Source organism: Oncorhynchus clarkii, chromosome 12 (assembly GCF_045791955.1).
Source record: "Oncorhynchus clarkii lewisi isolate Uvic-CL-2024 chromosome 12, UVic_Ocla_1.0, whole genome shotgun sequence".
NCBI lineage: Eukaryota > Metazoa > Chordata > Actinopteri > Salmoniformes > Salmonidae > Oncorhynchus > Oncorhynchus clarkii.
Window position 1 is genome coordinate 32,872,642 of NC_092158.1, and position 72,089 is coordinate 32,944,730.

Consider the following 72,089-nt stretch of genomic DNA (forward strand, 5'->3'; position numbering starts at 1 on the left):
AGGTGAAAGCTATGATCCCTTATTGATGTAATTTGTTAACCCCACTTCAATCAGTGTAGATGCAGGGGAGGAGACAGGTTAAAGAAGGATTGTTACGCCTTGAGACAATTGAGAAATGGATTGTGTACTGTATGTGTTCCATTCAAGAGAGTGAATGGGCAAGACAACATATATAAGTGCCTTTGAACAGGGTATGGTAGTAGGTGCCAGGTGCACCAGTTTGAGTGAAGAACTGCAACGCTGCTGGGTTTTTCACACTCAAAAGTTTCCCGTGTGTATCAAGAATGGTCCACCATCCAAAGGACATCCAGCCAACTTGACATAACTGTGGGAAGCAGTGGAGTCAACATGGGCCAGCATCCCTGTTGAACACTTTCAACACCATGCCCCAATGATTGAGGCTGTTCTGTTTTTTTATTTAACCTTTATTTAACTAGGCAAGTGAGTTAAGAACAAATTCTTATTTACAATGACGGCCTACCAGAGAACAGTGGGAGCTGCCTTGTTCAGGGGCAGCTCGGGGATTCCATCCGGGGGGGTGCAACTCAATATTAGGAAAGTGTTCCTAATGTTTGTTGTACTCAGTGTACTGTATGTCATCTTAGACAATGATATGAAACACTATTGATATATTTTATACTGTCTTATTAATCTAATTTCATGAAGATCACAAATTGGTACAGTATATATTTGGGTGAAAGTTGATCTACTGTCCACCATGAACTGCACCATAATACCCTTACATGATATTAGGTTGGGATTGAGTATTTTGCAATAGAGAGAAATGAATACATGTATGGGTGTTATGGTGCAGTACATGGTGGACAGTGGAGACACTTTCACCCAATGATATACAGGGACTTACATAGAACAGCATGTAAACAGGTAGCCAGGGTTGGCTTGGCTTTTTGCCACAGTAAGCGGGAAGACATGCCGTCACCGCATCTGTCACTCGAATGTGTCTATGATGAGATTGAACTGGTGAGTCAAAGTTTTACAGTGATTCACGTCTGTGAATGAAGGAGCACCTCTATCCACTCGACACCCTTTTAAAGACACACACACACACACACACACACACACACACACACACACACACACACACACACACACACACACACACACACTTACTTACAGGCTCTCCAATAAGTCTATTGTACAGTAGCTGTCCTCAGGCCAGTTCCTTTCAGTGGCAGACCAAGGCCCATCCTGGCAGACCTCCATGGTGTTCAAACAGTGTTCTAACACACCCCTTCACACACACACACACACACACACACACACACACACACACACACACACACACACACACACACACACACACACACACACACACACACACACTCACTATGACACACACACTCACTATCACACCCGCGGGCCAGAGCAGCCCCTCAGCCAGGGGATTTCACCGCTCTGATGACGGGACATGGGCTTCCTTCCTGAGCCTTCATAAATCTGTCTGTGGCCTCAGTCCTATAGTCTAATATTAAAGCTGTTTCCATGACATACTGTAGCAGGAGAGGGGAGTGGGAAGCTCTTGTGTGTGCAGGTGCAGGTTGGATGGTAGGATAGGGAGGGTTAGTAATAGTGGGCGGCAGGTAGCCTAGTGGTTAGAGCATTGGACCAGTAACTAAAATGTTGCTAGATCAAATCCCCGAGCTGACAAAGTAAAAATCTGTCATTCTTCCCCTGAACAAGGCAGTTAACCCACTGTTCCTAGGCCATCATTGTAAATAAGCATATGTTCTTAACTGATTTGCCTAGTTAAATAAAGTAAGTAATGTGGACCACTGTAATATTGCATAGTTGTTGTATTTGGTTAAGTTTATTTGGAAGTGTAGGCAGAACATAGGCATCACTCGTAGACATACGCACATGAACATATACAGTACATACGCACATGAACATATACAGTACATACGCACATGAACATATACAGTACATACGCACATGAACATATACAGTACATACGCACATGAACATATACAGTACATACGCACATGCACACCAAATAATTCAACAAACACATTCTTTAGTCCCAACATTCCTCAATGATTCCACACTGGGAACAGAAGAGGTGATGTTGCACCACTGGCTATTGGTCCATTATTGCCTTTTATTTTGCATGTAAAAAGAACCTTGGCTTCTCTTTTCTTAGAAATATGACAAGAATGGGCAAGCAAACCCATTCCTCAGCTAGGATAGGGACCCTTGTCAACTGAGACCCTGGAAGATAGAGGCTAAATAGTACAGACCTCAAGGCAAAAATGAACACATGCACACACTCACACACACACACACACACACACACACACACACACACACACACACACACACACACACACACACACACACGCAAGCTTTCATGTAAACTGCACAAACTCGTGAGTCATTTTTTTAAAGGTTTTATTATTACATTTTTAAAAATGAGACTACAAACTGTAGCATTCACATACATTAATACAATAATGCAATATAAAAACTACAAGAAGTTTGTTCGTTGGGTTTGTAAAGAGGATTGCTGCAATACATTCAGACTCTCAACACTTTGGACAAGTGAGGTGTGTGTTTTGAGCAATTGAACGTTTTACTCTATAAGAATAACATGAATTGGCTTGAATGGTCATGTTTAAAACATCCAGAAATGTACATTGCCATTCTATTCAGGATATGACAATCATATTTACATTGTTAGATAACACATCCAGTATCCCTGCACATTGTAAATATGGTACTGGAACTGACTGACCCTGTATATAGTGTGCTTACTTACTTTCTCATGTTCTTCTTATTTTTATTTATCTTGTGCTTTTGTTCTACCTTATGTTATTTTTAGTTTTACATTGTTATTGATTACTGCATTGTTGGTTTTAGAAAGGCATTTCACTTTGACATTAAAACTTGAAACTAATTCAGTGTCTTTAGAGAGTTGCACCGTAATACTGAATCCATTGCAACAGTGAGAGCACACGAAGCTCACTTTTTCATATTTTTCCCTGAGATCATTAGGACAGTTGGCTGGTCTATTCTCTAGACTCCAGGGGCCACTGTGGTGGATACCTAGGCTATAACTTCTCTGGTCCTAGTGTCAGAGTAGGGGCAGGCTGTGCTGGGGGCCTGCTGTCTCCTGGATGTGGCTCACCTGCCAGGGGAGGCCCAGGGCTGGAGACGACTCCATAAAGGCATCAATGTAGCCCTGGGCGCAGGAGGCCCACCCCCTAGTCTGGTACCCCAGCCCTTCGCCCACCTGGGTGTACCTAATAGGGCTTGGTGGCTGCTCCAAGGGGTTCCCTGTCCCACAGTGTCCGCGTGAGGGGTACAACTGGCCCTTGGCAGGATAGCAGGGGTAGTGTGGCGAGGGGGGGCATGAGGAGCCCAAGCTGTCAATGTAGAGGTGTGTCTCTGTTGGCAGCCTGTGAGGGTGGGTTCCCTGCTGAGGCTGGATCTGATGGGGGAGTGATGTGTGGTTACAGGAGACGTAGTTCTGGGACTCCAGGCGATGAGCAACTGTCACCCTGGGCGGGTCCAGCCGTGACGTCCCCACCGTTCCCACCGCCAATGACCTCCCAGCTGGCCTGTGGCACTCCCGGTGGGAGCAAGGCTTACTGGGGGGGTTGGAGCTGAGGAAGACAGAGAGGGCTGAGATGCGGTTGATGGCCCTCTGCAGGGTGGAAATCTTGGAGAGCCGCTTGCCGCTGAGGTCGTGGTTGAGTGCCACACGCAGAGCGTTGAAGGCCTGGTTGTAGTCCAGGATGCGTTTGCGTTCACGTACGTTGGCGGCCACACGGCGGGCCTTGGAGCGGACCGGGCGGCTACGCTTCTTGGACTGGCCCCCCTCAGTGTCATCGCTGGGAGGGCTGCTGGCCGAGCCCTCGCTGTCCTGCAAGGGGCCCACGGGGCTGTCGTCGCTCACCTCATCATTCTCTCCCTGACCTAGCATGCTCAGCTCCAGCTCCTCCTCTGAAAATTCCTCTAACCTTGCCAGACTGCTGCAGCTCATCACCACTGGCTGTTGTTGTAGTTGTTCTGTAGCCGCGGTCTACTTAGTTGTTTCTCTGTAGCCGCTGTCTGTAGCTTTGTGTAGTTCTTCTTGTGTAGAGAAGGCTATGAGGTAGATTAGATGCCTTGTACCTGGTGTGTTCCTATAGCTGCCGTCGTTATGCCAGGACCTCCTCTGCTGTAGATCCGTGGCTTGTTCCACGGGGCTACCGGTCGGGTTGGTTTTGGGTGTTGTGACCCGCGCCGTCTTTCACGGAGCTGCCGGCTGGGTTGGTGTTGGGTGCTGTGTCCCGCTGTGTCTTTCACGGGGCAGTCAGTTGGGACGTTGTTGGGTATTGTGTCCCGACAGCCCTGGTCTCCGACTCCTCTGGCGCCCTGTGATTACCTCTGCCTCTGCGGGATGGCCAATGCCTGAATTTTAAAGCCAGCCCTTCTCCTCCAGTCACATGGTACAGTCACCTATGAGGAATGGTGCGCTCTCTCTCTCTACCTGGTTTATGGGCGCCCTCAAGGCAAATGGGCTGTCACCTCCTCCTCCTCCACAGACACTCCCTCTCACCCCTTAGAGGATCTCTAAGTGTTTCAACACTTCCACAGCCTTTTTGGCAAGACAATTGACTTTTTCTTGACTTCTGCCTATTCATTATTTTTGGATCATACCGTATCTATGCCATTGATGGATTACTTCGGCTCTGAGCGGGTGCTCCAATGTATGAAGCTTGCTTCGATGTAAATCCACAATTAATTTATTTCCTCTCAAATACCTATTATTTTGCAGCCTACTAGTCACGTTGCTTCTACTGGTGCTATTTATTCTGGTGCAAATTTTTCTGATATTTATCTTAATTGGAGAGTCCCATGAATATCAGTCACTGGATGTCCGTGACAAACTGTGTTTATCAGATAGCAGCCTAATCTGCGTTGTGCTAGTTTCCCCTCGTCTTACCAATGTGGGAGAAGGAGGGAGGGAAGTAGGAAAGAGGAATTCTCTTATCTACTTTGGGTTAGAATTGTCCATACAATTAGCTCTCCAAAGTGGCAATCCCCCCTCTCTCTCCTTCTCTCTATCTGCTCTATGTTTAAGAGACATGTAATTTAGGGGGGCTCCTGTGGAACCCTATCCTCATAAATCAGGCTTGGGCAGCACCTGAGGACAGGAACACAGCACGGCCTGGACATCAAAGCAAAGGAAAATTAGGGCAGACTGGGCTGACTGGGCTGGGTTGGGGCCATCGACTCGACTTCTCTATGGTAATAATTTTGTTTGTTTGTTATTTTAGTATCTAGACAGGCCTAGTCCAAACTGGTTGGATGGAAGTTTCAGTTTGTGTTTTGTGTCAAGATGGAGTTGATCATGCGTCAAATCAGGTACAGATACAGATGACGATATTCTGAAGGATTTAGATTATATGCATCAGATGTCAATTGAACAGATTGAAAAGAGCAAATTGTAAAAGTGCTTAATTCACTTCATCAGAGAAAACAACAGGGGGCCATACTCACAAACTTTTGCTTATACCTGAGGTTTAGACCTGTGGTCTAAAATGGCTAGCTGCTAGCTTTTCTCATAGGTCAACCTGGCACAATAAGCTACTATTATCTGAATATGACCAGCTGAGCACATAATTATGGCCCCCAGTAGTTTAAACCGTGTGGGGTGAATGTTTTAGAGTTGGGGAAAGCCCTGCATATACAGGATTGACCTTTGTGTTGGTTGCTTTGGTGGACACAGTGAAAGGTGATTGGCCTGACCTTTTAAGGCTTCAAAGGCTCCTGGCCAAATGTGTGTGTTGGGTAACTTAAGGATAGGCCCTCACACGGAGAACTGGAGGTCGGTGATAAACATTGCTTTCTTCCTGCCCTCTTCGTTTTGAGGTATATGTCGCAGCTGAGAGAAGTCAACCATTAGCACAATTACAAAGTCCTTTCCAATCACAACTTTCCAATCACAACTGTGGATCAGAGGTGCATGGTAACATACTTGTTTGGTAAAAAGGACTTTATAAGGCTTGGTGCAGCGGTCTAAGGCACTGCATCGCAGTGGTAGAGGTGTCACTACAGACCTGGGTTCGATCCCAGGCTGTGTCACAGTTGGCCACAACCGGGAGACCCATGAGGCAGTGCACAATTGAACAGTTCCTCTGACACATTGGTGCAGCTGGCTTTCGGGTTAAGCGAGCAGTGTGTCAAAAAGCAGTGCAGCTTGGCGAGGTCATGTTTCGGAGGACAGGTGGCTCTTGACCTTCGCCTCTCCTGAGTCCTGTACTGGAGTTGCAGCGATGGGGCTAGACTGTAACTACCAATTTGATATCACAAAAATATATATGAAAAGGGCTTTTTTAAATGAATTTGATTGATTAAAAATACATTTGTTTGATTCTTGTGTATCTTTGTCATTAAAATGTGCGTAATTGTTCCACTGAAAAATACAACTATCCAAGAATGAGGTTTTCAGAAGACTGATGATGCAGGTTTTCTTTGCTCTAACTATTTACCTGGGCTTTACTCATTTCATATTTATTTTGATCCTGACGAACTCCACAATCCATGAGCAAAGCCCAGGTTAAAAGTTAAAGGAAAACCTGCCATTATCTTCTGAAAATCTAACCCTGAGACAGAGTTTTATTTTTCAGTGAGAAAATGACACAACATTTCATTTATTTCAATAAAGCCCTTCTTACATCAGCAGATGTCACAGAGTTCTATACAAATACCCAGCCTAAAACTCCAAAGAGCAGGGCCATGCAGATGCAGAAGCACAGTGTCTAGGAAAAAATCCCTAGAGAGGAGTCAGGCTCCAAGGGGTGACCAGTCATCTTCTAGCTGTGCCGGGTGGAGATTATAAGAGTACATGGCCAATAAGGTCAAATCGTTCTTCAAGACATTGTCACGCACTGACCGTAGATTGCTTTGTATGTTTCTATTTTTTTGTTTGGTCAGGGTGTGATGTGGGTGGGCATTCTATGTTTGTATGTCTAGGTTGTGTATTTCTATGTATTGGCCGGGTATGGTTCTTATTCAGGGACAGCTGTCTTTCGTTGTCTCTGATTGAGAACCATACTTAGGTAGCCTGTTTTCCCACTGTTAGTTGTGGGTAGTTATTTTCTGTTTAATGTTTGTTGCACCTGTCAGAACTGTTTCAGCTATTATTTTTGTTATTTGTATTCAGTCAGAATAAATAATATGAACATGTACCACGCTGCACCTTGGTCTTCATCTTCTTCTTAGGAAAGTCGTTACAGACATTCAAACGTTCATAGATATACAGTGGTTATAGAGGGTGTAACAGTTCAACACCTCAGGAGTAAATGCCAGTTGGCTTTTGATCATTCTCACTTCCCTTCCTCATAGAAGAGTTCTACTTCGCTTTCTTCAGCATGACTTGATCTGTTTTCCTGTTTACTGTTCATGCGCAGGGTTATCAGTTCTCGTCTTTTGTGTTGGGTGACTTTACCATAAGGTTCAGGTAAGAGTTAAGTTCACCACTTCACCTGCTTCAGGTATGAATTAGCATCACCGCTTTTCTTCCTTCATCTCTTAAGGGTCTTCAACATTATCTGACGAAGTTCACGTTCCATATGCTTATGTTCAATGTGCCGTCTCGCTCTATTCGTGGAGGCGACTGATTCACCTGTTCAGCAGGTGGGTTCGAGGTCTCCGCCTACATAGACACTTTGCTCCCCATCCCGAGAACAAGTGGTACCAGACACAACTTCCCTTGTAACCCACTTCTCTGAGCTAAGGTTCAAGATCAATCAGAAAAATAACTGTTTGGTGCCAATAGAATACCTAGGCATAAGGCTAGATTCTCTCTCTTATAAGGTAACACTCTCAGAAGACTGCATCGCGTCGTTCCGACAGTGCCTCTCCCTGTAAACAGGGGGCACTCTGTCACGTTCAAGACTATGCAACAAGCCTTGCTGCTAGGCAGTGATCTGCTGACCGAAGTGAACTTATAGATTTTCCCTCTGGGCCTGGCCCGTGAGAGGTTAAATCTGGATGCGACAGGCCTGCCTCTCTGAGTCATTGTTACTATATAGAGTGCTAGAGCCCCTTCTACAGGATCACTGTATGGAAATAAGTGGTGGGTTTTTGAGAAGCGATGTGACCAAAAACAAATAATTCCTTACCAATGCTCTGTATTCAAGGTTTTATGCTTCCTGTAGGACTTTTTGAACAGAGGGAAGGCTTTCTCCACTGTTAAGGTCTATCTAGCTGCTATCTTGGCCTGTAATATAGGCTCCAACACGAGCACGATGGGAAAACTCCACTTTTATGTATGTTTCATGAAGGGGGCACATCGCTTATGTCCAGTTCTTAAGCCTTAATTCCCATCATGGGATTTGTCTATTGTGCGTGAGGCTATTTCACAGCAGCCTTTTGAGATGCTGGAAAGTTTGGAGATATAATATCTCTCCTTTAAGGCCGCTTTACTGGTCACCCTTACATGCTTTACTGGTCACCCTTACATTCATAAATCGTGTGAGTGAGCTACATGCACTGTTCGTTCGGGTCTACAGTTTGCCTGGGGCTTTTCCAAGGATACCTTGTTGCCCTACCCCACCTTTATGCCTAAGGTTAGTGGCAATTAGAATTGACTTGGAGCTTGTGGCTTTCTACCCACCGCATTTCCCTTCTATTGAAGAGGAGGGGCCACACCGTTTGTGTCCAGTACGCTTTGCGCATATACTTGGATAGGAGGAGAGCTTTGCGCAAGAGCGACCTACATTTATGTGTCCTAGGCACCTCCATTCAATGGCAGGCCCCTTTCTGGAACCTATTATATTGGCCTATAATAGCAAGGGGTTACAGCCTCTGGAGGGCCTAAGGGCTCACTCCACCAGAGCTATGGCTACCTCTTGGGCACTGTTCAAGGACATCTCCTTACAGGAGATTTGCGATGCGGCTTGTGGGACATACTTTTATGAGGATCTAAAGTCTACAGTACACGGCACTGCGCCTTCATTGGTGTATACTGTCCTCAGTGTCGCATACTGTCCTCAGTGTAGCAGGGTTGATATGTGAGACTGCCTGGCTTCAGAGAGCATGTGCAATAAATGAGTTGGCCATATCCCACTGTGAGATAATTGAAAGAGAACTTAAAGCTGCAATTTGTAACTTTGTGGGCGACCGGACCAAATTCACATAGAAATGTGAGTTTTGTACACTAGCTTTAAACAGCTGAATATACAATATTTTTGGTTATGGAAAATATATTTCACAGCGGTTTAGATGGTACAATGATTCTCTGCACTATTCTTTCTTGTTTGGTCACATAAACTGAAATTAGGCAAACTATTACAATTTTAGCAACCAGGAAATGTCAGAGAGATTTCTGCATAGTGCATCTTTAAGGTTACTGTACTTCAAATGTTAAAAAATTGTAACCCCTGGTTCTCTGATATTGTGAGTGATACATCTCACCACATTCCCTTACTTACAAGAGGGTGAGGAAGTTTGGCATGCTCGAGAATGATCAGAGATGCCTCCCGAATGGTGCAGTGGTCTAAGGCACTGCATCGCAGTGCTAGCTGTGCCACTATAGATTCTGGGTTTGAGTCCAGGCTCTGTCGCAGCCGGCCGTGACTGGGAGACCCATGGGGCGGTGCACATTTGGCCTAGCGTCATCTGGGTTAGGGGAGGGTTTGGCCGGCAGGGATGTCCTTGTCTCATCACGCACTAGAGACTCCTGTGGTGGGCCAGGCGCAGTGCACACTGACACAGTTGCCAGGTGTATGGTGTTTCCTCCGGCACATAGGTGCGGCTGGGTTAAATGGGCATTGTGTTAAGAAGCAGTGCGGCTTGGTTGGGTTGTGTTTCGGAGGATGCACGGCTCTCGATCTTCTCTCCAGAGTCCATACGGGAGTTGCAGCGATGAGATAAAACTGTAACTACCAATTGGATACTACAAAATTGTGGAGAAAAAGCGGTAATATATGTTGCCCTAAGAGTTGTGCAAAGTTGGTAGAATCTTATTTAAAATTATTCACAGGTGTAAAGGCTGCCAACTGTGTATCCACCAAGTAATAACTCTGGGGTGTGAAGACATACGCAATCAATAAAACTTAATGTTAAAATGTTTATTCGTTTGGAAAATGTTTGATAATTTTTCTTTTACCTCGAAAATATTGAGTAGGTTGTGTAGATCGGAAGGAAACACATCCAATGTAATGTGAAGACAGTGCAAGGGGTGTGTAAAACTTTCACTAAAGATTGTAGAAAGCTGAATGCAGACTTTGGCAAGCAATATTCACTTCACCTTACTTTGATTTAAGCTGCCAATAGTTCCCAGCCTACTGTATGTGTCCTGCTCTCCCTGTGCTTGGCTGATTCTATAGACCACTGCTGATCCAATTGTCTGTTTAAGGCAACCATATTGTCCACACAGTAACACCACACACCTACAATTACCCTGGTGATACACCACAATACTCCTTTACATACATTTGTAATTGAAAGTGTTTGAAGTGTCCAACTGCCTACTTGCAACATGGAGTCATAACTCATGCAGCTCGAAGTAGTGAGCAGCAAGCTAGGCCTCTCTTCACAAGTTGTATGTGATTTATGTCTTTAAGAGCACATCAGATTTGCTGCTGCGGTTATAGAGAGAGCATGGAGAGACTTGAGCCTCTGACTCTCCCAGTCCATTCAATTTGACAGGTGACAAGACAGCAGTAATTATTGGCCGCTGGGAGTAAATCACAGGCCTTTACTGTGTAAGGGAGACCGGGTCTAAATGTAACATGTTTTGCTTATGTATGATGTACTGTAGTTATGTAGTTTGATGAATTTGTATTTATTTTTTACAAACAACATACATTTCTCAGTTGCCATTACACACAGCTTTTTCTAGGACATACATGATTTGAAACAGATTTTTTTATGAAAATACACAAAATGTACAAAATCTATTTTCATTTGATCTTTCAGTCATGCCATATTGACCAAAATGGAGTAACTAAAATGAATGTTTTATAATAGCATTCAAAAGTATGAACTTTACTTTTTTCTGTTTTTGTTTGACCTGGGATGGATACTTGATGTAAAGAAGTGACATCAAGTGTTTAAATACCATGTCAAATACAATTATAGGTACACTGCATTAAAACCAACCCCCTTACAACTAACCCCCATTACTAATCTGAGACTTGTAAGAAATACAACAATAACTGTTGTCATTAACTATACCAATCAAAATACCTATTTTTGCTTATAAAAATGATAAGATTAGATACAGTTGTGGACAAACTGTTTCTTTCTTCTTAAATACATTGAAATTGGAAAAATGTTGGTCTCCACACCTTGTTATTGGATTTTCAACAATGCAAAACCAATTTTATTTTCGTATGTAGTTTGAGTAGAATGAGTAGAAGTAGAATGACTTACAGTGGGGAGAACAAGTATTTGATACACTGCCGATTTTGCAGGTTTTCCTACTTACAAAGCATGTAGAGGTCTGTAATTTTTATCATAGGTACACTTCAACTGTAATTTTTATCATAGGTAGACGTCAACTGTGAGAGACGGAATCTAAAACAAAAATCCCAAAAATCACATTGTATGCTTTTTAAGTAATTAATTTGCATTTTATTGCATGACATAAGTATTTGATACATCAGAAAAGCAGAACTTAATATTTGGTACAGAAACCTTTGTTTGCAATTACAGAGATCATACGTTTCCTGTAGTTCTTGACCAGGTTTGCACACACTGCAGCAGGGATTTTGGCCCACTCCTCCATGCAGACCTTCTCCAGATCCTTCAGGTTTCGGGGCTGTCGCTGGGCAATACCGACTTTCAGCTGCCTCCAAAGATTTTCTATTGGGTTCAGGTCTGGAGACTGGCTAGGCCACTCCAGGACCTTGAGATGCTTCTTACGGAGCCACTCCTTAGTTGCCCTGGCTGTGTGTTTCGGGTCGTTGTAATGCTGGAAGACCCAGCCACGACCCATCTTCAATGCTCTTACTGAGGGAAGGAGGTTGTTGGCCAAGATCTCACGATACATGGCCCCATCCATCCTCCCCTCAATACGGTGCAGTCGTCCTGTCCCCTTTGCAGAAAAGCATCCCCAAAGAATAATGTTTCCACCTCCATGCTTCACGGTTGGGATGGTGTTCTTGGTTGTACTCATCCTTCTTCTTCCTCCAAACACAGCGAGTGGAGTTTAGACCAAAAATCTCTATTTTTTTCTCATCAGACCACATGACCTTCTCCCATTCCTCCTCTGGATAATCCAGATGGTCATTGGCAAACTTCAGATGGGCCTGGACATGCGCTGGCTTGAGTAGGGGGACATTGCTTGCGCTGCAGGATTTTAATCCATGACGGCGTAGTGTGTTACTAATGGTTTTCTTTGAGACTGTGGTCCCAGCTCTCTTCGGGTCATTGACCAGGTCCTGCCGTGTAGTTCTGGGCTGATCCCTCACCTTCCTCATGATCATTGATGCCCCACGAGGTGAGATCTTGCATGGAGCCCCAGACCGAGGGTGATTGACTGTCATCTTGAACTTCTTCCATTTTCTAATAATTGCGCCAACAGTTGTTGCCTTCTCACCAAGCTGCTTGCCTATTGTCATGTAGCCCATCCCAGCCTTGTGCAGGTCTACAATTTTAGCCCTGATGTCCTTACACAGCTCTCTGGTCTTGGTCATTGTGGAGAGGTTGGAGTCTGTTTGATTGAGTGTGTGGACAGGTGTCTTTTTTTACAGGTAACGAGTTCAAACAGGTGCAGTTAATGAGTGGAGAACATGAGGGCTTCTTAAAGAAAAACAAACATGTCTGTGAGAGCCGGAATTCTTACTGGTTGGTAGGTGATCAAATACTTATGTCATGCAATAAAATGCTAATTAATTACTTAAAAATCATACAATGTGATTTTCAGGATTTTTGTTTTAGATTCCGTCTCTCACAGTTGAAGTGTACCTATGATAAAAATTACAGACCTCTACATGCTTTGTAAGTAGGAAACCTGCAAAATCGGCAGTGTATCAAATACTTGTTCTCCCCACTGTAATTGTTCAAGAGTAAAAATATGCTTAACAAGTCATAAGTTGTAATAAGTTGCATGGACGCTGTGTACAACAATAGTGTTTACAATGATTTTTGAATGACTGTCTCATCTCTGTACCCCCCACATACAATTATCTGTAAGGTCCCTCAGTCGAGCAGTGAATTTCAAACACGGATTCAACCACAGAGACCAGGGAGGTTTTCCAACGCATACACCCAGTCACTACAAAGATACAGGTGTCCTTCCTAACTCAATTGCCAGAGAGGAAGGAAACCACTCAGGGTTTCACCATGAGGCCGATTAGAGCCTTACCCAGAAAGACTCACAGCTATAATCGCTGCCCTAAGTGATTCTAATGTATTGACTCAGGGGTGTGAATATCTACTGTATGTAAATAAGATGTTTCTGTATTTAATTTTCAATCAATTTCCTTAAAAAAAAGGAATAATAATATTTTCACTTCATCATTATGGGTTATTGTGTGTAGATGGGTGAGAAAAATAATAAATGAATACATTTTGAATTCAGGCTGTAACTGTCACGCCCTGACCTTAGATCCTTTTAATTCTCTATTTTGGTTAGGTCAGGGTGTGACTAGGGTGGGCAACTAGTTTTCCTATTTCTTTGTTTGGCCTGGTATGGTTCCCAATCAGAGGCAGCTGTCTATCGTTGTCTCTGATTGGGGATCATACTTAGGCAGCCTTTTTCCCACTTTAGTTTGTGGGATCTTGATTTTGTATAGTTGCTGTGTAGCCTGCAGAACTTTACGTTCGTGTTGTATTTTGATGTTTTTTCAGTGTTCATTTTAATAAAAGTAAGATGATCGCCTTGCACGCTGCACCTTGGTCTCCTTACGAACGTAACAGTATCACAACAAAATGTGGAATAGCTCAGTAAAGTTTATTGCACAATACTGGCAGCCCAGTTTTATTTCTCCAATAAAATAAAATACAAAATAGCACAATAGACACTGCAATAAATATAAAAAATAATAATAATAATAGCATCAACACACGTAGACGGCTTAATCTCAGTATATTTCTCTTGTTTATATTATGGCCATATACCCACCAATATTTCTTTATGTAATTAAGATTTTCATGTGTATTTTTCTGTCTATATAATAATATTTCATTTGTACAGCGCATTTCCCACGCTCAGTGCACATGTGAAGCTTGTTGGTACTTGCAAATCATTTGACACCTGCAGTTTGAGATTATTTCTTCCCTTATATTTAAGTCATTCAAATGAGATACTTCCAAGAGTCTTAACTATTTTAGATTATTTTGTTTTGGGCTTCAGGGCTTCCAAAACTTGCTTACACAGGTTTTGGTCAAGATAACTGCTGACAAACACTTATTGTAGCCATCAATGAGCTTTCTGCACCTTTCCACTGGTAATTTGGCCCAATCTTCAGCAAAAAACTGCTCTAATTCTTCTATGTTTAAGGGGTGCCCTGTAGCAACTGTTGTTTTTCATAGGTTTTGGATGTGATTTAGATCTGGTTCTCATTCCCCAAAGCCTTTGTAGCGTTAAAATCTTCTTACGATGTATCTTCAGACGTTGAGGTGTTTTCCAGAACCTTTGTTAGTAACATGACTCTTAAAAACCTTTGCACATCTAAGAGTGATCCAGACCACTCGTAGAGCAGCCAAATGCATCATTACATGCTTGTTTGGGAAGGGATACCTAGTCAGTTGTACAACTGAAATGTGTCTTCCACATTTAACCCAACCCTTCTGAGTCAGAGAGGTGCGGGGGGCTGCCAGAATCGACATCCATGTCTTCAGCGCCCGGGGATCAGTTGGTTAACTGCCTTGCTCAGCGGCAGAACAGCAGATTTCTAGCTTGTCAGCTCAGGGATTCGATTCAGCAACCTTTTGGTTACTGGCACCACACTCTAACCACTAGGCTAACTTACAACTGTGAAAACAAGTAGTGATGAAGTCAATCTCTCTTCCATTTTGAGCCATGAGAGATTTACATGCATATTATTAACGTTAGCTCTCCATGCACATTTAAGGGCCAGCCATGCTGCTCTGTTCTGAGCCAATTGTAATTTTCCGATGCCCCTACTAAACAGTAGTACAGGTGCGGCAAAACTAGGGCTGGTAGGACCTGCCTTGTTGATAGTGTTTTTAAAAAGGCAGAACAGTGCTTTATTATTAACAGACTTCTCCCCCATCTTAGCTATTCTTGTATCAACATACTCCAAGCAGTTTAGTCACCTCAACTGGCTCAATTTCCACATTATTTATTATAAGATTTTATTGAGGTTCAGGGTTAATAAATGATTTGTCCCAAATACAATGCTTTTAGTTTTTGAAATATTTAGGACAACTTATTCCTTGCCACCCATTCTGAAACTATCTGCAGCTATTTGTTAAGTGTTGCAGTAATTTCACTCACTGTAGTAGCTGACGAGTATAGTGTTGAGTCTTCCACATACATAGACACACTTTGGCTTTACTCAAAGCCAGTGGCATGTCATTAGTAAAGTTTGAAAAAAGTAAGGAGCCTTGACAGCATCCCTGGGGAATTCCTGATTCTACTGTACCTTGAGTGTGTTGGAGAGGCTTCTACTAAAGAACAGCCTCTATGTTCTGTTAGACAGGCAACTCTTTATCTACAATATAGCAGACTATGATCGATAATGTCAAAAGGAGCACTGAAGTCCAACAAAACAGCTCCCACAATCTTTTTATCGTCACTTTCTCTCAGCCAACCACCTAACGGGCCACCCCCAGGTGGTAAGGGTAGGTAACAACACATCTGCCATGCTGATACTCAACCCTGGATCCCCTGAGGCTTTTGTGCTCAGTCCCCCTTGTACTCCATGTTCACCCACTACTGCATGGCCAGGCACAACTCCAACACCATCATTAAGTTTGCAGACGACACAACAATGGCCTGATCACTGACAATGACGAGACAGTCTATAGGGAGGAGGTCAGAGACCTAGCCGGGTGATGCCAGAATAACAACCTATTCCTCAACGTAATCAAGACAAAGGAGATGATTGTGGACTACAGGAAAAGGAGAACCGAGCACACCCCCATTCTCATTGACGCGGCTTTTGTGGAGCAGGTTGAGAGCTTCAAGTTCCTTGGTGTCCACATCACCAACAAATGATCATGGTCCAAACACACCAAGACAGTCACGAAGAGGGCACGGAAAAGCCTATTCCCACCCCAGGAAACTAAAAAGATTTGGCATGGGTCCTGAGATCCTCAAAAGGTTCTACAGTTGCAACCCTCTCTCCCTCAGTAACATTGTTAGATTCTAAGATCTCCACCCGTCTCCCCTACACATTCCAAAGCCACCTGTCTCTTACAGATAACCATTAACTTTTGATGTTACAAGCATTCTCTATCACCCCTCAGATACTATAGTATTACTTCTGATCTATTATGTCTCTATTATAGCAATTTTCAAAGTTTCAACCAATCAAACAATTTGATTTGAAGTGCCGTGCTTGTTGAATGTCCTTCCCTATAAGCTTGCTGAAAGTCTGTTGTCAATTTGTTTACAGTAGAATAGCATTGTATCTGGTCAAACACCATTTTTTCAAAAAGTTTAGTAAGGGTTGATAAAAGGCTGATTTGTCAGCTATTTGAGCCTGTAAAAGGGGCTTTACTATTCTTGGGTAACATAATTACTTTTGCTTTCCTCCAGGCCTAAAGGCACACACTTTGCTTAGATTGAAGATATGGCAAATAGGAGTGACAATATTGTTCGCTATTATCCTCAGTCCTTTTGGACCTGGGGAGTGTGAAAAGACCCCTGGTGGCATGTCTGGTGGGGTAAGTGTGTGTCAGTGCTGTGTGTAAGTTGACAATGCAAACGATTTGGAATTTCCAACACATTTATGTTTCTTATAAAAACAAAAAGCGATGCAGTCAGTCTTTCTCCAACTCTTAGCCAAGAGAGACTGGCATATTTGATATTAGCCCTCTGATTACAATGAAGAGAAAAACGTGTCACTCTGTTCTGGGCCAGCTGCCGCTTAACTAGGTCCTTCTTTGCAACATTTGACCATATGATTGTGTCAATAATTACAATAATCAAGATAAGATAAAACTAGAGCCTGCAGGACTTGCTTTGTGGAGTAAGGTTGAATATTTTCCCGGTATTTTACAAATGTTCCATCCTGAGAATAAATCACTTTCTACCAGGTAACCCAGTATTTCCCGCCAAAACAGGAAGTGTCATTCAAAAGCATTTTAAAGTATATAAATATTTCTGGATTTGATTAGAGCTTTGATCAGAATGAAAATTCAAACCTGATGCTACCTGAGCCTGATGAGCCATATATTAAATACATTTTATGAGCCCTACATTAACAACATTTAATGATCCCAAGCCTAAAAAAGCCCAAATGATTGTGCCATTATCCAATACATATATGATATAGGTTAATGCACATTAATTACGACCGAAAAACATAAAATCCCATAGATGCAGTTAGCTATATGCTCTCTTGTGTAAATAAATGAAACTAGCTCCATTAGGCTAATATTTTTTAGTGTGAACTGTATTACTGTTCTGTATTGTATTATACAGTATTATATGGACTGGAATTACGCACATCATTCAATCGCTGATAAAGCAGAAGAGAACATGCAATTCTGGTGCAGCACATGCGGTTTACAAGGCTAGCATATTTACATATTTGAATTATAATAGGGCCTATTTGTATACCACTTTAAGTCACTCTGGATAAGAGGATCTGATAAATTGAGTTGATGGTGAGAGAGAAAGACTGCAAGAGAGTTCTCGCGAGTGTACTGATTTATGCTGCAGCAAATGTAGGCCTACCTGTCACAAGGAAACCGTCACCATGATGAGATAATAGGTATGCATTGTAAACTGCACTCCATACTGAGATGGGCTGTCTGTCCCCACCCTGAGCGTAGATTCATCATGCAGAGGCCGTAGAGAAGCTAGATTTAGACATAATTTAACAGTTCCATTTCACACCATGCTATTCATATAAATAATTTATTTATAATTTACCTGTTTCTCGCAGTTATTTATCCCGGGCAAAGGCAGTTGATTTGGGTGGTAAATCCCAGTAAATCTTGGTAACTGTGTTCCCTCCATTTAACCCTATTGTGGAGTGTGGTGTCAAAAAAGCAGAGCATATCTTAATCACGGACAGACCCCTCCCCATCTTTACAAACATTTAATCAATATTTTTCTTCACCATGACAGTTGACAATTTAAGGTAACACCAAGTAACTGCAACTCTCTGTTTAGGGTTGTAGTGACTTCACTAGCTGTGGTTGCAGATGCATATACGGTTGATTCATTGGCATATATGGACACACAGGCTTTGTTAAAAATGGAAAATAGTAGATGCCCAAGAGAGCTTCCCTGCAATACACCACACTTAACATGTTTAATATTAGAGAAGCTTCCATTAAAGACAATCCTTTGTGTTCTATTAGAGAGATACTTTTGGTCATGTAGTGTATGTGGACGGGGGACTCTGGCGGCTCCGGACTGACGGGGGACTCTGGCGGCTCCGGACTGACGGGGGACTCTGGCGGCTCCGGACTGACGGGGGACTCTGGCGCCTCCGGACAGACGGGCGGCTCTGGCAGCTCCGGACAGACGGGCGGCTCTGGCAGCTCCGGACAGACGGGCGGCTCTGGCAGCTCCGGACAGGAGAGGAGATATACAGGAGGCCTCCTCCTTGGCCTAGGCACCGGATGCACTGGGCCGTGGAGGCGCACTGGAGGTCTCGAGCAATGAGCCTGCACAACCTATCCTGGCTGGATACCCCCTGTAGCCCGGCAAGTGTGGAGAGTTGGAACAGGCCGCACTGGGCTGTGCTGGTGAACCGGGGACACCGTGCGTAGGGTTGGTGCCGTATAACCCGGGCCGAGGAGACGCACTGGAGACAAGATGCGCTGAGGAGGCATCATTATTCCTGGCTCGATGCCCACTCTACCCGGCCGTTTCGAGGAGCTGCGATGTAGCGCACCGGGCTATGCCTGCGCACTGGGGACACCTTGCGCTTCACCGCATAACACGGTGCCTGCCCGGTCACTCTCTTGCCATGGTAAGCGCAGGGAGTTGGCTCAGGTCTCCTACCTGACTCCACCAATCTCCCCGTGTGATCCCCCCAAAAAAATCTGGGGCTACCTCTCGTGCACGTTACCTCGAGCCAATTCCTCGTAGTGTGGCCGCTCCATTCTAGCTGCCTACAGCTCCTCTTTCGGACAGCGATACTCTTCCGGCTGTGCCCAGGGTCCCTTGCCGTCCAATATTTCCTCCCATGTCCAGGAGTCCATTTCACGCTGCTTGGTCCTTTGGTGGTGGGTAGTTCTGTAATGGCTGTCGTGGGTTGAAGAAGGTGAGGACCAAGGTGCAGTGTGGTACGTGTTCATCTTTATTTATGAATTGAACACTGAATGAAAAAACAACAAAAGAGAATGAACGAAACAGTTCTGTCTGTACAGAACACAAAAACAGAAAACAACTACCCACAAACACAGGTGGGAACAGGCTACCTAAGTATGGTTCTCAATCAGAGACAACGATTGACAGCTGCCTCTGATTGGGAACCATACCAGGCCAAACACATAGAAATACAACACACAGAACAAAACATAGAAATGAAAAACATAGAATGCCCACCCCAACTCACACCCTGACTAAACCAAAATAGAGACATAAAAAAGGAACTAAGGTCAGGACGTGACACCTATACCATTATTCCTCCACCACCAAACTTTACAGTTGACACTATGCATTGGGACAGGAAGCGTTCTCCTGGCATCCGCCAAACCCAGATTCATCACTCCAGAGAACACGTTTCCACTGCTCCAGAGTCCAATGGCGGTGAGCTTTACACCACTCCAGCTGACGTTTGGCATTGCGCATGGTGATCTTAGGTTTGTGTGCGGCTGCTCGGCCATGGAAACCTATTTCATGAAGCTCCTGACGAACAGTTATTGTGCTGACATTGCTTCCAGAGGCAGTTTTGAACTCGGTAGTGAGTGTTGCAACCGGGGTCATACGATTTTTACACACTACGCACTTCAGCACATGGCGGTCACGTTCTATGAGCTTGTGTGGCCTACCACTTCGCGGCTGAGCCGTTGTTGCTCCTGGACATTTCCACTTCACAATAACAGCACTTGCTGTTGCAAACTTGCTCTTGCTGTTGCAAACTTGAAGGGGTGTCCACATACTTTTGTATATATAGCGTAGCTCTGATACTGCTTTATTGCAGAGGTTGAAGACACATAACACATATGTTTTTTCAACAACATGTTATGGTCAATAATATTAAAGGCTGCGCTGAAATCTTCTTCATAATCTTCTTATTATAATTTTCTTTCAACCAATCATCAGTCATTTGTGTCAGTGCAGTGTTGAGTGCCCTTGTCTACAGTTGAAGTCGGAAGTTTACATACACTTAGGTTGGAATCATTAATCATCGTTTTGCAACCACTCCACAAATTTCTTGTTAATTAACAAACTATGGTTTCGCCAAGTCGGTTAGGACATCTACTTTGTGCATGACACAAGTAATTTTTCCAACAATTGTTTACAGACAGATTGTTTCACTTATAATTCACTTTGTCACAATTTCAGTGGGTCAGAGGTTTACATACACTAAGTTGACTGTGCCTTTAAACAGCTTGGAAAATGTCAGAAAAAAAGATGTCATGACTTTAGAAGTTTCTGATAGGCTCATTGACATCATTTGAGTCAATTGCCAGTGTACCTGTGGATGTATTTCAAGGTCTACCTTCAAACTCAGTGTCTCTTTGCTTGACATCATGGGAAAATCAAAATAAATCAGCCAAGACCTCAGCAAAAAAATTGTAGACCTCCACAAGTCTGGTTCATCCTTGGGAGCAATTTCCAAACGCCTGAAGGTACCACGTTCATCTGTACAAACAATAGTACGCAAGTATAAACACAAAGGAACCACGCAGCCGTCATACCGCTCAGGAAGGAGATGCGTTCTGTCTCCTAGAGATGAACGTACTTTGGTGCGAAAAGTGCGAATCAATCACAGAACAACAGCAAATGACCTTGTGAAGATGCTGGAGGAAACAGGTACAAAAGTATTTATATCCACAGTAAAAGTCCTATATAAGAGTCCTATATCGACATAACCTGAAAGGCCGCTTAGCAAGGAAGAAGCCACTGCTCCAAAACCGCCATAAAAATGCCAGACTACGGTTTGCAACTGCACATGGGGACAAAGATTGTACTTTTTGTCCTCTGGTCTGATGAAGCAAAAATAGAACTGTTTGGCCATAATGACCATCATTATGTTTGTAGGAAAAAGGGGTTAAAAAAAGTTAAAGCTTGGTCGAAAATGGCTCTTCCAAATGGACATTGACCCCAAGCATACTTCCAAAATTGTGGCAAAATGGCTTAAGGACATCAAAGTCAAGGTATTGTAGTGGCCATCACAAAGCCCTGACCTCAATCCCATAGAAAATGTGTGTGCAGAACTGAAAAAGCATATGAGAGCAAGGAGGCCTACAAACCTGACTCAGGTACACCAGTTCTGTCAGGAGGAATGGGGCAAAATTCACCCAACGTATTGTGGGAAGCTTGTGGATGGCTACCCAAAACATTTGACCCAAGTAAAACAATTTAAAGGCAATGCTACCAAATAATAATTGAGTGTATGTAAACGTCTGACCCACTGGGAATGTGATGAAAGAAATAAAAGCTGAAATAAATCATTCTCTGTACTATTATTCTGACATTTCACATTCTTAAAATAAAGTGGTGATCCTAACTGACCTAACACCGGGATTTTTTACTAGGATTAAATGTCAGGAAAACTGAGTTTAAATGTATTTGGCTAAGGTGTATGTAAACTTCCGACTTCAACTGTATATTGGCTAAAGACTGTGCAACCAAGTATTAGGTCTGGGGTGACAATAATTTTGTAAATTTTGTCCATGCCATTTGTCTTTATTTTCTAAATTAAATTGGTAAAATAAATTTGCAATGATATAATTGGTTCTGCAATGTTGAAAATCCAATTACAAGGAGTGGAGACAACATTTTTTTCAAATTAAACTTATTTGAGAAGAAACAGGGAATTATTTAAGAAAAGTGCAAGGGGTGCCAATATATTTGGCCGCAACTGTACATGGGGAATGTTCCACAGGTCAGTAATCGAGAAAGAGAGGAGGCAAGAATATTTACTTTAGGCCTCAAAAACAATATTTGTCAATACAAAAAAGATCTATGTGTTTAGAGACAATAATCAAGAATTATCACATTGAATAACAACGTTCTAAGTGGTTTCTAAATGATATATTTTTTAGCTGTGACAGCTGACTCCGTGTTACTTTTAGCCCCTGCCTCCCCTACCTCACAATGCCCTTGACTAAATATACACTTTCAAGCGACGGGAACCTGCCCAACGCCACTGAACCTGAGATTTGTAAATCTCCTGCTACAAACCCCCATAATGACTGGTTGTTACCTGCTCGTTATTAGAGGTCTGTGTGCCAAACGTTATAGATGTATATTTCCAAAGGGGTAGTTAAAGGGGTAATAAGTGAGTAAGGTCCGGGTTCGCTAACCTTGGCTTTGCAGTGGTATGTTAATGCATGTTTTTGGCATCCACTGGAATTTTCTCACCTCAATAAAAAGCCTGCAGTCAAAAAAGAGGGCTCCCATTATTCTAGGCACTTCCTTTTTCTCACACCACAATTTCTGAGGAATTGTTAATGTCTTAAAAGATGATGGATGTTTTCACCTGTAGACTCAACAATATTTTTGTCATTTTTATGATAGTTTCTTAGTAAGCCTAATAGTTGCTATTCTGTTTATTATATTGTAGCACTGCTCAAGGAATTGGCACATAGGCCTATCCATATCTGTGATGTGCATATAATATATGCATTGACGTTTAGTTACTTTTGGATCGTGTCTCTGAATTAAGAGATGTGTGCACATGCAGAAATTAGTATTAATTATTGAATACACCATAAATTTACTTCAGAGTCCACTGATGCCTCTGGCACTATAGAATTCAGATGGCAGCCACTCAACATTCATCTGTAGTGCTCTGTGGAGTGGAGTGCCGTTAGTAAGGCAATGAGTTATAACTTCTCAGGCCACATCTCCCTTCATATCTGGGCCCATCTCTCTCTCTTGATGTCTGCTGACACTGACGAATGCTGTCTGTCACAGGCAATGGTGTCATTTCTTGAACCAGATCAGAGATGTGTTGTTGAAGGGGAGGAGGATCCCCCTCCCTTTCTGACTCAGGCATGCCTCTAGTCTATTGTGTCACTTTTTCCTCCCTAGTGAACGGAGAGAGTGAGCCACATTGCATATGAGACATACATACAGTATACACACTCAGAAAGATCAGTTCAATATCATGTAGTTTTGTCAAGTTTAGTGTTGAGGTGGGGTTGTGTGTGCAGTAGTTGCGTGTTGAGAGAACCTACCAAACTTGAGGGATATACTTGTCTCCCAAGACAGAGCTCAGGGCCCCATACCATACATACAGTGTGAGTACATCAAAGGTCCCTCCAAATATATTCTAAACAACAAACAAAACTTGGAAGGTTACTGATGTGCAACATTGTGAATCATTCTGTCTGAAATTACTGGCAATTACTCAAGTTCAGCTACTGTAATCTCTTTCAGATAGCGCACCGGCCATAAAATCTGAAATGTTGAGTGGAAATAAAGATGGTGGCTTCTTCAGCACACACAACTCAACACTGAAAGTGTCATTCTCAGGATGTTTGTCAAAATGTTGACTATTGATCATAGAGTTATTTTTAAGAATACTGTACATGAATATCACTGCTGTGTTCAATGTTTTTTTTTTCTCCATGGTAACCAGATTTTTCTGGCATGGCAGAAAACAGTGCTGGAGTCCTCAATGATAAGTGTTATCTCATAAGTATTTGTGGTCACATTGTGTATTAAAGAAAACCTTTAGGGTTGGGCAGGTAGCAGGTAGGCCTAATTAAGTAGTCTTCTACATAAAAAAAATCTAATAATTTTCAATACATCTTTCAATACTAAAGATGCCCAACATTTTTGTCTACCTGCTTATTGTTGCATTGCAAGAGCAGAGTCCCCTGGTTGTGTGACTGGTGTCTTTATGATCGTTGGAACAGCATGTATACTCCCCTGCGTATTTATTTGGACAGTGAAGCTAAAACTTTCAATTTGGCTCTATACTCCAGAATTTTGGATTTGAGATCAAATGTTTTGTATGAGGAGATATACAAATTTAAATATATAAGTTTTGCTTGATATTAATGGCACAAATGTTACTTACTCACTAGCTTAATGCACCATATAATAACACTAGTACTCTATTAAAGGTGTTTAAAGCGGCAATTCTTAATTAATTATAACATCATCCTCACCACAATTTCAGTAAAAAGCTGAGGGAAGGGGCTGGTGAAATGCAACTACTCTCAAATCCATAGTTTACGCTATGGATGCAAGGACTGACCATCCATGATATCAAAATTATAGTTTTAACCATGTTTACATTTAATTTGTTTCCAAACATGGGAGTAAAACAAGCTTATAGTATGGGTTCTGATGGAGTACAACAGTTGAACTGAGCTCATGAGGCATTTATACGTTATATTCTTCAAGAATCAATGGTACATACCATTCATTTATAAGTCGAAAATGGATGAAGCAACTAAGGATTGTCACTTTAACAGGCCTTCAAACAGTAGAGCTATGTCGCCATTTGAACATGATCCATTAACCCGCTAAACCCCCCAGAAATGTATTCTGTCCACTGTTCCGCAAATGTCCTGCAAAATCATTCCCCTGCATTTGGGCTTTTTAGATGTGGTTCAACCTAATTCCACCAGTGGAAACATTGCTTCTGCAACATGTTAACATCATTTTTTCACATGTGAGGAGATTAACATTAATTTAACCCACATGTGAACTTGCAATTCCACGTGTGAAATGAGATTTTCAACATGTGAAACTGCAAATTGTATTTTCACATGTGAAAAACAATCACATTTAAAAATCTAATTTGCAGTTTCACGTGAAAAAGTTTCACATGCAAAAATCTCATTTTCACATTTGGAATTGCAAGTTCACGTGTGAAAAACAATCCTGTGGAAGTTTTTCACATATGAAACTTCATATGTGATATTCACATATGATTGTTTTTCACATGTGAAAATACAATCCCACATCTGAAAGTGAGATTTTCACATGTAGTGTTCTCTTCCATGTGAACCTGCACATTTGAATTTCACGTGTGCACTTGCAATTCCACATGTGAAAGTGAGATTTTAAGATGTGAAACCGCAACATCTGAGGTGAAAACATGTTATTCTCCCCACTTGTGAAAAACTAGAGTTAACATGTAATACATGTGAAAATATGGTTTCACGTGTGAAATTTAAGCTCAACATGAGCTTAATGAGAAATCATGTGATAAGGCATTTACTAGGATCTTCCAAACAGAATCATGTGCTGTGAATTGCTGATTGATTGCTTGGACAAAAAAAGTATATTGTTTTTTCAGTTTATCCATGTACAGTATCATGTCATGTCAATGATACGTTACATAAGCTTTATGATACATAGACAGCTCCTGTAAAACACTCCCATTGTCTGTATGTCTGTCAGCTTATGAAGAGAGGATTTTAGCTGAAGACAAACTCCAAAGGCAGAGGTAGCATGCTCTCATGGTGCATTCCTTGTGAGGACTACTCAGTAATTATGCTGGGTTATCATTAAGTGGTCCATTTGGAGTGTTAGAACCACTGGTCAAGGTTAAGTGTCTGTAGGCTAGTTCCCAGTTCTCTGTTCCCACACAAACCACTGCACCCAATATACAAATGGTATAAAACTGTATAACATCATTTGAAAAGAAGCACCACAGAACACATTCTGCTATTGCTGCAAGTTGTTCAGTTCATGCAGTCATCAGCCTCTTCACACACACCAGAAGAAGTATTAGGAACTTGTTTGTATATCTTTAGCACACCAAGGCATGTATTTAGCTGACTAACCATGGCAGTTATTGATAATTGCAGCTTTACTTTCCAGGTCACTCCTGTGGAGGTCATGACCTTTTGTTGCCTTTGGCTGTTGACATCGGTGTGACATTACTTAAAAGTGTTGAAGTTCCCATTCAGTGAAGAGATTTCTAGATGAGAAAGTGACTCTTTATTTATGTTTTTCAGTTATATGGGGGAAACACATTAACCACGATTGTGGCTAAGTGGCCTGATACTTTTGAGTTCAGTAAATAGAAGCCAAGGTTAAATGATTTAGTTAACCCAAAGATCTACTCAACTTGAGTCTACATTTAGAATTTACTTTCAACTTTTTATTCAACACCCCCAAAAAATTGATAATGGACAAATTGTTATTATTTTTCACAAATGATAACAAAATATGGATTGTCTACTAGTAATTTACTAAAACCTTTAGAAAGAATGCCCTCTAGTGGCACCAGGAATGCAAAATGCGGTAATGCTGATGGAGGCTTGTTTCTGAGCCTTGAATAAGGATTTCTATAACACACTGTATTGTATTTTAGGCTATATTATAACGCATAGGTTACATTGCACAACTATAAACACATAAAAAACATGGCAACATGGCATTATAGTTACGGACGACATTGGTTTCCTCGGGCTCTTGAACAAAGGCTCTTACACCAACGGCTACAGGGCAGAGATTGAAGGATTAGAAAGATGGTTTGATGAACATCACCTACAACTGAATTTGGATAAAAAAACAAAGGAGATGATCCTTGACCCTAAGTCCATTGGGGACCACAGCCCCATAGAGGTACAAGGAGAGAACATTGAACAGGTGAACTCACACAAATACCTTGGGGGTCCACATTGACAGTGGGCTGTGCTGGCGCACCCATATGGAGAATGTGTGCTCACGCATCCAACTGCTCTTGCACTTCCTGTGTCAGCATTGTTTTGATAAGCCCACATATTGACACTGACCAAGACAGCAGGGAAGATTATATGCATGACACTTTCTTCCTCTTGTCCATGACATTTTCGAGGAGACCATCATCAGACAGGCCAGACAGGTCATATCGAACCCATCACATGCACTGAACACAGAGTTCCAGCTGGTGCCATCGAGGAGGCTTTATATGGTGCCACTGCCTTTATGCAATCTGGACAGATATAAACATTTGTTTGTCCCTCTGTCAATAAAACTGCTTAGCAGCAGGGGAGACAGAGACAGACGAGGGTGACGGCAATGACGGACTGGAGCCTGGCCTATAGTATATCATATATTATAATGCAATCACATATTTCAGGGCTAACTGGCCTTGACATAACAAGATGAATTAAGCTTTAATAATGCTCTATGTAGCCATAATGTCATGTTTATGACGTACGTATAGATCGTTACAATGTGGCCAAGATATGGCACCTAATACCGTAGATGCTGCCAGCATCAGGGAACATCATAATAAAGCAAAAATGTTAGCTGTGATGTAGTTATAACTTTATACAGGTCCATAATGTTCTTTAGACTGCACTTTAATTCATAGGAGCTATGAATATATTTCATTCTGAAAATTATACCCTGAAGTGCTTGGGGTAAAGTTACTCAAATTGCTTATCCTGTTCTTATGTTCTTATAGTAAAGTGTAACATTTGATATTTCATTGTATATAGATAGTCTTTATCATACTGTACGACAGAAAGATGTTACAATATAATTTGGGTACATTTACACAAATCTAATCCATATACATGACATAAACTGTCATTGAACATTTGTCTCATGAAAATATCACTGTTTGTGATTCATGTGGAACAAATATTCACGGTTTATATTTATTTCAGAGGTCTAGAATTGCTTACAGGTTATGCCTGTGTTGAAAGTAACTACACTTCTACCCCTTGAAATGGTGTTACTGTAGCTAGCCAATGAGATAGCTCAATTTGCTGATGGTGAACCAAATGCATGCTGGTCCCTTTAAATGGGTGAGAGTGAACAGTGATCCGAATCAGTCAGCTGCACTGTCGGCCATGTGTCCCTGCGTCCTCCTCCCCTCTCATTCAGCTGTTTCCAAACGACAACACCTCCCCCTCCCTCTTAAACCCTGCTCCCGCTCTGCTCTGCTCTGCTCCGAGTGCAGTCATTTCTAGTGCAGAGACATGTCCCTGGTGACACTGAAGGATGACGCAGGCTCTCTCTCTCTCTCTTTCTTTTTCCTTTCTCTCTCTCCTTCTTTCCCAATAGCTCTATATCTCTCTCCTTGTTCTCCCTCTCTCACTCCTCCCTTTCTCCTTGCTCTCTCTCGCTCTCTCTCCTCACTCTCTCTTCCTCCCTCTCCCTCTTCCCCGGCACTGCAGTGCTGGTTGTGATTGCACACACACGCGCACACACACACGTCACACACCACACACACACACGCTCTCACACAGCGGAGTGTAGCTGAGAGACAGGGACTGCAGCAGCATGCACCAGCCGCGTCTGATCTGTGTGGTGACATGAGGAAGAAGAACTGGGAAGAGGATATAGCGTAGCAGCGTCTTACACAACCCAACCCCCATGCGTACGGTAGCTACGTCTCTGCTCTGCAGCAGTGGCAACGGTGCATTTCAAGAGCGGACAGCTTATGTTATCTTCCCCCTCTGACTGCACTGCCTCTGCATCCATCCCATTCACTCTGTTCCTCCCACTCCACCTCTTCCTCATCCTCCCAACAACGGCATCATTAGGCAGGACTACAGACCGTCCGGGATCACCAGGCAATCACTGGATGCTCAGGTTTGCCCTCTCTGAAGGAGTCGTGGTGGAGATGCTAAATCATCATTACCTCCATTAACAACCGGATTCTATTCTAGCTCAGGAGACAAGGAGAAGAAAAACCACCCCAAACAACGAAAAAGGAGTCTTAGATGTTTGTGAAGATCTTTGTCGGCGCTGTTGAGTAGTTGATTCGTTTCTTCTATTTGCTTGATTGTTTTTATCTTCTCTGAGACTGGCTAGCAGGCACTGCAGCACCAGGAAGGACTGCAGGAGCCGTGAAGGGTAGGGCATGAGGACCCAGGGGCGAGCCAGCGGAAGGGCTTGAGCTACCATTGCTGCCCCTGCTGCTGCTGAGGTGCTTATCTTGATTTTTTTTCTCCAGAAAGGGCGGCTGGTTGGGGTGGGTTGTGACAGTGCAGGTACTCAGGACCCTGCAGAGCGGAGTGGGTGGCTCTGGCATAGAGGAGCCAGGCAGGGAGGCAGGACGTCCTGTGGGAAAGGAGGAGAGAAGAGAAGAAGAAGGGCTGGCTCAGGCTCGGGCCCCTGATGGTGGCTATTTTTATCTCCCCTAGCTGAGTGATTGGGGACAGCCGGTAAAGGGAAAGATGCTTATGGGTGCGGGAAGAGACACGGCGCGGGATGAGGCCCAGAAGCTTCACCGGAAATGGCTGAAGCACCAGGCCTTCATGACCGAGCTGGCCCGCAACAAAGAATGGCTGGCCAAGATAGAGCAGGTGAGTGGAGAAGGGAGGGGAGAGGATAGTGGGAGGAGGTCAGAGAGGGCAGGTGAATGGAAGGTGCTGGGGGAGGGTAGTGTGAGCACATGATTGAGAGAGGGTAGTGGGTGTGTGCGTGGGGGGGTAGCAGTGTGTGTGTGTGTGTGTGTGTATGTGTATGTGCGTGTAAAAGGGATGATGGGCGATAAGACACATCGGTGGATGGGGTGTTGGGGGGGGGGGGCTGTGTCATTACTCCATTTTGATTACTTAGCCATGAGTAAACTGTAAACACATTTTCTTATATGCTTCTACTAAGGACATCCAGAATTTCAAGTTCAAGGTTAGAAATGTGAAAGCCGTATTGTTTTCTGCATGAATGGTGCAGTAAATCATAAGAAAGGTATTTTTCCATTGCCTTTTCAGCTACGTACTAACATTGGATTCTATTTGCGCAGTGTTTCCTCCTCAAAATATTTCTTATTAAGAATGGATGAAACCTGTGAACAACTTGACAGCAAGTGGGCAATCTCTCAAACCTGTGTGATACTGCCAACATTCATGGCCTTGTTTTATGAATATACCGCCCAGTCTTTATTAATAGCGTAGTTCTGTACAATAGGAAATTGTTTGTATGGTAACTAGATAGGCCTACAGCAAAAACATTTATTTAACCTTTACTTAACTAGGCAAGTCAGTTAAGAGCAAATTCTTATTCACAATGACGGCCTACCCCGGCCAAACCCTAACCCGGATGACGCTGGACCAATTGTGCAACGCCCTATGGGATTCCCAATGCCAGCATCCCAGTTCTCCACTGCTGTCAACAGTGAATAGAACCCATACCTGGGTCGTGTTCAGTAGAGATAACATTTTTCGAAACAGGAAGAAACTGGGAGGTACTAGCTGAACTTGTCCAATAAGAACAAGCGTACTTGAACCACACTGCTGCAGAGAGGCCTGGTGGGAGGCTCATGTGGGTGATCCATTTTTGAATCAGTTGATTTAACCCAGAATTCCAAAATGACCCCTAGCCCCTACACCTAAGGCACTCCTGTGGAACTGGAGGATGGTATATAGGTGTAAGTAATATGACACAAATTCCACACAGCCAATCAGAAGGCATGGTGAAGCAATTGCCATACCCAATCCTTTCAGATCTACAAGGGTTAAGAGTCCATTTAGAATAAATGTACCCATTCCAGGAAATGGTCTGTGTGGTTTGTAAAAGTTTTTAGTGCAAGTTATTTGATTGAGGGCTAGGCAATACTGTGAGAATTATCTTATCTAGCCCACATACCCTTTTGAATGCTTTCTTGACCACTGTTGCGTCAATTTATTGAGGCCCATCAAGAGAGAAATACAATAGATTGGATGTGAAAACAGCACTTGATCAACATGGTATGTAGGATCTAGCTAACTAATTATTGTGGATAACAGTATTTTAAAAGCTCTATGAGTTAGTTAGATGTCTTGACGTTAAACATGAAATGTTCTGAGCTTTTTTGCAAGAACTTGATTTAACCTCAGTTGGCGTACATTTTAAGATTGATATTTAACGGATTGCAATGCATTCTGGTAAATCTGTTTTGTTATTGTAGAGGTGTACTGAAATTATTTATTCATCAAGCTCATAAGCAGAGTATTTATCTTTTCACTTCCAAAATTACATTGAATGTTATGGCATGATAAACTCGATCATCTCTAATTTACTAAAATGATTCTGTTGCTATATATCCAAATGCAGAAGTTATTGATCACACATTTCATTTAAATCTAAATGATTTGCCACTAAGATGTTAATATGATATAGCAGAGGTTAAACGTGAAGTGGTGAATGAATGATTGAGACTGAGAGCCCCTCGCCATACCATACGTATCAGAATGCTCACATGGCCATCTTGCTTGTCCATGCATGAAATGTGTCATGCAGTGTACCATGCAAGAGTACCTTCATGAGCCTGATGCTGCTCAAGATTCTGTCCTGCAGCCAAAGGCAAAAGGGCTTTGTAGAGGATCCAGGTTTGACGCCCTTTTCATAAGCACGTCTTTGTTTATTCTAGATGTGGCTGTAAAATTAAATTGGATTATATTATAATAGGAAATAACTGTTCAATCCAAAAGGGAATAAAAGTAGTCAGAGGAGATGTCCTTAGTTGGAGCTGTAGTACCAAACAGTTCATCTCCATCCGTCCAACACTGACAAATTTTTGGAAAGGCCAGGGCCATGTTCACTAGGACATGACGTTCTACTGAACAGGCATGCCTCTCTGTCTTGAAGAGTAGGGATTGGAGCTGGTTCTTAAATGGTTGATTTTTGGGAGTAAGGATGTACTCGGTGCTGGTGTGTCTGTTTGTAGAGTAGCTATAATATGTACATGCATAAAAAAGCCCTTTCATATTCAGTATCGGATGTTAGTGACATACATTTCATACCTGTGTAAGATTTACTATCTTGGATGAAAGCATCTTACAATTAAGTATGCATTGTTTATTATTTACATACATCTACAAATGGCTGTGAAACGTCTACTAGTGGCACAGAGAGGCCCTAACTCTAGAACAACAGCTCTGGTCAAAGTGAAAATGGAGTGAAAATGGATACCAGCTCTGCTTCGGAATCGTCAGGCTATTCGTTTAACCTCTCATGCCAGACACCAGATAGATACAGTACATCGAATGAGTGGACATGGAGTGCAGAAGATGGCTGCTCTGTCTGTGGTGAATGCATCCACAAGGCTGACTAGCGGGGTTTCTCAAGGGCTCTGTCTCTGATAGCCCCACACAGAGTGTTACAGAGACCCTCATGTCTCGCTACTCTCACTAACATCACTTAATCGGCCCCCACCTCTCCTTCTTCCTCTCCCTCTCTCGTTACCTGGGAGACTGGGGAGAAAAGATTATGCTGCGACCTGGTGCGATTAGAAAACTCTGTGTCCTTTGGGAAGGGTTACCGCCCCGGCCCCATGCCTCTGCTCTCCCACTGTACTTACTCAGCAGATGGGCCTGAGCCCCAGCTTGGAGCTCTGAGCTGGGGCTGGGCATGAGCTCGGAGCTCTGATCTGAGGCTTAGGACTGAGCTCGGACCTCTGAACTGGAGCTCTCTCTGTGGAGGCCTCTTCAGTCCCCTGGGGACGCTTGTCTGTAGCAAAGAGAGGACTCTGGGTTTTTACTTAAGGCTGACCTTGTGGCAATGCTTTGCCAATGGCTCAGGGGTCAAACGCTGTGTAAACATAGAGACAACACAAAAATACCTATACATCTCGAGCATTTTACACTGTTTAACAAAAGAAGGATCTCATGTCCGTTGATTTGGTCTGGTGTAGCTATTTTTAAAATATTGGTTTGTGAGTCTGAATTTTAGTCATGGTGTTGTTTTGGTTTCTCAGAGTAGTAGCTAGAATCTATCTACACACCAGTGGAGGCTGCTGAGGGGAGAACGGCTCATAAAAATGTCTGGAATGGAGTATAATGGATGGAATGGAGTGAATGGAATGGTATCAAACACATGAAATCGATGTCTTTGATACCATTCCATTTACTCCATTCCAGCCATTATTATGAGCCGTTCTCCCCTCAGCAGCCTCCACTGCTACACACCCACTTGAGAAGCCATGTAGAGTGATTCCTCACGAAACCCAGACAAAAGAAGACCATGATTTTGGGGATTTTCACCAAATGGAATCCATAGAATAGTCCGTTAAACAAAGGATTGTTGACAAATATTTGACATTTGTATCTCAAAGCATAATTGAGAAATACTTTATTAAAGTTGCCATATTAATTATGTTTTGGCCTTACCCAGGCCTCCTTTAATACTCTATAGTGTTTCATCTGTAGGTGCTACAAAGCAAACATTAGTGTCATATCCCACTGGGCACAGACATCAGTTCAATGTCTAGTTTGGATTTACATTTGGTTGAGTTGTCAACTAATGTGAATTTAATGTGAAATCAACAAAAAGTGTCACCATGCCATTGGATTTAGGTTGAAGGTTGGGTGAATAGAAGACTAAATGACCCTTGTGTTGATGACTTTTTGCAAATCCAATTAATTTCTCACGTTGATTCAATGTCATCACATAGTTTTTTGGTGTTGAAATGATGTGGAAACAGCATTGATTTAACCAGTTTTTTCCCATGAGTAGTATTTGCATTTCAAAAAGTTATTTTTTTACAATTATTGGCACCCCTGTTTTCAATATTTTGTGCACCCTCCCCTTGCAAGGATAACAGCACTGAGCCCTTTTCTACAATGTTTTATTAGATTGGAGAACACAATTGGAGAAATCTTAGACCATTCCTCCATACAGAATCTTTCCAGATCCTTGATATCCTTCGTCTACCATTATGGACTGCCCTCTTCATTTCAAACCACAGGTTTTCAATGGGGTTCAAGTTCGTAGACTGAAATGGTCATTGCAAAATGTTGATTTTGTGGTCAATTATCAATTTCTTTGTGGATTTTGATGTGTGTTTGGGGTTATTGTCTTTGTCTTGCTGGAAGATCCACCTGTGGACAAGCTTCAGCCTCCTGGCAGAGCCAACCAGGTTTTTGGCTAAAATGTCCTAGTTACTATGTACTTGGTCGAGTTCATTATGCCGTTGACCTTAACAAGGGCTCCAGGACCAGCAGCCCCATACATCAAAGATCCACCACCATATTTTACAGTAGGTATGATGTTCTTTTCTGTATATGCATCCTTCGTTTGATACATACCTGCCACTGCTATGTGGCTAAAACCTCTACATTCGTCTAATATGACCATAGCGCCTGTTTCCAATCCAATGCTGTTTAGCAAACAAACTTAACATTTGTTGGTCACTCTTAATAAATAAAAAATTCTGGCAACCCTTACAAAGAGCATATTGGCATGGAGGTGGCATCGAATTGTAAATTAAGGGATTTGGTGACCCCGAGATGGGACCAAGTATTGCAATTCTCCAACTTTGGCCCTTGGATTTTTCTTTGCCTCCAGAACCGTGGGGACAAGATACACATGCATCCTCTATCAAGAACGTTTATGTCTGTTCCAGTTGTTTACACTTCTTAAATTGATTTAAGTGAAACAGGAAGCCATGTAAAGCCACAATTCAATGTCTTAAGTTAATGCAGATTTAATTTTGTTTGATTTCATTTATAATAATGTTTAGGGTGGCCAATCATTTGGACACCTCTCTTTTTGAGAACAAAAGTATTACTTATTAAATAAAATGTCTTTATATGAGCAATTGTATTAGTGTAAAATAATATATATATTTTTTTTTTGCATACAATATTGCTTAGTATTTGTGTTATTTGTTTTATACATTATTTTTTGCTAATCTTTATCAATCGTGCCATATACACATGGTGTATATGTGTATGTACTGTAGGAATGTATTGGTCCCATGTCTAATGTATTGCCCTGACATCCTCCTCTCCTTTGCTCTTCCTCACTCTCCTTTCATATCTCCCTCTCCTCCTTTTTCTATCTTTCTGTCTTTCTCATTTCTCTCTCCTCTCCATTTCCTCTCCCCTCACACTGATGTCTCAAATCAAATCAAATCAAATTTATTTATATAGCCCTTCGTACATCAGCTGATATCTCAAAGTGCTGTACAGAAACCCAGCCTAAAACCCCAAACAGCAAGCAATGCAGGTGTAGAAGCACGGTGGCTAGGAAAAACTCCCTAGAAAGGCCAAAACCTTGGAAGAAACCTAGAGAGGAACCAGGCTATGTGGGGTGGCCAGTCCTCTTCTGGCTGTGCCGGGTGGAGATTATAACAAAACACGGTCAAGATGTTCAAATGTTCATAAATGACCAGCATGGTCGAATAATAATAAGGCAGAATAGTTGAAACTGGAGCAGCAGCACAGTCAGGTGGACTGGGGACAGCAAGGAGTCATCATGTCAGGTATTCCTGGGGCATGGTCCTAGGGCTCAGGTCCTCCGAGAGAGAGAAAGAAAGAGAGAATTAGAGAGAGCATATGTGGGATGGCCAGTCCTCTTCTGGAGGACCTGACACACATGTCTCTTCTTCCTTCACTCTCCCTGTGTGTCCGTGAAGACGAGGGAGAGGGGAGAGAAAGAGACCTAGCCTGCTTTCTGCCGGCTCTGCATTATGAGAGGAGGAGAGAGAGGCAGAGAAAAAGAGAGAGGGAGAGAGAGCGAGGGAGAGAGAGAAAAAGAGAGAGGGAGAGAGCGCTAGCAGCAGTTAAGCAGAGAGACTGTGCCAAGAGGAGAAATGCAGCACTGCATTATGAAAGCCACAGGATAGGCCCAGCTTGCTCTGAGAAACCTATAGGAGAGAGCTATACAGGAAAGGAGATACGAGAGAGAGAGAGAGAGAGAGAGAGAGAGAGAGAGAGAGAGAGAGAGAGAGAGAGAGAGAGACCAAGATTTACAGGATGAAATATGTTGTGTTCTGGGTTACTATGCATTTCCCTGCAATAGTCCAGTAGATAGCAACACCAGTTATTATAATTTAGTAAGGTATTCAGAACAAAGGACCAATTTGATCCAAGCTTTTCTTCAAACGGGGTTGACTTGAAAACAAACATTGCACTGGGCAGGTCTCTTATTAGACTTTTGGTTTTGAAGGTCTGCTACGTGTGTACAATACAGGACTTTGTCAGTTTCACTGCACATTTTCCCTTTGCTTCCTTATGGCTGACTGACATTCAGTGGTCCTTGATAGAGATGACGAGGAAACGTCTGATATGAACGCTTGTCATAGGAAACACCTCCTGTTCCTCTCAGTCGGAGCATGGGAGGAGACTTTGCATGCGGATTCTATTTCAGGAGACTTGGAGTGGAGCCACAGAGAGAGCTCCATCAACATACACACAAACACACACACACACACACACACACACACACACACACACACACACACACACACACACACACACACACACACACACACACACACACACACACACACACACACACAGAGAGAGAAGGAAAATGCCACAAGCTTTGATCTCTCTCTCCACATCTACACTCCCCTATGTATTTATTTGGAAAGTGAAGCTAAGATGTTTAATATGGCTCTTTACCACCATTGTGGATTTAAAATCAAGTGTTTTATATGGGGCGACAGTACAGAATGCCACCCCTTATTTGAGGGTATTTTCATATACAGTGCCTTGCGAAAGTATTCGGCCCCCTTGAACTTTGCGACCTTTTGCCACATTTCAGGCTTCAAACATAAAGATATAAAACTGTATTTTTTTGTGAAGAATCAACAACAAGTGGGACACAATCATGAAGTGGAACGACATTTATTGGATATTTCAAACTTTTTAAACAAATCAAAAACTGAAAGATTGGGCGTGCAAAATTATTCAGCCCCTTTACTTTCAGTGCAGCAAACTCTCTCCAGAAGTTCAGTGAGGATCTCTGAATGATCCAATGTTGACCTAAATGACTAATGATGATAAATACAATCCACCTGTGTGTAATCAAGTCTCTGTATAAATGCACCTGCACTGTGATAGTCTCAGAGGTCCGTTAAAAGCGCAGAGAGCATCATGAAGAACAAGGACCACACCAGGCAGGTCCGAGACACTGTTGTGAAGAAGTTTAAAGCCGGATTTGGATACAAAAAGATTTCCCAAGCTTTAAACATCCCAAGGAGCACTGTGCAAGCGATAATATTGAAATGGAAGGAGTATCAGACCACTGCAAATCTACCAAGACCTGGCCGTCCCTCTAAACTTTCAGCTCATACAAGGAGAAGACTGATCAGAGATGCAGCCAAGAGGCCCATGATCACTCTGGATGAACTGCAGAGATCTACAGCTGAGGTGGGAGACTCTGTCCATAGGACAACAATCAGTCGTATATTGCACAAATCTGGCCTTTATGGAAGAGTGACAAGAAGAAAGCCATTTCTTAAAGATATCCATAAAAGTGTCGTTTAAAGTTTGCCACAAGCCACCTGGGAGACACACCAAACATGTGGAAGAAGGTGCTCTGGTCAGATGAAACCAAAATGGAACTTTTTGGCAACAATGCAAAACGTTATGTTTGGCGTAAAAGCAACACAGCTGAACACACCATCCCCACTGTCAAACATGGTGGTGGCAGCATCATGGTTTGGGCCTGCTTTTCTTCAGCAGGTACAGGGAAGATGGTTAAAATTGATGGGAAGATGGATGGAGCCAAATACAGGACCATTCTGGAAGAAAACCTGATGGAGTCTGCAAAAGACCTGAGACTGGGACGGAGATTTGTCTTCCAACAAGACAATGATCCAAAACATAAAGAAAAATCTACAATGGAATGGTTCAAAAATAAACATATCCAGGTGTTAGAATGGCCAAGTCAAAGTCCAGACCTGAATCCAATCGAGAATCTGTGGAAAGAACTGAAAACTGCTGTTCACAAATGCTCTCCATCCAACCTCACTGAGCTCGAGCTGTTTTGCAAGGAGGAATGGGAAAGAAATTCAGTCTCTCGATGTGCAAAACTGATAGAGACATACCCCAAGCGACTTACAGCTGTAATCACAGCAAAAGGTGGCGCTACAAAGTATTAACTTAAGGGGGCTGAATAATTTTGCACGCCCAATTTTTCAGTTTTTGATTTGTTAAAAAAGTTTGAAATATCCAATAAATGTCGTTCCACTTCATGATTGTGTCCCACTTGTTGTTGATTCTTCACAAAAAAATACAGTTTTATATCTTTATGTTTGAAGCCTGAAATGTGGCAAAAGGTCGCAAAGTTCAAGGGGGCCGAATACTTTCGCAAGGCACTGTAGAAATGAAAGCTCTTTATGTATCTAATCCTCCCATTTGAAGTTACAGTGCCTTCAGGGAGTATTCACGCCCCTTGACTTTTTTCACATTTTGTTGTGTTAAAGCCTGAATTTCAAATATATTCAATTGAGATGTTTTGTCACTGGCCTACACACAATACCCAATAATGTCAAACTGGAATTATGTTTTTAGAAATGTTTAGAAATTAATAAAAATTAAAAGCTGAAATATCTTGAGTCAATAAGTATTCAACCCCTATGTTATGGCAAGCCTTAACAATTTCAGGAGTAAATATGTGCTTAACAAGTCACATAAGTTGGACTCACTCTGTGTGCAATAATAGTTTTTGACATGATTTTAAACACTAACATCTCTGTGACCCACACATACAATTATCTGTAAGGTCCCTCAGTCGAGAAGTTAATTTCAAACACAGATTCAACCACAAAGAAGAGGGAGGTTTTCCAATACCTCACAAAGAAGGGCACCTATTGGTATATCATTTTTTAAAGAAGAAGCAGACATTGAATGTCCCTTTGAGCATGATGAAGTACACCCAGTCACTACAAAGATATAGGCGTCCTTCCTAATTCAGTTGCCGGAGCAGAAGGACACCGCTCAGGGATTTCACCGACTTTAAAACAGTTACAGACAATAATGATGAGTGAGAATGTTACAGAGGCATAAATATCATACCCCCCCAAAAAATGCTAAACGCTCCCCTTATTGGTAATGGTGAGAGGTGCATGTTTTGGGGGCATGATCTTTGCGCATCTGTAACTTTCTCACTCATCGTTATTCCAGATTCATTCATGATTATCACGTTTGCATCCACATTAGAAGTATTAAGAAATATGTTATATTCTTGTTTACAATAAAAGTGACTCCAAAATGACACAATACATTATTTACCACTCAGTTCTATTGGGCAGAACATAATCCAAAACACAACCAAAACCATCTGTACCATGTATCCAAAAGGTTTGCAGTGTCACAAGCTTTGTAGTCATTGCGTGCTAGGAATATGGGACCAAATACAAAACTTTAACTAAATGTAATACACTATAAGGGAATTTGTCCAAATAATTATGGCAACTTCAAATGGGGTGACTAGATACATAAAGTGTCCAAACAGTAAACAGATACACTACATGACCAAAAGTATGTGGACGCCTGTTCTGTGAACATCTCATTCCAAAATCATGGGCTTTCCACTAGATGTTGGAACATTGCTGCTGGGAGTTGCTTCCATTCAGCCACAAGAGCGTTAGTGAAGTCGGGCACTGATGTTGGGCGATTAGGCCTGGATCGCAGTCTGCATTCCAATTTATCCCAAAGTTTCAACAGCCAAAAGTGTTCAAGTTCTTTCACACTGACAAACCATTTCTGTATGGACCTCGCTTTGTGCACAGGGGAATTGTCATGCTGAAACAGGAAAGGACCTTCCCCAAACTGTTACCACAGTTTGGAAGCACAGAATCGTTTAGAATGTCATTGTATGCTGTAGCATTAAGGTTTCCCTTCATTGGAACAAAGGGGCCTAGCCCAAACTTTACAGTTGGCACTATGCATTGGGGCAGGTAGCGTTCTCCTGGCATCCGCCAAACCCAGATTCATCCATCGGACTGCCAGATGGTGAAGCGTGATTCATCACTCCAGAGACAGCGTTTTCCACTGCACCAGAGTCCAATGGTTGCGAGCTTTACACCACTCCAGCCGATGCTTGGCGTTGTGCATGGTGATCTTAGGCTTGTGTGCGGCCATTCCATGAAGCTCCCGACAAACCATTCTTGTGCTGATGTTGCTTCCATAGGCAGTTTGGAACTCAGTTGTCAGTGTTGCAACCGAACACAGACAATTTTTACGATCCACGCGCTTCAGCACTCGGCGGTCCCGTTCTGTGAGCTTGTGTGGCCTACCACTTCACGGCTGAGCTGTTGTTGCGCTGAGACTAGACATTTCCACTTCACAATAACAGCACTTACAGTTAACCGGAAATTTGACAAACTGACTTGTTGGAAAGGTGGCGTCCTATGACGGTGCCACGTTGAATGTCACTGAGAGCATCATTAAGGCCATTCTACTGCCAAAGTTTGTCTATGGCGATTGCATGGCTATGTGCTCAATTTTACACACCTGTCAGCAGCGGGTGTGGCTGAAATAGCCAAATCTACTACTTTGAAGGGGTGTCCACATACTTTTGTATACATAGTGTATGTATGGAAATACCCTCAAATAAAAGGTGACATGCTTTACTGTCGCTTCATACTAAACATTTGATCTCAAATCTAAAATGCTGGAGCAAAGAGCAAAATTAAAGTTCTAGCTTCCACTGTCCAAATAAAAACGCCTTTTGACATTTCTTGGGCCAATGTGGCCTTGCTCATGTATTGACTTAGATTCAGGGACCAAGATTATAAATTAACCACACATTTGTTATAGCCCAGAGTTTGAGCAAAAGATGTGACATTTGGGGTTGTCTTGGTGTTTTTGACCAGACATAACATCGGTTGTTCATTCAAAAGGTATTTGTCTTCTTTTTCCTAAACAACCTTTTAGTTAGGGTCATGACCTTTAAACTAGTGGTGATCGGGTTATTTCTCTGTTTTTAAACAACTAATTGACCGACGTCGGTTAAATTATTTCGATTCCATTTATTTCAGTTTTTTTGTGTGAGCTCAATCCGCACATTGCAGTTTCTCTAGAGATAACTCATATCCAGCCTGAACTGTGCGATGTAGTAGGGAGTTGTAGTTTCCAACAGGCCAATATTCTACATAGTTTAGTGCATAAAATGGGTAATTAACTACAATGACCATAATCCATTGCTCGTCTACTTGTCCAGTCTATTTATTTTAGGCCTGCTACTGAAGAGAGAAGAATCCAGGATAGTGAGGGGATATAGAGAGCAGCTGCTGCTTCACGATCTCACCTGAAAATACATGATCTAAGTGATTGATAGTTGGCAGTCATAAAAGTATGCCTTTTTACTTTGAAGAACTACAAAATAGTGATTTTGTCAGACAGCATAGGCAGCAGTTCTATAGAAATGGGATGACTTGGAATTAAATAATAAAGTCATCAAATAAACAAATGTAATATACACAACTGAAATATTTTATTAAAGTAATGTGAATAAATGATGGTTAATAAGTGATAAGCAGTAATGGGCAGTCACTACCACCATGGGACTTTGATTGTTTTATTTATGTGTTGTTAAAGCATTCAACCCACATAATTGAAAGCGAAAGCGAAAACCGCGATTGTTTTTTAGTAATCGAACCGAAACTGAACCGACCTCAAAAAGCATTAATTGCTCAGCACTACTTTAAACAGAGACCGTGCTGTGCTTTTCTGTGGTGACTTCAAAGGATTATGCTTTGAATGACTGGGAGCCGTAGCCTTTTATTGAGACACTGTAGACTTGTGTGCAGACACAGGATGATTTTCATGGAATTCATGTAAAATCAACCTAAAATCAACCTGATTGAAAAGCTTGCCCTACAACCAAGCATCTTTAAATGGCCACGATGAACAGAAGTATGACATTACGGAAGATCAATCCACCTACGCATAGACAGCAATAGAGAGACAGGAAACATTGTCTATGTTTCAATCTGCTGCAGTCATCCTGCACATTTCACACTATGCTTTGTTAGTCAGATCTGGTCATATTAGGCTTGGGTTTAATCATTTCATATTTTCTGGCATTATGCACTAAAGAGTAGTACTGTATGGAGATTGTAGCCTATATCTGAGAGATGTTCAGCATACTGTACTAAACGAGGCAACAATCAGCACAGCCAGTGAGTAACATCCCTCCAAGGGAAAGCTGACATTATACTAGTGCACATGTTGGAGAGAACCATGAAATCTCTCAGTTGAGAAATCCGACTGTTCATTACTTTATTTAACATCTGAGTTTGATTTTATCACAGTACCAGCAGGGTGCCTTTACCGTTACGATAATGGTATACGATTTTAAAAAACGGCATATCAACTGAACTACCTCAGCTTATATTTAACCATACAAACAGTGAAATGAATTGTTGGCCATGTAAATGACAGTAGTTAGGATAAACTAAAACTAAGAAAATAACTTTGGTAGTGCAGATACTGTATGTAACCACCGTTCTCTCTCGCTCCTTTATGTGCCTTCAGGAGGGTCAGGAGCTGATCGATGAGAAGCCGGAGCTGCGTTCGGTGGTGCAGCAGAAGCTGGAGGAGATCAGGGAGTGCTGGACGGACCTGGAGAGCACCACCAAGGCCAAGGCCCGGGCTCTGTTTGAGAACAACAAGCCAGAGCCGGTGGTGAAGAGCTACTCAGACCTGGACCACCAGCTCTCTGGCCTGGAGAAACAGCCCCCTCAGCTGGAGCAGGCTCACCATCTGCCCACCTTCAATGAGCAGCTGCATAAATTCCAGGTGTCTATCTGTGGAGGCTGCTGAGGGGAGAACGGCTCAAAGTAATGGCCGGAACACAGCAAATGGGATGACATCAAACACCTGGAAACCATGTGTTTGATGTATTTGATACCATTCCACCTATTCCGCTCCAGTCATTACCACGAGCCTGTCCTCCCCAATTAAGGTGCCACCAACCTCCTGTGGTGTCTGTTTACTGTTACAGGTTGTTTTTTATGTTTTTTGTTTAAAGGCAGATATTTTGTGACAAAGACTTTGTGCTTTGGACAACTTATATCAGAACATGGAGACTACATTTACGATTTCAACTACATTTTCCATGAGTTTATATTTACAATCCATTCTACTGTCTGTTAATGCTATAGAAGCCGTTGTTGTGATTTTTCTGTGCCAAGTTCCCGCCCACCAGCCACTAGGTTGGTTGACATTAAAGAATGAACCGTATGCTTTGTTCTTAAAGCCGTCTAACCCATTACATAACGTTGAAACACAACACACACATAAGAAAATAGCTGAAAGTGCTGTTCAAGCCCATGTGCTGTGTGTTTGGGGCATCAGTCTCTCATCATCTAGCTCTAACATGACCTTTCCTTCTCTCGGGCTGGCCTTCCTCAGTCTCAGATGGGGGACTTGTACAAGGACGTAGGGGAACTAGGGTCCTTCCAGGGGGTGTGCCTCCCGCAGCGAGGCAGCCTGGAGAAAGGCGGGGAAGGAGAAGGGGGTGAGCAGCCAGCTGTGGTGGAGACCCGCATCGTGCGCCTCATCGAGCCCCTGAAGGAGAGACGTCGCATTCTGCTGGCCTCCAAGGAGATGCATCAGGTCGCCCAGGACCTGGAGGAAGAGATAGTGAGTGACTGACACACTTCATTACTCCATGGTGCCTCCAGCCTTTCTTACTCTCTATCTATCCCTCTCTTCCTGGCATAACTTAATCTATCCATATATTCAGTTTGTTTCTATCCTATAGCCTCATAAGGTCTCTAATATGTTTTTCTAAATGTTTCTTATGTTATGTGGCCAAAGGTTTAATATGTCTCCCATCCTTGATCAATTAAACCACCAGGCTCTCCTATCAATGAGATAGGTATGTACAGACAGTCACTGATGACAATTTGCTGATGTTATAGCTGTGGATCCAGGAGCGGCTTCCTATGGCTTCCTCTAAGGATTACGGCAACAACCTGCAGAGTGTTCAGCAGCATGTCAAGATCAACCAGGTGAGAGACAGATTACCTCTATACAAGAACACAACACTATCTGCTCACAGCACAGTATCAACTCAATCACTAGCCTTGCTCAGCTCAGACCTTACACTCCCCACAACACTAAACCATGGTTGTGTTCAGTAGAGAACACCGCCACACATTTTTGGTGAAGGAAAACGATAGTACCGTCCCAGATACTACCTCCCATTTCACTCTGTTTGGAGGCGTTTTCTTCCAGCTGAACATGACCCCTGTCTCTTATTGGTCCGTCAGACGCTGCAGAGGGATCTGCAGGGTCGCCGGGCGCGGGTTGAGGAGGTGTTGGACCGGGCGGGGATCATCGCCTCTCTGCGGACCCCCGAGGTGGACTTTGTGCGCGAGGGGGCAGGGCACGTGCGTCAGCTTTGGGAGGTGCTAAGGCTAGAGGCGGAGAGGAGGACTGTGATGCTGGATGTGGTGCTGCAGGCCCAGCAGTATTACAGCGAGGCGGCCAAAGTCGAGTCCTGGCTGGCAGGCCAGAAACTGCACCTCATCAGCGAGGAGAAGGGTATGGTACGTATTGCTGGCATTGTATCATGAGACTGAACTGACAGGGTGGGCATGAGACTGGCCCATTGGTTAGTGCACAGTGCTCCAGGAGGACTTTTACCATCATTTGTCTGCTGTGCCTTTCTTTTACAAACAATTTACATCTGAGTGATGGTTTGTTTGTAAAATGTATGTATCTGTGAACACGGATTTGGTCCCTAATATGAGGTCTCTCTTGTGTAGGACGAAGCAAGCACCCTGCAGCTGCTGAAGGAGCACCTGGCCTTGGAGGCGATGGTGGAGAACTACGCTGAGACAGTGGGCATGCTCTCCCAGCAGTGTCAGAGGCAGCTGGAACTGGCACACCCAGACAGGCACGAGGAGACACACTGACAGTCACTCTCAGGCTCAGACTAGATCTAAACACATCCTTCAATGATACCCACAAACAACGGCTAATTTATTAGTGGAATTTTACCATAGACCGTGGAGCAAATAACATGATCTCAGTTTGTATAGGCTACAAAATGTCAGTGAATGATCAGTTCTCTTACTGTCTACTGTGTAAACATCACCCTCAATATCCCCTCTCTCTGTGGCAGTGAGGGGATCACCAAGCAGCAGTCCCACATAGACCGTCTGTACGTGTCTCTGAAGGACATGGTGGAGCACAGGAAGACCAAACTGGAGCAGCAGTATTGGATGTACCAGCTCAACAGAGAGGTGGAGGAGTTAGAGAAGTGGATCACTGAGCGGGAGGCCGTTGCCAGCTCCACTGAGCTGGGCCAAGACCTGGAAGATGTCACGGTCAGTCTGTCAATCAATCAGTCAGGCAATCAATCAATCAATTGATGATTCATGTTCACAATCAGTCCCTGGCAAATTGCATTGTCATGTGTTTATTCAATAAACATAATTTTATGTGAGTATTTGAGTTTTCAAGTGCACCATAAACACAGAACTGAGTGAGACAAAACAAAATGCAATAAAGCATCAATGAAATGAAAATGTGAAATATGATGCCCTCTATAACTTTGGTCCCAAGCTTATTTTGGTCTCTCTCTCACACAGATGCTACAAGAAAAATTCACCAAGTTCTGCTCAGAGACCAACAGCATAGGCCAACAGAGGATGGAGCAGGTGAATAAGATGGTGAACGAGATGATAGACTGCGGCCACACGGACGCGGCCACAATCGCTGAGTGGAAGGATGGACTGAACGAGTCATGGGCCGACCTACTGGAGCTCATGGAAACCCGAGGACAGATGCTAACAGCATCATACCAGCTGCACAAGTTCTTCACCGACTGCAAAGAGGTATAGCTCAGTGTTTCCACAAGATTATTTTAGGCGGGGCACATAGGCCCCCAAATCAACATCAAGGTCCTCGTTAACCAAAATTTTTAAGTGAAACCAATTGAATCCAAATAAATGTAGGCAGAGGGAAACAGAGCTAGGCAGGGAGGCCTGACCTGCCTGTACAATTGTGAAATAAACCCTAGTACGGCTCGGCTGGATATATATTAGATAACATCAGACAGCGTAATGTTTTGAGCTGCTGGTAGACCGTAGACAGTGTTGACACTGTGGTCTTGCCATTATCCTGATGTGTGAGGTACTATTTCTGAGGGTCTTGTGATGGTGATGATGCTGTCTGTCCTGTGCTGTGCTGTGCTGTAGGTCTTGGTTCAGATTGCTGGGAAGATGAGGCAACTACCAGAGGTGAGGGCGTGCCAAGCCAGCATCGCCAACCCGGCCACGCTGCAGAGGCTCATGCGCTCTTTTGAGCACGCCCTCCAGCTGCTTGTCTCACAGGTGAGTGTAAATTCCTCTATGACCTTGAGGAACATCAATGCTCTCTGGATCTCCTCTAACACCCATCAGTCAAACAAGTAATTATCCTGGAGGGCATAAGTATGTTACAGATGTTAACCCCAAGATACACAGTGGAGCCGTAAACAGAATAGCATTATGCGCACAGTAGCAAAGATGAAAGATATTGTGCACGAACTCGAGTCATACTTTTGCCTCAACCTTAGCTAGCACACCTGATTAACTTGGCTGTAAACTAAACTGACGACCAAATGATTTGAGATGACAGAGGCATGTCCTGTGTGGTACTCCAGGTAAGGCAGCTGCAGGAGAACGCGGCCCAGCTGAGGGCCATCTACGCCGGGGAAAAGGCAGAGGCCATCATGAGCAAGGAACAGGAAGTGATGTCAGCATGGAAGGAGTTGCTGGTTTCCTGTGAGGCCAGTCGTGTGCAGGTCACCTCGGTGACAGACAAGGTCCAGTTCTTCTCAGTGGTGCGTGAGCATCTCATGTGGATGGAAGGCATCATGGGACAGATTGGAGGGGACGACCCCAGGTAAGTAATTGAAGGTCTCCTTACCTGAACTGAAGTCTAATTGTCAGCCATTTTGTTAATCTCATACCTCTGATACTTGACTTGAGAAATAGGCTCTGCTTAATTTACGGGTAAAAAATAACTGTATCTGTAATGTATATGTAATGTTCTATTTTAGTTACCATTTCAGCACCCCTAGTTGAGCTAATTCCTTCTTGGCTTGCACATACTGTAGGGTGTATGGTCCCATTCATGTTATGCAATAACGCTCTCTTTACTGCCTAGTTTAAAAATAAAACGCTTAGCCACCTTGACCTGAATGTCTTCTGCCATTCAGTTTTTGTTTACAGTATTTAAGTAGTCCTGATTCTTCTTTTAATTTATGTATGACAGGATGTTCACATCGCTCATTTACTCTACTTTCTACAGCTAGTTTCTCAGTACACTAACCAGGCACTTGGCTAACATTTCACACATACACTTTACATACTACTGAACTAAGCCAGGCCAGCATGTACTTCGCTGGCATGTTTTCAGTATGTATCCACCATATAGTTACTAGAACCATGCTGGAAAGGACGACTTGAAAATAAAATATCCAAGCCAGCACAAGAAAGTATGGTTCGAACCGGAACGATATGGTGTTATAATGGTAATAGTGGCCCCTCTCTTCACTGGACTCTTCTTTTCTGACATTTGCATGGTCCTATTTGCATGGTCCTATTTGCATTTGCCTGGTCCTATGGGGTGGCATCTGCCAGGGATTCGTCCTCTGCGGAGGTGATGATGAAACAACATGGTGAGCTGAAAGCCAAGATGGACGGCCGCAGTAAGACCCTACAACAGTGTGTTGAGCTGGGAAAGATCCTGTTGGCCGCAGGCAACCCAGCAGCTGAGGAGGTCAGCATCACACACAACACAACACACTGTTTGCACCAAAACCACACAGCCTCACATACAACACAACACTCTGTATGCAGCAAAACAACACAACACTCTATGCAGCAAAACCACACAGCCTCACATGCAACACAACACACTGTATGCAGAAAGACAGGTTGAATCAACGTTGTTTCCACATCATATCAACATGTGATGACATGGAGAACTCATTGGATTTGTAAAAAGTAATCAACATAAGGGCATTTTGTATTTTTGTCACCTAACTTTTAACCTAAATCCAATGGCGTGACATCTTTTGTTGATTTCATGTTGAAATATTTGACAACTCAACCAAATGTAAATCAATACTAGACATTGAACTGACATCTGTGCCCAGTGGGTACACAACACACAATGCAGCAAAACCATATTTCAATCATGCAGTGTTATTGTAACTAAAAAAGAACAATAGATATTGTATAAGTGTGTCGTCAATGATGTGCGTAAGGAGGTGTATCACTTAACCTCATATGATGATGAATGAGATTCTCTGTCAAGACTGACTTAAAATATTTTGATAAATTGTCATTACGTTACATTTCCTATAATCTTGAATGCACCCTGTCTCTCTCTTTCTCACTCTCTCTCTCTCTCCACAGATAAAGGAGAAGTTGGACACACTCCTGGCTAAGCAGAAGGATCTCTCTGAGAGATGGGACAAACACCAGGAAAAGCTACAGCGCAGTGAGTGACTCACTACACTGTAAGGCACTGTGGAGGGAGCACAAAGAGCTCTCAGGCAGCACTGCAGAATTTTTTATATGGAAGGAAGGAAGGGCTCGTGCTCAAGAGAAGTACTGGTTTTAGATCGTGCCTCAGCGAATGGCTTTCACTATGAATATTTATGTGTGTGTGTGTGTGTGTGTGTGTGTGTGTGTGTGTGTGTGTGTGTGTGTGTGTGTGTGTGTGTGTGTGTGTGTGTGTGTGTGTGTGTGTGTGTGTGTGTGTGCTTCAACAATTATTTCAACGTGACTAGACTAGACGACACGTTACAAAACAGTACAGCCATTTTTTTCTTGAGTGGAACATAATTACAAATAATATTTACACTGCAAATTGGTCACAATAATCCCAAACAGATATAATATTTGACTAAAACATAATAATTTCAAACCTTGCTTAAATTTGTATATGATCACGTCTCTCTCTATTATGTGTGGGAATACTTGGGATCAGAAATCCAAAATGTAAATCACTTGGAGCTGATTTCCTGTTGTTTTACAGTCTTTTATGTCCCCAAAAAATAAATAATATATATTTTTATACATATAATTACTTTTGGCTCAGAAAACTTGGGGAGCCAAATAAAACCACTGGCCCGCCGGGCCACCAGTTGGGGAACCCTGACCTAGCATTAGAGTTGAGATAACCACCTGTAACTTTCATGTAAATCATTCATGGATGTCAGTGGGAGACAAATTCATGCCCATTCAGCATAAATGTGTACAGTATATGAGCTTTGGTTAATGTTAAAAGACTTTAAGAACTATCGAATTGCGCATGCCCATCTCTTCTTCTTTTCTACAGAGAAGGATCAGTTCCAGTATGCCCAGGAGACGGTGAAGGCGGAGGCCTGGCTAAAGGCCAAGGAGCCGCTAATCAACTCTAGCTCCAACTCCAGTCAGGCTGGGGGTGCTGGAGGAGAGGCCCAGGCTCAGACTGACGAGGTGGAGCAGCTCATCCTCCGCCACGAGGCCTTCCGTAAGGCTGCAGCTACCTGGAAGGAGCGCTTCAGCTCACTGAGACAGCTCTCCAATGTAAGCTCTTCTTTAGATAGATACAGACAGTCTACTGTAATGTACCACTGGCTCGTCATTGTTGGCACTGTCTGGTGACAAAGCAGAATTACTTAAGTCTTTGCTTATGCCTGTTATCTAACATAGAGTACCAGTCAAAAGTTTGGACACACCTACTCATTGTTCTTTATTTTCACTATTTTCGACATTGTAGAATAATAGTGAAGACATCAAAATTATGCAATAACACATATGGAATCATGTAGTAACCAAAAAAGTGTTACACAAATCAAAATATATTTTAGATTTGAGATTCTTTAAGGTAGACACCCTTTGTCTTGATGACATCTTTGCACACTCTTGTTATTCTCTCAACCAGCTTCACCTGGAATTATTTTCCAACAATCTTGAAGGAGTTTCCACATATGCTGAGCACTTGTTGGCGGCTTTTCTTTCACTCTGTGGTCCAACTCATCCTTCTCGCTGCTTCACGGTGGGAACTACACATGCGGATATCATCCGTTCACCTATTCTGCGTCTCACAAAGACAGGGTGGTTGGAACCAAAAAATCTCACATTTGGAGTCGTCAGACCAAAGGACAGATTTCCACCGGTCTAATGTCCATTGATTGTATTTCTTGGCCCAAGCAAGTCTCTTCTTCTTATTGGTGTCCTTAAGTAGTGGTTTCTTTGCAGCAATTCGACCATGAAGGCCTGATTCACACAGTCTCCTCTGAACAGAGATGTGTCTGTTACTTGAACTTTGTGAAGCATTTATTTGGGCTGCAATTTCTGAGGCTGGTAAATGAATGAACTTATCCTTTGCAGGAGAGGTAACTCTGTGTCTTCCTTTCCTGTGTCTGTCCTCATGAGAGCCAGTTTCATCACAGCGCTTGATGGTTTTTGCGACTGCACATCCAAAGTTCTTGATATTTTCCGGATTGACTGACCTTCATGTCTTAAAGTAATGATGGACATTCGTTTCTCTGCTTATTTGAGCTGTTCTTGCCATAATATGGACTTGGTCTTTTACCAAATAGGGCTATCTTCTGTATACAACCCCTACCTTGTCACAACACAGCTGATTGGCTCAAACGCATTGAGAAGGAAAGAAATTCCACAAATTAACCTTTAACAAGGCACACCTGCTAATTGAAATGCATTTCAGGTGACTACCTCATGAAGCTATTTGAGAGAATACTAAGAGTGTACAAAGCTGTCATCAAGTCAAAGGGTGGCTTGTTTAACACTTTTTTGGTTACTACATGATTCCATATATGTTATTGCATAATTTTGATATCTTCACTATTATTCTACAATATAGAAAATAATTTAAAAAATAAAGAAAAACCCTTGAATCAGTAGGTGTGTCCAAACTTTTGACTGGTACTGTATCTGTTAGGATTTTGTTTTCTTTCTTAGTCAAAGGGTTTCGTTCAGACGTTTGATTAAATAGCTTACAAGACAAAAAAGGTAATTTAAGTACAGTTTGTCCAGTCTAGTTTGCCAACTCTATACCTGATAATTGTTTTGCTGTTATGTTTTTCATTACTCTTCACTGCAATCTTGACTTTCAGGCAGAGAAGCTGAGAGAAGAACAGTGCAGCAAGCCTGCCCCAATGCCACTCTCCAGTCGGAGGATGTTCCCATCGTCCTGCCTCACTCCGACCTTTCCCCTTGCTACCTCAACTCTGCTGAGGCAGACGGTCCAGCTGCATATTGAGCCCAGGCCCAAGCAGACTAGTCTGGGGATGGCAGCCTCTGCCTCCACTGCAGCCCAGAGGTTGGGTTCTACCATGGCCAGCTACACTCCTGTCATGAATGGCTCCAGTTACCATGGACTGGACCATCAGAGCAGCAGCGGGGGGTTGGAGAGTTCTAACTACCCTGGGCTAAACCATCAGGCCTGTGGAGGTGTGGACAGCAGCTCCAGTTACCTTGGAGTGAACCATCAGACTGCCCCCCCGCCAGTGGATAGTTCTGGCTACCTTGGACTGAACCATCAAAGCAGTGGGGGTATGGTTAGTCCAGGCTACCTACCTCAAAATCAAAGTAGTGGTGGTATGGGTAGTCCAGGTTACCTGCCGCAAAATCAAAGCAGTGGGGGTATGGGTAGTCTAGGCTACCTGCCGCAAAATCAAAGTAGTGGGGGTACGGGTAGTCCAGGCTACCTACCGCAAAATCAAAGTAGTGGGGGTTTGGGTAGTTCAGGCTACCTGCAGCAAAATCAAAGTATTGGGGGTATAGTTAGTCCAGGCTACCTTGCGCAAAATCAACACAGTGGTGGTATGGGTAGCTCAGGCTACCTTGCACAAAATCTAAGTAGTGGGAGTATGGGTAGTTCAGGCTACCTGGCTCAAAACCATCAAAGCAGTGGTGGTATGGGTAGTTCAGGCTACCTGGCTCAAAACCAAGGTAGTGGGGTTATGGGTAGTTCAGGCTTCCTTACGCAAAACCAATGTAGTGGAATTATGGGTAGTTCAGGGTACCTTGCGCAAAATCAAAATAGTGGTGGTATGGGTAGCTCAGGCTACCTTGCACAGAATCTAAGTAGTGGGGGTATGGGTAGTTCAGGCTACATTGCACAAAACCAAGGTAGTGGGTGCATGGGTAGTTCAGGGTACCTTGCGCAAATCCAAGGTAGTGGAGGTAAGGGTAGTTCTAGCTATCTGCCTCAAAGCGGTGGGGTCATGGACCCCAAAATGGCATATGCGTGGCAGCATCTGAAAGCCGACTGCATGCAGCCCAGGATCAACCATATCCACAAGGCTGTCAACCCCCTCCTGGAGGCCAGCAGGGCGCAGAGGGAACAGTTTGGGGACATCCCCATGGTAGACATGATCGGGCCAGAGTCCGGCCTGGAGCTCCTCCATGGCAGGCTTCAAAGGGACCCCCGCGGCAGCCGCTCCGACCCCCAGATGGACCACCTGCGGCGGGAGAGGGAGTACAAGCTGGGCCGCCAGACCTCCAGTGAACAGGAGATCCAGGCGCGGCTCAACGAGCTGCCAATGATCGTGCGTCAAGAGCGCTATAGGCGACGCCTGGAGAGGCAGTCGTCCAGCGAGCAGGAGGGCAGTGGGAAGGCGAGGACACCAAAGCAGGACGACTCCAGCGACATGGAGTCAGCCAAGGAAGGCTCTGACAAACGCTCAACGTGAGTCCAGGACTGCCTGGTCATAGCCTTAGCAGTGATTCCCTGTGCTGTCTGTTTTTGTGGCAACTCATTTCACATGCTCATTACAAAAACAGTTGTGTCTTGTCAGCAATGTCCACTGTGATCCAAAAGCTTTGATTTGGAAGGTTTTGATTATATTCCCTGTTTGGGTGACTCATGGCAGAAACTGTCTCATTGCAGAGAGAAGAGAGCCACCACAATGGCTGAGATTGTGGAGCAGGCCCAGGAGAGAGAGGCAGCACAAGTAAGTTATTTCACATGGATTTAACAGTATTTCCTATTTTGGTACATTTATCTGGTGCACATTTTATATTTAGTTTTTGTATAGTGAAGATACAGTTTGTTAAGCCACACAGGCCGGATTTCTGAATGACACACCTCTCTCCTGTCTGTTCCAGGCCAGAGGGGAGACATACCGCCCCACCAGCAGCCTCTCAGCACCCGTGACCTATGAGCGCCCGCGCGCCCGAGACCGCCCCAAACCCCGCAGGAGACCCCGCCCCAAAGAGCCTGAGGAGAAGCGGCGCTCTCGCTCGGCTCCAGCCCAGAGTCCGGCGCAACTCTTGCCGCCCTCACACACTGCCCACAACGAAGGCTTCCTGTACCGCAAACACGACTTTGATGGCCAGCAAAAGAGTCCCAGCAGGTGGGCTATCCACTGACTCATACACACCACATACCACACCACACACTTTACCACACCCACCCTACTACACACCACACACATAACACACCACAATGCACACCCCACCACACACCCCACCAAACACCACACAACACCCCCCACCACACACCGCACAGAATTAAACGGTTACTGTAGATTACTAAAGAATATATACAGTAGTCTATTGCCATACTCTATAAATTCACTTTGGGAAAAAGAAGAAACACGCATATGTTGCACAATAAGCTGTTCTTGTTTTGCAGTAAGTCGTGGGTGAACTTGTATTGCGTGTTGTCAAAAGGAGAGATCATTTTCTACAAGGACGCCAAGAGCATCACCACACCTTACAATGAAGAAACCCCACTCGACCTGAGCGTCTGTATATGTGATAGCACCATGGGATACAAGAAGAAGAAAAATGTCTTCGTTATCAAGTATGGCTTGATGAAGAGGATATTTTTTTACTCCAACTTACTCCTTATTATAGCATATCATTATTTTGTTCACCTCAAAACTTTTGAGTATCTTTAAAATCCCTGACTAGAGAATAGACTCTTGGTAATTCCATAACAATGACTGTCTCCTTTCTTCTCCAACAGGAAAAATGATGGCAATGACTATATTTTCCATGCAAAGGATGAGGTGAGAATGCCTGTGATGAAAATGAACATGTTTCATCTAATGTCTTAACATCAATGATTTACTCCTATTAGAGAGCTAGATAGGCCACCTCTCTGTGCAGAACTCCTAAGTTTCTTCCTACAGTAGGTTCCTTCCTTCTAGGAAGTTTTTCATGGCCACTGTGCTTTCGCTTCTGCTTTGCTTGCTCTTTGGGGTTTAGACCGGTTAGCTGTAAAGCACTTTGTGAACTCTGCTGATGTAGAAAGGGCTTTATAAAATAAACATATTTTGATTGATTTATTGATAAAATTACTAGTCTTGCTTCTTGGTTTTGTAGAATCCCTAACATTCCCATGTCTCTGGATGCACTGTTGCAGGAGGACCTGAAGGCTTGGGTCACTAACATCACCACCAGTATAACTGAACACGAGGAGATCGCCAAGTGGGACAAACCCACGACCTCGTCCACAGATCCCGACCGCTCGGAGAGGAAAGAGAAGTCAGAGGGTGACGCAGATGCCAGGTCAGAGAGATCTGAGATGGGAGGAGAGGTGGAGGAGGAAGAGAGGTCTGAGAAGGGAGAGGGGTCCGAGAAGACAGGCGAGGGCTCCGAGAAGGCAGACACGTCGGAGAGGGGTGAGATGGCAGAGGGAGGGGCAGGGGGCTCCAGCACGTCAGGGAAGAGCAAATGATCCCCGCTAAGTGGAGGAGTGGACTGCATCCAACCATCTGCCCGCTCCATCCTAACATTACCCTAAGACACCAGACGGTGGTGAGCAAGCGAGACGGAGGGAGAGTGTGTGCATTTTTGTGCATATCTTCTCTCTCTTTCTCTCTCTCTCTATATATCTCTCTGTCTCTCTCTCTCCCTGTGACATCCTGAGGCTTGTGTCCTTGGACTACCTAATGTTAACTGTGACAGACTGATCTTTCAGCCCCTATCCCAGGCAAAATACATCAATGCTTGTATTGCATTTTGGCCCTTGCTGGTAGGTTGGAGGATGGTGGAGATGAACCAGCGCCACCGTGTGGTCACAGGCATTCATCACAGTCACAACTCATTGATAATTTATCTCTTGGATTCACAGCATCTCTCAGTATATATATATATATATAATATACCTATGACTGACTATGTAATGCTCTAGAAAAACCCAAGCAATGGTGAATGAAATGTCTCACAATATTTTGAAAACGCTTTTTTTCTGAAATAATATACTTTTTTATTTCTTCTCTATGTTTGAGAGAGAGGGAAAGGAGACAAGAAACAGTTCCTTATTGTTAATTATATGATTGGTCACATTCATCATCAGCTTGTTTCCAGCAGGTCAGCAGCACCTTAAACACTTTCAACACATCTGTGTATACTCAGCATATTGACATTTCAAACTCACCTCATCTCTATATCTGAGTCATGCTGTCATGATGGAATGCTGGTATTACCTATGTGTGTTAATAATGGAATTGATCAACACACGTGTTTCTCTTCTGAACTTTTGGATTAATCGTGCACAGGCCCATGGCATGCCAGGAATAAAGGTGAACTAGGGTTGCCAACGTAAGCAAAACTCAATCACCCCCAAGAGTCTATTTGAGGAGGCAATGCCAAACTTAACCCACTTGTAGTGCCAGGCCTGTGTCTACATCTCACTTATTAAATCTAACCATCCATGGCATGACATTGTATAGTGCACCTTTTACTTTAATGAAAAGTAATGTTCTTCATGGTCTTGAAGTTGACCAGTTCTGAAATGAATTTGGCTGTGCAATAATTTAATCTAAAGGAAAGTACTGTGTATAATGCTAACATCATGGTATAATTCTGGAATCCTGAAGAACGTTCTAAAGGCTTCTCTTCGGGGATCTTAAACTCTCCCCACATGAAGTATGGTGATAGGAAGATATGTTTTAATGACAGAGCAGAGAAAGTTCCCCACATTACAAGCCCAAGTCAGACATCCTTCATGCTTCTTTCGAATTCTATTTGATCTGAGACAAGAAGCAGTATAACCTCATTGCTGTTTTTATTATATTACTGCAATATATTTCATAAGGATTGTAATTGTTGCACTAGTGAAAATACATCAATATTAGATGAACCTCAGAGTATATTATTAACTACTTCTCCCTCCCTGTTTTCTTTCACTCTGAGTTGAAACCAATAGAAAACAATTGTCAGTCAGAGGGGATTTATCTAGTCATGAAAATGTACATAAGCTACATGGCCAACGGTATGTGGACAAAGGCTCCTGAGTGCTGCAGTGGTCTAAGGCACTGCATCTCAGTGCTAGAGGCGTCACTACAGATCCTGGTTTGATTCCAGGCTGTATTACAACTGGCCGTGATTGGGAGTCCCATAGAGCGGCGCACAATTGGTCCAGCGTTGTCCGGGTTAGGGTTTGGCTGGGGTAGGTCATCATTATAAATAAGAATTTGTTCTTGACTGACTTGCCAAGTTAAATAGAAGGTTAAATAAATAAAACTGCTCGTTGAACATCTCATTCCAAAATCATGGGCATTAATACGGAGCTGGTCCCCTTTTTGCTGTTATAACAGCCTCCACGCTTCTGAGAAGGCTTTTCAGTAGATTGCTGAGGTTACTTACATCTATTCAGCCACAAGAGCATTTGTGAGGCCTGGCTCGCAGTCAGCTTTCCAACTCATCCCAAAGGTGTTCGATGGGGTTGAGGTCAGGGCTCTGTGCAGGCCAGTCATGTTCTTCCACAACGATCTTAACAAACCATTTCTGTATGGACCTTGTTTTGTGCACGGCATTATCATGCTGAAACAGGAAAGGGCCTTCCCCAAACTATTACCACAAAGTTGGAAGCACATACTTGTCTGCAATGTTATTGTATGCTGTAGCGTTAAGATTTCCCTTCACTAGAACGAAAGGGCCTAGCACGAACCGTGAAAAACAGCCCCAACCATTATTCTTCCTCCACCAAACTTTACAGTTGGCAATATGCATTGGGGCAGGTAGCGTTCTCCTGGCATCCACCAAACCCCAATTTGTACGTCGGACTGCCAGATGGTGAAGCGAGTCCAATGGCGGCGAACTTTACACCACTCCAGCCGACGCTTTGTATTGCGCATGGGGGATCTTAGACTTGTGTGTGGCTCCTCCGCCATGGAAACCCATTTAATGAAGCTTAATGAAGTTATTTAATTTACTGAAGTTATTGTGCTGATGTTGCATCCAGAGGCAGTTTGGAACTGTTAGCTTGTGTAGCCTACCACTTCGCGGCTGAGCCATTGTTGCTCCTAGACGTTTCCAATTCACAATAACAGCCCTCACAGTTTACCGGGGCAGCTCTAGCAGGGAAAAAATTTGACAAACTGACTTGTTGGAAAGGTGGCATTCTATGACGGTGCCACCTTGAAAGTCACTGAGCACTTCAGCATGGGCCATTATACTGCCAATGTTTGTCTATGGAGATTGCATAGCTGTGTGCTGGATTTTATACACCTGTCAGCAACAGGTGTTGCTGAAATAGCCGAATCCCCTAATTATCAAGGGGTGTCCAGTGTCCACATACTTTTGGACATGTAGTGTATCTTTGAATGTATACCAATAAATTCTATACTCTAATTAACGGAGTTCTATGTAGTGAAGTGGGTTACGGTTAAAACATTTCTCTTAACTCCACACAAATTAAATGGGGAAAACTCATCAGTCAATTACGATATTACTGTTTATTCCATTTAAATGAAAATATGCAGATTAGGAGTCATCTTTCAAAGGATGTATACACCAATATCTAGTTACATTTTACACTTTACAAGGGAAAAGAGTGCTGGACAGGTACATTTGTTGTGTATTTATAAATGTGTGTATTTCAATTAACTAATCATACGGACTTGATACAGACAGTTTTTTCTATTAGTAGCTGAATCCAGTCAGGCAAGTGAAATATTATAAGAACAGTCCTGCTGCGAGAGATAGGTCTACAGACCATTTACTTGAACTGGTTAAGTGGCTTGAATGATAACAAAGAACTTGGTAGACTAAAAGCTACTGTAGTTTATTTGTTAACTCTGGAGCTGATCAGTCTGGTATCCAGGCTACACACGTTTTAGCTGTGACTCTTGGGCTGTGACTTCAAAGCTAAATACAACCATACATCCCACAATTTTTTTTTGTTGCTTTTGCTTAAGCCTCGGTCATATTGGATGATTAATTATAAACATATTGACAAGAACATTCATAAACACAAAGAAAATGTAAGGTTAGTTAGTACTGTACAAGTCATAAACTTCAACAGCCAGCATAGTTTGACATTTGGTCGACTGTGTTTATTTTTATGTCACTCTGAACTTCAAGTTTCAAATGGGCCACTTTTTACAGATATGTTTTATCCGATTCCCAAATGCCCCATATCATGGACCTGCCAAATCGAACATTACTGTTTAAACTGGTTTGTGTGCAATGTAGTATTAGTTATAACCAAATATATAAAAAAATATATACAAAATAAAACCTTATCAAGCCTTATCCCCAAAAGAATGGAAACCAGTATTTTGAAAATGAATTAATTTAACAAAAGACACAATACAGACTGTTCCATTTGACTCAGGATGCAAATACTGGCACTTATTGACTTTGGCATTAAAGTGTTATGACACACGCAACAGTCAGGACTCTAACTGCAGCTTGTTGATTAGACGCAGTTAACTTATTGGTAACACTTGAAAATGTCACAATATATGTGTTATGTCCTCTGTCACAACGTGGGAAAGAAACTTTTTCATGAATAAAACAGGTTAATGATACTAATCTAACTAATTTAACTAATGATACTACAGTACCTACCAAACAAACAAAAATACTACGAACCCTACTAAACACACAGAAACGAAGCTCTTGACCTCATTGCTGGTGAGAAGTGTTTTTGTGATTTTGTGTTTTTCTTGTCTCAGATACAGTGTACCTTAATGATACCTATACTTTGCTGCTATATCATTTTCTCTATATAAACCTCCTTACTTGCTGATGCAAAATTGACATGAACATTGATGTATGCTTGACACAAAGGTGTTAAGCCAAGATTTTTTCTAAACGTCAACATCAACCATCCTCCACAGATCACTAGACACATGATGCATTCTATATAGTAGTGGGAGTGATTAAGAAATTCCTGACGTTGCAGCCATTCACAGTGTATAAAAATCAAAGTCAATTTACTTGATTGACTAGAGAAAGTTAAGAGATTCCTGTGTAAGGCATTAAACTCAGTATAAATAAATAAATAAAAACAACTGTTTGGGGAAAATTAGTAAACCTTGCCAGAGAGTACAATTTTTGAGATAAGCTTTCATAAAGGTCCATTATCATGATTTTGAGGGGGTATGCATACTGTCATTATAATACCTCATGACATAATCACCAATTAGCATAGGAAAACATTTATTAGAATTCATGGACTTAATCCATATGACCAGCTATGAGCTCCATGCTCCAATCTCCACTTCTTTAATGCCTTTGTGCATTTAACACATGGAGCAAAATGTCATGTGTCATGATGATACACTTATATAGGCATAATGACACAGTTATGCATACACTTTCAACTAAAGAATTCCCTGTATTTAACTAAGTCATTTGATTTATTTTTTGTAAGAAGAAAAATGCTGTCAGTGTCTTCCACACCTTGTAGTATTCATAATGCCATCTGGGGATAGTAACAGAACCACATAGCTCTGATAACCTAAGTGATTAAGTCAGTGATGGATGTCAACTGAAGGGCTGGTCTTTAAAAAAAAAGTTTTCTGTTTAGAGTTAATAACGCTTCAGATCATTAAGCTTGAAATCTTTGCTTGGTACAAAATAAACATGTTTTAGCCCTCTAATAGCAGATCAGTGAAAGGCTGAAACGCAGCAGTGCTACCCGCAGTTTTCAAGATGTGCAAGTGGAAACATGAATAATTGATGATGTGGAAGAAGAAATGTCATGCAACTTTTGTTTTGCACTAAAGCACTGCCCCATTGCACAGTGTAAAACGCTAGTGGTGACGCAGGGTCTATAAGAAATATACATGTATACAGTATTGCACAAAGTCTGCACAACTCAATGTATGTATTTTAAGAATGTACATTTGAATTCTGATTTGTTTATTAAATAGACTGGAGTAACATCTGCCAATATCTGTCTGTTGAAATATGAAACATATTGTCTCATAAACTCTGTTCATCCCTTAATCTTGGCACTGTCATTTTTATGACTTATTATTGCTTGAATGGCACTCATTTACATGAAAATCATATGTTTTATGACACAATGTGCAAGAACTTCATCTGTATTGTGTTGTGTTAACCTCAAATCTAATTATTGGCTTTGATCATTGGTCCATTTGCAGACCAATTCTATATGGCTTCTATATGATGATACTGTATCATTATTTACTGCTATACTGTAAGTCTATGTTGGTCTTTGTGCTTCACCAACCTGCAGATTTCTTTCTGTACGTTGTCACTGTATCTCTGTAAATTATGCTGTTTTAGACATAACCACAGGCAGACAGGGAACTGTTGTTTCAAGAAGATGCCCATGCACCACCTGTTTGTTATCGCCGCGTGCCAGGCTTCAGACACACAGGCAGTGAAGGAGACTACCAATCTGTGAACTGAAATGAAAAGGATATATGGATCTATTTCAAATCTGCAAATGGCATGGTATGAAACAGCAAATGGTTTATTAAGACTTTCTACTTAACAATGAGGTGTGACCAATGATGTATATAAATGTACATATATACGCATGCTTAAGGAAAATAGAGCCAATTTTGTTGGAAAGGAAAGGGTTAACACTGAGTTTTGTTTGGTGGTCTCTTGGGCGATAAATCTAGTTAGCTAAATCAGCCATTGGCTAGTCCATCAGAAGCTAGATAGAAGGCATCTGCCATCTACTCTCTTTATGTAGTGTTGTGTTGTCTCGTCGTGATGTGTGTTTTCTCCTATATTTATATATTTTTTACATCGTTTTAATCCCAGCCCTCATCCCCGCAGGAGGCCTTTTGCCTTTTGGTAGGCCGTCATTGTAAATAAGAATTTGTTCTTAACTGACTTGCTTAGTTAAATAAAGGTTCAATAAAATTTAAAATGTAACTGTATTAGGTCCACATTTTGGAGTTACAGTGGAATCAACCAATCACATTTTGACCGTTTTTACGAAGAATTTGGAAACTTCAGCCTTCTCAAAGGCCAACAGGTCACAGGAGCAGTAGATTTCCCATGGTCTAGCTAGCTATCTTTTGCTGAAAGCCAGTTTGCAGCGGCAGCAGCAGGTGTTATCGAAGAGGATGTTGTTGCTAATTTGTTAACTTCTCCCTTTTCAAGAATAACTTTCAACAATAAGTTAAATATAAATGATCATCATCTGGTGAGTGGAACTGTGTTTTTAATTGGAGCTCGCTGATAGCCATCTCTTTGAAAATAACGTGTGTGTGAAACATTGATGCATTTAAACTTTAGGTCACAGGTTACTTTGTGCTAAACATTAAATATTTTCTGCAATGGGAAGTAATTATTGTATATTTCGATAAGGAAATAATTAGCCTAATGGTTGTGTTTTTGCATTCTTATGATTGGGACCTACTGGCTTATTATGTCAGAGTGAATGGACTGCTTATCTTTAACATCATGCTGCGTGTGGCTGCTGTCTTTCCATCAGCCCTACGTAGTGGTGCTTGGAGAAGTGTGTATACTCTGATTTGGCAAAGATTTTCCCTAACAGCCTGCACAACGAAGGAAAGGCACCCTGTGTGAAAATTCCTATGTTTTTCTGTTATTTTTATTTTTCCTATATATTTTTCAGATTTGCATTCTCAAAATTAAACTTTTTTGTTTTATAGAAAAACAATAAAAATGGCATGTTCTAAGTCCACAACAATGCTTAAACTACATGAGGAGACCATTTTGGAGGCCTGGGAAAAATCAACAAAAATATATTTTTGGGGGTGGGGGGTGCCGAGGAGTATTTTTGTAATAATAATGTATTCTTTTTTTGTTTTTGCTCAATCTGATTGGGTGGGCCTGGCTCCTCAGAGGGTGGGAAAATGGGGCATGATGACTGAATTGTGCATCACAAATAACTAACCAAGACTTCGGACTAAACCTTTTCAATACCTGGTTTGCACACCCATTGTTGCCCTAGTTAGCATTTACTTGTAGATATCATAAGTTGAAACCCCTTTCCTACATACCTGATAATTATGAGTGTTTTACTCCGCTGATCTCGGCTGGTCTCTGGAAGAAATTACGTGTCCTCACTGTCCGAGACCAAGTCAAGACCGAATACAACTGTATCCGACACAAGACCGAAACACTCTAAATGTGGTCTCGATACAAGACTCCTACATCACTGGTAACTACAATGTTGTTGATCCATCCTCAGTTTTCTCCCAACAGAGCCATGAAACTCTGTAACTGTATTAAAGTCACAATTGGCCTCATGTTGAAATCCCTGAGTGGTTTCCTTCCTCTCCGGCAAGTGACTGGTTGTATTGACATTACAAGTGTAATGAATAACTTCACCATGTTCAAAGGGATATTCAATGTCTGCTTTTTATGTGTGTGTTTGTGTGTGTGTGTGGGGGGGGGGGGTAGATCAGCTTCCATCAATGTAATTGTCTGCATCATTTCCAATCCCCCAAGTACTTTTGTAAATATGTAAATTATATAGAGTACTAGTGGGAGGTTTGGATACACCCACTCATTCCAGGGTTTTTCTTTATTTGTACTATTTTCTACATGGTAGAATAATAGTGAAGACTTCAATACTGTGAAATAACACGAATGGAATCATGTAGTAACCAAAAAAGTGTTAAACAAATCAAAATATATGTTATATTTGAGATTCTTCAAAGTAGCCACTCTTTGCCTTGATGACAGCTTTGCATACTCTTGGCATTCTCTCAACCAGCTTCATGAGGTAGTCACCTGGAATGCATTTCAATTAACAGGTGTGCCTTGTTAAAAGTTAATTTGTAGAATTTCTTTCCTTCTTAATGTATTTGAGCCAATCAGTTGTGTTGTGACAAAGTAGGAGTGGTTTACAGAATATAGCCTTATTTGGTAAAAGCCCAAGTCCATATTATGGCAAAAAGAGCTTAAATAAGCAAAGAGAAATTACAGCCCATCATTACTTAAAGACATGAAGGTCAGTCAATAAAGAACATTTCAAGAACTTTCAAAGTTTCTTAAAATGCAGTCTCAAAAACCATCAAGCGTTATAATGAAACTGGCTCTCATGAGGACCGCTACGGGAAAGGAAGACGCAGAGTTACCTCTGCTGCAGAGGATAAGTTCATTTGAGTTACCAGCCTCAGAAAATGCAGTACAAATATATATTTCACAGAGTTCAAGTGACAGACACATCTCAACAACAACTGTTCAAAGGAGACTGTGTGAATCAGGCCTTCATAGTTGAATTGTTGCAAATAAACCACTACTAAAGGACACCAATAAAAAGAAGAGACTTGCTTAGGTCAAGAAACACGAACAATGGACATTAGACTGGTGGAAATCTGTCCTTTGGTCTGATGAGTCCTAATTTGCGATTTTTGGTTCCAACCGCCGTGTCTTTGTGAAACGCAGAGTAGGTGAACGGATGATCTTTGCATGTGTGGTTCCCACCCTAAAGCATGGATGAGGAGGTGTGATGGTGTAGGAGTGCTTTTCTGGTGACACTGTCTGTGATTTATTTAGAATTCAAGGCACACTTCACCAGCATGGCTACCACAGAATTCTGCAGATATACGCCATCCCATCTGGTTTGCGCTTAGTGGGACTATCATTTGTTTTTCAACAGGACAATGACCCAACACACCTCCAGCTATTTGACCAAGAAGGAGAGTGATGGAGTGCTGCATCAGATGACCTGGCCTCCACAATCACCCAATCTCAACCCAATTGAGATAGTTTGGGATGAGTTGGACCACAGAGAGAAGGAAAAGCAGCCAACAAGGGCTCAGCTTACGTGGGAACACCTTCAAGACTGTTGGAAAAGCATTCCAGGAGAAGCTGTGTGAGAGAATGTGTGCAAAGCTGTCATCCAAGCCAAATTGTACTCCTGTACTTTTTAGCCTAGCCATAAAAGGGGTTGAATACTTATTGACTCAAGACATTTGAGCTTTTCATTTTTAATTCATTTGTACAAAAAAAATCTACATGTAATACGTTTTAAATTCAGGCTGTAACACAACAGGATGTGGAAAAAGGGATGTTAACACTTAAATGGCCATTTTAAGGAATGTCTACATGATAGAGGGGAAAGGAGTATTAGCATGTTGTACTGTTAATAAATGTATCCGGCCGTAATCTGCTCTGTGTAACATGTACGCTGGGAGTCGGGAAGCAAGTACAGAGAGGGAATCATTTAATAAATAAACGAAACATGGAACAAAACAAGAAACACAAAAAACACACAGACAAGAAACAGAATCAATAACGACCGAGGAAAGAACCAAGGGGAGTGACAGATATAGGGGAGGTAATCAGGAAGGTGATGGAGTCCAGGTGAATCTCATGAGACCCAGGAGTGAGTAACGATGGTGGCAGGTGTGCGTAATAATCTGCCGACGTCAAGAGCCGGAGAGGGGGAGCGGGAGTACACGTAACACTCATTTAACTTTGTGAAGGCATACTATGAATTACCATTTACCTAGCAAATAATGCTAAAATTCTCATCTATGGCGAAGCAATTGACATGCATTTCTCGTTGTGTGGGTCTGGTGTTTGAGTTAGGCCTACAGACATGCTACTGTCTCACAGATCCAGAAGAACAAATTGCTGCATGTTTCATCATTCTAGCTCTGTAAGGGATCATTGAAGGTAGCAGGGTGCATCAGCTATATACAGTCCTCAGTTCCATGCATGTTATTAGGCTATCCAAGCATCTAAAAAACAATACAATCAGATTGTCAATGTTGCACCAATTCTGTAAAAGACACAAAAATAATTGTCTTACCTTATGGTCAGTGGTGTGCCATCCACCCATGTCGTGGTCGATTCCATTTCTATGTCAGACAGACCAATCCAGTACCTCGTCTTTTGGAATCCATTGTTAAATTCCTAGCATATTGGCAGAAAAAAATATATTGGCATACTGGCATCAACAGTCCCACACTAGTTTCCCTCCTTTCTTTCTCTCACCTGTTCCTCTTTGCTGTTTATGATCACCAGGTCTGCTCCTCTCCTCTTGCAGTCCTTTCTACTCTCCTCCCAAGATTTAGTTTCAGTAGAGATGTAATACCAACTGGAGCCGAAAAACCTCCATCCCCGTCTTACCATCCCTGTTGAAAAGCAGCATAATAGAGCAGTAGAAAAGTAGCACTCATGTCCATATTGATACAAAAACCTCTTTGTGAATTATCCATTTAGATATATAAATATTATGGTTGTTTAAGGATTCCAAGATGGTGAATCAATGACTGTTTACACTCTCGCTCTCCTTTTTCAGATAAAGTACAACTCACCTAGCACACAGTTGAAACTGATCTCTCACTTTAGTCATGGTATCATAATTTGTCTTCATCTGGTCTATAGCTTTAATTAACTGGTCTCTCTCGTTAATTATCTGGTCTCTCTCATTAGTCACGGCATTGAAACTCGTCTGTGCCTGGTCTCTCTCGTTAGACATGGCAGTGAAACTGGTCTGTGCCTGGTCTCTCTCGTTAGACATGGCAGTGAAACTGGTCTGTGCCTGGTCTCTCTCGTTAGACATGGCAGTGAAACTGGTCTCTAGTTGGTTTCTATCTTTTAAAGTGACATTGAAAAGGGTCCGTAGCTGGTCAGTCTCTTCAGTTAGGTTATTGTAACTGGTCTGTAACCAGTGTATCAGTGCAGAGTTGGCTCTAAGAAGAGAAGCTAGGATTTAGATGGCAGAAAGAGCCTATGATTCATGATCTGTTTGTTATTTTCAGCATTATATGTACAACTCCTTTATCTTTTGAAAAACATGCAGTTTAAGATTCTCCAGTTACAAGCATGTCATTACTGTAGTTTGTATAATTTTCCTGATTTTGCTAACTATATTTCAAAGCTATTTTGTCAGAAATAATTTCACTCACAGAAGAGGTGCAGGGAGACATTGAGTGTCAATTGTACAATGCACAGCAGACCAAAGCTCGCAGTGACCAGTCTGTAGACTCTTCTCCCTGGCCCTGTATTCTCAGCTCCTGGGATGGTTAGGAAACAGCAGAGGAAGGCACTGAATAACGCCTGTCTACTTCTTGACAATGACATTGAATGCACAACTAGCAAGGTAGTAAGTAACCTAATTTGTGTGGTCCCTAAAAACAAAACGCATCCTTATCATGACACATTATAACAGGTTATACATCCATTTGTCCATGAAAGAGGAATTTAGCCTGACAGGATGTTAGGATGTTGGTTTGAATCCAACATCCTAACATTTGTACTCTGCATTTAACAGAGTACAATGCAATTTGGATAAGCTCTCTTACCTGTTTTTTCTGCCTCCTCTGAATAATTTGCTGCAGTCTTCATGTGTATATCCTTTGTATCCTCGGAAAGGTTTCCATGGTTCACATTGATTTCAGAATTTCCTGCTCTGACAATGTCTTCCATCTCTTGTGATGAAGTATGCGTGGTGACAGTGTGGTTCTCTACAATGGACAAGCTCTGTGATTGAGGAACTTATTTAAGCAAATTGAAAACAGGAAGCTGGTATATCAGGGACAACATTTAAATGTTTTTCTTATCATTATTCTTCCTCCTATATATTGCCCTACCTTTCAGGTCTCAACTTCTGTCAAAGTTTTCATGTGGTTTTGGCACAGAGGAAAAGATAGACAGTGACCTTGTTGATATCCTGGAAAATGGGTTGCCTCTCCATTGATGTTATACTTTATTGGTTCCTTTGCTTCCCAGCATAATAATTATAAGTGTCAAAAAACCTCTCATTCAAAGTAGTAGTAGACAGGAATAGAAAAATTATGTTGGGCTACTACAGTGTTAAATTGTTTTAAATCCATGAGTGATGATTCATTGGAAGATGGTATTTACACAGTTAAACCCTTTACACCAATAGTTGTCACAAGTGCTTTAGTAGGACCTAACCTGGCCAGGACCCCAAAATATCAAGCAGAAGCACAGTGGCAAGGAAAACTCCCTAGAAGGAAGAAACCTCGAGAGGACCCATAATCAAACATACAGTGCATTCTGAAAATATTCAGACCCCTACCCTTTTTTCATATTTTGTTACATTACATTACAGCCTTATTCTAAAGTAGATTAAATAAAACAAATCCTCATCAATCTACACACACAGCTCACAAATTACTGCACCTGTACATAGCCCACCTATAATTTAGCCCAAACAACTACCTCTTTCCCTACTGTATTTATTTTATTTTATTTTATTCATTTATTTTATTTTGCTCCTTTGCACCCCATTATTTGTATTTCTACTTTGCACATTCTTCCACTGCAAATCTACCATTCCAGTGTTTTACTTGCTATATTGTATTTACTTTGCCAACATGGCCTTTTTTTTGCCTTTACCTCCCTTATCTCACCTCATTTGTTCACATTGTATATAGACTTGTTTCTACTGTATTATTGACTGTATGTTTGTTTTACTCCATGTGTAACTCTGTGTCGTTGTATGTGTCGAACTGCTTTGCTTTATCTTGGCCAGGTCGCAATTGTAAATGAGAACTTGTTCTCAACTTGCCTACCTGGTTAAATAAAGGTGAAATAAAATAAATAAAAATAAACACACAATACCCCATAATGACAAAGCAAAAACAGGTTGAGATATTTTGGAAAATGTAATAAAAAAAATCTGAAATACCTTATTTAAATAAGTATTCAGACCCTTTGCTATTAGACTCGAAATTGAGCTCAGGTGCATTGATTATCTTTGAGCTGTTTCTACAACTTCATTGGAGTCCACCTGTGGTAAATTAAATTGATTGGACATGGTTTGGAAAGGCACACACCTGTCTATATAAGGTCCCACAGTGGCATCCATCATTTTTAAATGGAAGAAGTTTGGGACCACCAAGACTCTTCCTAGAGCTAGCCGCCCGGACAAACTGAGCAATCGGGGGAGAAGGGTTTGGTCATGAATGTGAAGAAATAGCACATTCCACCTCCCACAATCCCATGGCGTAAGTGGAAACATGAATAATTGATGATGTGGATGATAAAAATGCATGCAACTTTTGTTAAGCACTTAAGCACTACCACTTTGCACATTTTAAGGCCAGGTTCAGCGGTAACCCACGTTAACCGATAAACACATAGCTTATCATTGCTTTTGTTTAGGCAGTCGGGGATGTAACTGAGTTGGAGCTGTCAAATCGGTGATCATCTGCTTTTATGGTCATTGTCACTGAAACCACACCCATCCAAATATCCCACCCCATTAGAAGTTCCAAACGAGAAAGTGTAGGCTATATATACACTGAACAAAAATAAATGTAAAGTGTTGGTCCCATGTTTCATGAGCTGAAATAAGATCCCAGAAATTTTCCAAACTCACAAAGCTTATTTTTCTCAAATTTGGGGAACAAATCTGTTTACATCCCTGTTAGTGAGCATTTCTCCTTTGCCAAGATAATCCATCCACCTGACAGGTGTGGCATTTCAAGAAGCTGATTAAACAGCATGGTCATTACACAGGTGCACCTTGTGCTGGGGACAATATAAGGCCACTCAAAAATCATCGGTCTACTAGCTGCCACCGATCCCTTTTTCTTTTCTGTTGGTTTTGTCTTGTTTTCACCTGTTGCTTTTTTTGGTTCATCAATGGTCTATTTCAACTTCCAGTGCCCGTCTGCTTTTGTGCGGGCTTATTCCTACTGTCAGTGGTGAAGTTGTTTTCTCCTACGTAATTTGTTGTATGTTAATTCCTGTTTTTTGGAGACATACCTGATTTATGGTCATTGTCTGATTGTTGGCTAGACCAAGCGAAATAAACACATCCATTGGAAGTATTGCTCTCTGCGCCTGACTCTACACCCACCACTCCTAGAATTCTGTGACATCTATAGTATATTTGGCAATCACACAATTTAATGTCCACCTACTTTGCGGGATGGAAACAGGATTCCCCCAAAAAAACTGAACTACCAAAAAACTACCAAAAAATGTATAAATTAAATAAATCAAACAACGTTTCTGTAAAAAAAAAAAAAAATTCAATTAAAAAAAACGATCTGAAGGAGAACCTGGGAGGGCGGGTCTTCCGGCTCCAGTACCACTTGCAAGTCTTCAGGTGTAAAATCTTTGACTCCCAAAAACGTTTATGTCGCAGCCAGAATAATGTCCAGCTTTTTTCCACTTCTTTTTAGACTTGTGCTGAACAGTTTATAACTGTGGCAATGAACACAACAAAATCCACCTTTTTAACACAGGTTTGCTGTCTGGCAGCAAACATTTACTACAGGCTGTGGTGTAATCACTACCATATCTTCAAGAGCATCACTTGTTTTCTCAATTATTTTAATCGCCTCCTTATAGGAGATTCGATTGACCGCTTTAACATTTGCCACCTCAATTTCCTTCACCCTTACCGTTCTTCAGCATACTGTTCTTCAGTATACCGTTCTTCAGTATACTCTGTTCGTCTGCAAACACTTGAAACATGGCCAAATCCTTTACAATTCTTACACTGCAGTGGTTTGGGGACGAAAGCTCTTACAGCGTATCTTACATAACCAAGCTTCACATGTGTAGGTATTTGCTCTTCAGAAATACAATGAATCAAAATAAGGCCACTCCGGGTCACTCTGACAGACCATTTTCCAAGTGCATACTTCACCATTTTTGACACCTCAAACGGGTTTCCCAAATATGCATACTTACTCAGCAAACACATCCCAACAAGAAGCAATTCATTATCATTTACACATGTATCCTTCAATAAAAGGTTTGACAATTTCCTTTTTGTTCCAGTTTTTTATACTACTGTTGTCCATTCAGAACATTCGTCTTCACCAAATTTACTCGATGCGCTGCTTAATTCAAACTCAGCATCCACTTCCGCAATCTTTCAGGGACCTGCGATGTCCACTTCCCACCCATCCCTCAAAACTTGATAAATTTGTGGCATTTTGTTGTGTGACAAAACAACACATTTTAGAATGGCATTTTATTGTCCCCAGCACAAGATACACCTGTGTAATGATCATGCTGTTTAATCATTTTCTTAATATGCCACATCTGTTAAGTGAATTGATTATCTTGGCAAAGGAGAAATGCTCACTAACAGGGATGTAAACAACCTTGTGTACAACATTTTTGAGAAATATGCTTTTTGTGCAGATGGAAAATGTCTGTGACCTTTAATTTCAACTCATGAAACATGGGACCAACACTTGTGTTTCTATTTTTTTTAGTATATGTTGGTCTACTACAGTGTTTAATGGTATGAAATCCATGAGTGATGATTCACTGGAAAATTGTCTTTACAAAACCCTTTACACAAATAGTTGTCACGGGTGCTTCCGTAGGGCATAACCCCAAAAGAGCAAGCAGATGACACAACTTTTAGCCGTCCCAGACACCACACTACATCTCCCACAATCCGTTAGGTTGGAGTTTGCGCATTACACAAGTTACGGGGCAGGGTTTGGTTTGTTGTTGCAGAAAAAAAGAGGTGAAGAGATTATTTAAGTGAAGCTGTCGTATGAGGTAGGCCATGTTGACTAAATAATCGATTATCTGGCTTGTTTTTGATTCAATTAGCTAAATCATCTAAAGTCGTTGTTAGCTAGCGAGACAGTTGCCGGTCATGTTAGCTTGCACCTTTTGCATTGGGACGATTTGCCTAGGTAGCTATAATTGTTTGTTTTGACACCTAATGTAGCTAGCTAATGTTACTACTGAACGTCTGTGTATTAACGTTTTTGCAAGTAGCTAGGTATGTGATTAACAACAGTTTGTTGTATAATGTTCTTGCAGCTAGCTAACGTTTCAGTGTTGTCTGCCCCTAGACACAGGGACCCTTGGGGTTCCTAGAATTGAGGCAAAACAACGTTTCAATCATAACTGGCTAACAACAGATGGTTAGTTAGCTAGATAACGGTGTCTCTAACATCACTTGATAATGTAACTGGCTATTCAACATAAGAATGCCATGCACATACATGTCTACTGACTCTACACACACACACACACACTCACATACATGTTCGGGCTACCCTGTTTATCTTATATCCTGTTGCCTAGTCAACTTACCCCTGTACATATCTACCTCCATCACTCCAGTATCCCTGCACGTTGTAACTATGGTATTGGAACTGACCCTGTATATTGTATGCTTGCTTAATTCTTATTTCTTTTTTTCTAGTATTACATTGTTGGGTTTTGAGTTCGCAAGAAAGGCATTCCACTGTAGTTGTGTATGTTACATTAACCTGAAACCTTTAACAGCCAAACTGAACAAGGGATTTGCAGACACTAAGTCCCTCGATCTAGGCCTGCACATGAGGTGTCCACATGCTCAAATGTGGCATTTATTTTGGGCTTGCATATAGATGTTGTTAGCTGCAAAGTGAGAGTGATAGATCTATACTTGTTCAGAAATATGCTATAACCATTTTAGAAAATTGTTTGAATAATAGTATAGGCCATATACAATGGCATGCTCTTTCTAACATTAATGTTATGAGCAAAGCAAACCTGATGCTCTCTAAATCAGGGCTCTCCAACCCTGTTCTTGGAGAGCTACTGTTCAGTAGTTTTTCACTCCAACGCTATTTTATATAGCGTGCCTGATTCTAATAATTAGCTGGTTGATAAACTGACTCAGGTTAGTTACAACTGGGATTGGATTGGAGGGTAGCTCTCCAGGAACAGGGTTGGATAACTAGCAGATTGTAACAGGCTAACGTGATGCTCCATTTGCCATAAACAGCCAGTAGCAGCAGTGTAAAAATAAATAGGGGGTGGTGTCAATGTAAATAGTCCGGGTGGCCATTTGATGAATTGTTCAGCAGTCTTATGGCTTGGGGGTAGAAGCTGTTAAGGAGCCTTTTGGTCCTAGACTTGGCGCTCCGGTACCGCAGAGAACTGTCTATGACTTGGGTGACTGGAGTCTTTGACCATTTTTTGGGCTTGCCTCTGACACCGCATAGTATATAGGTCCTGGACGGCAAGAAGCTTGGCCCCAGTGATGGGCCGTACACGCTACCCTCTGTAGCTCCTGACGATCAGATACCGAGCAGTTGCTATGCCAGGCGGTATTGCCAA

The 72,089-nt window shown here is 42.3% G+C and overlaps 3 protein-coding genes across 4 annotated transcripts in view; 2 read left to right on the plus strand and 1 right to left on the minus strand.

Annotated features, from left to right (window-relative positions):
• Positions 1-3,051: 3,051 nt before the first annotated feature.
• Positions 3,052-4,003, minus strand: LOC139422003 (class A basic helix-loop-helix protein 9-like). The gene has a single exon (XM_071173145.1). The coding sequence runs from the start codon at positions 4,001-4,003 to the stop codon at positions 3,092-3,094; it is 912 nt and encodes a 303-aa protein (XP_071029246.1). The 3' UTR covers positions 3,052-3,091.
• A 25,076-nt stretch (positions 4,004-29,079) lies between these two features.
• Positions 29,080-54,569, plus strand: LOC139423084 (spectrin beta chain, non-erythrocytic 4-like). Its single transcript, XM_071174726.1, has 19 exons — positions 29,080-29,496; positions 42,385-42,648; positions 43,264-43,494; positions 43,776-43,865; positions 44,127-44,405; positions 44,625-44,755; positions 44,984-45,188; positions 45,453-45,698; positions 46,062-46,196; positions 46,508-46,749; positions 47,490-47,628; positions 48,270-48,354; positions 49,198-49,427; positions 50,984-52,560; positions 52,762-52,825; positions 52,980-53,227; positions 53,509-53,679; positions 53,845-53,887; positions 54,244-54,569. Exons 1-19 carry the CDS (start codon positions 29,368-29,370, stop codon positions 54,556-54,558), a joined length of 4,824 nt encoding a protein of 1,607 aa, XP_071030827.1. The 5' UTR covers positions 29,080-29,367; the 3' UTR covers positions 54,559-54,569.
• Positions 54,570-70,434: 15,865 nt separating this feature from the next.
• The window catches only part of LOC139423085 (etoposide-induced protein 2.4 homolog), a 10,555-nt gene continuing 8,900 nt past the window's right edge, over positions 70,435-72,089 (plus strand). The window contains exon 1 of one of the 2 annotated variants that reach the window (XM_071174727.1): positions 70,435-70,529. The gene's annotated coding sequence lies outside the window, so the exon portion shown is untranslated. Of the gene's footprint in view, positions 70,670-72,089 lie in introns of both variants that reach the window. The other variant, XM_071174728.1, reaches the window with a different exon arrangement.

Bases quoted from the DNA above. Each gene is read 5' to 3' on its own strand.
- LOC139422003 (XM_071173145.1), bottom strand. From the start codon at position 4,003: ATGAGCTGCAGCAGTCTGGCAAGGTTAGAGGAATTTTCAGAGGAGGAG.
- LOC139423084 (XM_071174726.1), top strand. From the start codon at position 29,368: ATGCTTATGGGTGCGGGAAGAGACACGGCGCGGGATGAGGCCCAGAAG. The intron at 45,699-46,061 runs GTATAGCTCAGT...GCTGTGCTGTAG, and splicing joins TCTTCACCGACTGCAAAGAG to GTCTTGGTTCAGATTGCTGG. The intron at 46,750-47,489 runs GTAAGTAATTGA...GGCATCTGCCAG, and splicing joins ATTGGAGGGGACGACCCCAG to GGATTCGTCCTCTGCGGAGG.